The sequence below is a fragment of the Lactuca saligna genome, chromosome 1 (assembly GCF_052625555.1).
Source record: "Lactuca saligna cultivar CGN05327 chromosome 1, ASM5262555v1, whole genome shotgun sequence".
Classification (NCBI taxonomy): Eukaryota; Viridiplantae; Streptophyta; class Magnoliopsida; order Asterales; family Asteraceae; genus Lactuca; species Lactuca saligna.
This window is the reverse complement of record NC_136417.1, coordinates 22,255,601-22,327,689: the sequence shown is the minus strand read 5'-3', so window position 1 is coordinate 22,327,689 and position 72,089 is coordinate 22,255,601. Positions and strand designations below refer to the sequence as shown.

Here is a 72,089-nt window from a genome sequence, read left to right as displayed (position 1 = left end):
GGTAGGTTTTAAACATTTAAAACATGAAGGATCAAATAACAAATAATTCCAATTAACAATTAATATTCTAATTATCTTTATTTGATTTATCTTGATTTCTTTGAAGATAATTACCAAAATAATTAATCATTATCATACAAGGAAATTAAATATTTAATTAGATGATAAATATCTTTAATTAGATCAAGATAATAGTCATATTTATCAGAAAATCGGATTTACATTGATCTAATATGATTAAGGTAAGTTTCCATAAGATAATTATGAAAAAAATCCCGAATCTGGCCATTCCTGACGCCTGGACTTGCCGAGTGCACAAGGGGACTCGCCGAGTCAGGCCTACTCGACGAGTCCACCTTGGAACTCGACGAGTCAGTGACTCAAAACCCAAAAAATCGAATTTTGCAGGTTTGTTTCAGTTAATCAAGCAACAATTTAAAGAAAACCAATCTAGGCTCTGATACCACTGTTGGGTTTTAGCCATAAGAACTTTCCTATGTGCGCATGCAAAACCCTATTGCTTGGATCTAGGCTTTCTAATAAACATGCTTTTGAATCCAAGACTTCTAATGGCTAATTAGGTTAAACAACAATATTAAAACAGATCTAGAATCATACCTTTGAATTCCTTTTTGATCTTGTTTGTCTTGAAGCTTCTAGAGTCACAATTGTCACTCCTCTAATGGCTTACAAACACCAATAGCAAGCAAGATGATTTAGGAGAGAGGAGAAGGGAGGAATTCGACCAGAGGTTCCTTGCTTAAGGTTGTGTGTCGAATTCCCCCATCCATAGGGGCTATTTATACTATTAGACTCCTTAAGGGCTTCACCCTAAACCCTAATTGGATAATCTTCTCTTAAGGCTATCCAAATCCATTCCATAGATAACCCTATGGACGATTTTGAGCTATTCTAAAGCTCTTAGAATCCGTCCAAGGTGTATCCTAATGGATTTATAGTCTAAAGTCTAACTATCAAACAATTGACAGTTTATACCCTCTTATATAATTAATCTCTTTAAGTCACCAAATTAATACCAATTAATTTATGACTTATATTAATCAAATAGCTAAATATTATTCCTTATAATATTTACTCTCTCTTAATAAATCATCCTTCAAGTTGCTATGGTGAAGGCAACCCAAAAGGACCATGCACCACCGAATATAGTTATAGCCTTAGACACTATTCCAACACTTGTATGGTAGTTTATCTTGACATGTTAAGTGAAATATATCCTAGATCACATATTTTTCCCTTTTGAACTATAGATCTCGAAATATCTTTCATTTTTAGCACATATTCACCACATAAACACAAGAAATCACACATAACATACAAATACACATAGATCTTCACATTTTACTAGTATTCTCCCCCATATATCATATGAAAACCAAAAATAGAGGGGTATGGACTCACCTTTAATTTGTGGATTCGATTTTTGAAGAAGATGTGGAAAGATGAAGTGATTTTTCACCCTAGCAACTCCCTTGAGTAGATCTCGAACTTAAGAAGATTTATAGGAGTATAATCACCAAACACTTTGTTTAAAAGAGTGATCTATCATGAAGATGGAGTTATGAAACTTAAATGTGTAAAGGCTTACCAAGAATGATGATTATCTTGTGAAGATCCTCTTGAAACCTAAGCAAATCTCAAAAATGTGATGGAAGTGAGGAAATGTTGTTGCAAAATTTGAGAGAGTTTGGGGAGAATATTGAAGAGGATGGGGGGGGGGGGGGTTTGTGGTCTCGGCCGAAGATAGAAAAGGAGAGGGGAGAGAGTGAGATGAGTTGACTTGCATGGAGACATGAGAATGGTGCATGGATATCTAATGTGCATTTATGAGGTGGCACTACAAATGTCAACCCTCATTTCATCCTTTATATATATATATATATATATATATATATATATATATATATATATATATATATATATATTATTTTATGCTTGGGCCGAAAACATGGGCTAGAAGATAAGAATTGCTTATTTTGGGCCATTATTTGCCTCATTTCAATATTTTAATGCCCAAAGAGTATATCTCGGCCCATTAAGCCCTTAGGGTAGCTCACGACCCAATTTTTGTATAAGAGAATGGATTTGAGTCCATTAAAGCTAATTGGATTTGTTATGGCCCAATAAGGCCCATTAAAGATAAACTAGTCCATTTTAGGCTTATAAGGCCCGAAAAGGTTAAGTCTCATGAAAGTGGGTCTAATTAGAGCCATTTAAGAGTTCTAAGCCCAAAATAGTCAAATTGGAAGCTTATTGGTCCATTAGGCCCAATAATGAAATCCTAGTCCATATTGGACTTAAACTGGGATTTCTAGGGTTTCCAATCTTTCGTTGACTATTTGAGTGTTTGTATAGGATGTTTGATGAAATTTTATTTTCATTGAATAAGCATCATACATGCTTGCAAGTTTCAGTTACAATGTTATCATTGTTAAGTGTTTACAAAGCATCAGAATTCCTAGTTGTGACATTTTTCTATTACGTATATCTTTTTGTGAACCATCAAAAAAACTACAAACGAATAAACAGAATACTAGAAGTAATGGATTAAGTGAAATACCTGCTGCTTGACAACCTTGACTTGTTGACTGCTTCCTTGACTTTGTTCCAACCCAAATTCGGAAATTCAAAATGCAAAATCCTTACAGAAGTATTCAACAATTGACAATTGAAAACATGTACTCTATTATCAATGGATAATTGAAAATAAGTATTCCTGATTGGCTAAACCTAATGGATAATGGAAAACCGGAAAATAATTGAAATGCATACCGTTTGGCATTGAGGATTTGAACAATTGAGAATCGGGATAGAAGAATAAAAGATAAATTCGTATTTTATTTTTCAAGATCACACTGATGTGTCGCATGCCTTTTGTCTTCAAGAATTAAGATCGCTCATTGTGATGTGACCTATCGAACAATTAGTAATGGACTAATTGAGATTTGAGATATATTAATATTGGGTTAAGTTTGGAGAATATGGGGCCTTTAAGATTATGGACCCTAAACCCTAGCTTAGCAAAATATAAGGTTGAGCCACTCCTGATCATGAAATTAATCGAAACAAACATGATGGTTTCATTCGATAATAACTCAAAAAAATAAGTAAGTATTAATGAAGAAGCATACCGAACAAACATTTTGTTCGAATGTAATCTACTAATCTTTAATATGCATGTCATCTCTTTCTTAGTTCAATGCTAAGGTTCTATTTGGTCACATCTTAACAATTAAATGTTGAATTATTCAAATGTCTTGATGATTTAAATGCCTTAGATGAATTTGGCTATGTGACTTTAAATTGAAACATGTTGCTTCATAAAGTTGTTAAATAGATATGCTAAATAAGAAAATTTAACAATTTAACCTTCAAGTTAGAAGTAATAACAATTACCAACAAACCATAAAAAATTATGAAATCTATACCAAACTAAATACCAATAAAAAATGACAATAGATTGAATTATAATCTAAAATTATAGAACAGCAAACAAATTTACCACAAAATCTAAAACTGATCAACAATCCAAGGTTTCATGGTTTACATGTTGCAGTCTACTAAAGTATCCACCATTGCCAACTTTAATTTATCTATATATAATTACTTGTTTAACAATATCTTTCCAAACTTCCCTTTATTGACAAGTCCCCTCCTTTATTTCTTGAAAAAACCTCTTTGTTGTGCTCAATTCACACCAAATTTGTTTGGTAGGAACAAAAATCAGTGATCCTGATTCCAGTTTCCAAAGAACTTTAAGGAATACCCAATTCCCTTGAAACTTCCATTTATCTTTGGAATATATGCAGAAAAGCACAATCAGTTATACATGTATATGTATCAAAACTCTTATAGTATTTTCATGTAAAAAACCTCTTATATTATTATTTACGTTCCAAATAAAACCAAATTGGAATTTTTTAAGAGAATGATTGACTAAAAATCTGATGTAACATACATATCCCTTATATTTTCTTGCTTGTATGCCAAAATTTTCAAAACCTACATTTATTTCAATTATTTTTGTTCGATTGTGTTCTCCTTATGGAATTATACAATTGATCTTCCCTCGTTAACTAATCGTTTTTATCATAAATAACATCAATTTCGTATTAGAAAACAAAAATGTAAGCAACATCATATTTTTAGTCGTCAGTTTCTCTTATAAACTCATATTCTGGCCTTTCACGAATGGTAACTATTAATATTGTAAAACCTGTTTTCAAGAATGGATTAGCTACGGGATTAATGGGGATCAAAGATGAGGTTTTATGGAGAAAAACCTTGTGTCATGATGTGGGGCATGACTAACCATGACGTGGCATGGCTTTCATGATTTCTGGTGAGCACCACAACATTGCAAAAGGGTTGCCAGTATGTGGTGGTTGTTGCAGCCCAAGCCCATGATTTTTAGTGTTTCTTCCATATTTAAAGCCTCTAACTCGAAGTTTAGGGCATTCTATTTAGCCTCCAACCTTCGAAAATGAAACCCTAGCCTCCTTTGAGTGATTCTTATTGTATTCTTGGTGTTCTTGAGCTTTGAATTCTTAGTTTGCATTTTGGGTAGACGAAGAAGGTGTGCTTGCTAGTGGGAATAGTGTATTGCTTCAGATCTTTGATCTCATGCATCTTGTGAAGCCTTGGAAGATATAAAGCTTCCACATTTTTTGTTCTCTCGTCATAGATCTAGGTTTTATGTGATGTCTCGGTTCATATTTGAGTTGGGTTGGTTATATGAGATAATGTTTGCAACTTTATAACTCATATTGGTCCCTTGGTCACTATATCTTCTGGATATAGAAATGGTATATGAGTTTTGGTGAGTCTTGAATGAATTTTAGGTCATCTTATTTCCATTTGAACTAACTTGAGCTCAAGAAATGCATCGGACATATATATCTATAAAGCAATGTTTTTATGATTTTTTGGGTATAATAAAGCCTTCTGGAAAGTATGAATGAATAGCTTAAAGGATTATGGGATTAATCTATAAAGTTGTCCTAGTGTGGTAGCCACAACGTGGTAATAGGGAATTTTGTGACTGTTATGGTCGGAATCTGCCACGACATGATAGTATGCCTGCTACGATGTGGTAGTAGATTTTGATCGAGATCAAGTTGGGTGGCAATAATGTGGAGGACAGTTAGAGTTGACTTAGCCTGTTGACTTTGGCTTTTGTCTTGGGTTCATTTTTAGTCAAATGGTTAGTTTTAGAAGGTAGACTAAGAGTTTACATTGTATGATTCATTAGGAGGTGTGTAGCATCTACATTCCGGCTGTGTGAGCCTGATAGTTGTTGACTGTGTTTGTGAGGTTAGTATTCTCACTATATTATGTAGGATTTTAACTGTTTTTGTGACTCTTGCATTGTATGTTGGATGGTACCCGTTATGTGGGTGGGGCCTATATGATTATGTGGTATTTTGGGAAACTCACTAAGCTTTGTGCTTACGATTTCATGTTTAAATGTTTTCTGGTTATCTTATCTTAAATGAAGGGTACAACTCTATTGCACCACATCCATGCTCTATTGAATCACATCCATTGGAGATTTCCGCACATAATAACTTGTTGATAATAAACTGATAAATGTTTTGAATCAAATGGTTTTGTCTAGATTTTTGAAGTTGTAATTCGAATAAATACATTTATTTTTAAATGAAAATTATGGTTTGAAATTTGGAACGTTACAAATATAAACATTTTTCAAAACATAAAATTAATATAAGGGTTTTTCTATGTGTATATGTAGAATTTGTTGTGTTTTTATGTATAGGGATGAGAAATTGGGCCGAAAACCCGAACCGAACCGAGAACCGAACCGAACCGAACCGAATTAGACCCGAATAAGCAATTCGATTCGGTTTTCGGGTATCTATATAAGGCTTATTCGGTTTTCGGGTTATTCGGTCCGGGTTACCCGAATAAGGGGTTATTCGGTCCAAAAAACCGAACCGAATATGAAGAGTCTTTTTTTCCCTTGCGGCCTTGCGTGATTCGATTTAGTGTTTAATTTGTTTCTTTAAAAAGTTTGTTATGAAATCATAAGCTACAAAAGTCATAAAAAATACAATATTTATTCGGGTTATTCCGGTTATTCGACTCCTTAATCATCTTGTACATGTTATTTGGGTTATATACTTATAGATAGATTTTTGGGTGTTTTGGATATTTAATATTTAGTGTTTAATTTGTTTCTTTAAAAGATTTGTTATGAAATCATAAGCTACAAAAATAATGCAAAATATTCGGGTTATTCGACTACAAAATCATTTTGTACATATTATTCGGGTTATTCGGGTTATATACTTATGAAATCATAAGCTTCAAAAGTAATACAAAATATTCGGGTTATTCGGGTTATTCGACTACAAGTGTTATTTGGGTTATTCGACTACAAAATATCCGGGTTATTCGAGTTATTCGACTCCTTAATCATCTTGCACATGTTATTTGGGTTATTCGGGCCGGAACCGAAACGAACCGAACCGAACCCGTATTGCTTATTTGGTTCGGTTTTCGGTTCATACAATTTGCTTATTTGGTTCGGTTTTTGGTTCATAAATTATGCATATAACACTTTATCTTTCATTGTATGGCTTCCAAACTAGTTAACTTTCCGATTAAAAACCCCAAATTGATTATCAGAAAACTATATTCAAACCAAAGCACTCACAAGACATGCATTCATAGATTCTTGTATACCATGATCAATGGTGTTAGTATCAATACCCTTTTGATGATAACTATTTAGGTAGATATAATTAAATACTGAAATTGTTTTATGCAATATATATACACACAAACAAATTAGAAGGAAATAATAATAAATTTATTCAAACAATACTAAAATTGTTTTATGCAATATATATACACAAACAAATTAGAAGGAAATATTAATAAATTTATTCAGACAAAATATAAAAAATATTAAAATCTTATTGAATAAAACATCAAAAAACGCAAACAACAAAACGTAAAAAGATATTTAAATTATATAAACCAATAAATTAATAATTTAAATAAAAAGTATTATTATTATTATTATACTTTATAAAGAAAAAAAATCTAATATATATTAACAAAATTATAATGATTATAAAATTGATGATTTATTCGATAGTAAAAACAAAGAATTCTAAAATTCTTTGAATTATTTAACATAATTTTATTTGCGTTGGCTTTTATTCCATAGTAAAAACAAAGAATTCTAAAATTCTTTGAATCATTTAACATAATTTTATTTGCGTTGGCTTTTAATATATATATATATATATATATATATATATATATATATATATATATATATATATATATATATATATATATATATATATATATATATACACACACATTTTATTTGACTACACTGTTTTTTGACGTTTTAGTTTATTTGACTATACTGTTTGACGTTTTAGTTTATTTTAATTTTTTAATGTTTTTGAGCTCTACATAAACTATTCCGAAACAATTATATGTTAATTCAGAACGGGTTTTGTGTTATACATAGGCTAGTCGTAATCCATAAAGGAAGTAATATTAAATTGTTATATATTTTCTAGCAAAAAAATAATTTATACGAGCAAATCATTAAAGAAATAAAATTTAAAATTTAAAATTTAAAATCACTAAAACAAATATAATAACACTATCTATTCGAACTAAACGTCAAATCATGATATTTATCTGATTAAAAACAACGTCTTTAAAAATCTTTATCCAAGATATTAAAAATAGAAAACTTTTTTCGAACTAAACTTAAAAACATGTAAACTAATAAAACAAAAGACTCTAAAAATTATTTGAGCCAAACATTAAATATTGTATTCAAACAAAATGTCAAATAACTATAATATTTTCAAGTTATACAAACAAAATTAAATAAATAAATTATAAAAAAAAAAACATTAATAATAGTAACTAACATATATTAAATTAAGATTAAATAAAATGTTGGAATGAAGGGAAATCTCCAAACAAATTTCAATATTTTTGGAATTTTTTAATAAAGTACTAAATTTTATTTTTTTAACAGAAAAATCCCGATTTTCAACTTTATAAATAAAAAAACCCAAAAACCGTCTAATTTATTCATTTTATCCATTTTTCACATGTTCAGCAGGTTCTGAGACAAAATCGTTAATTTTTCCAAAATAATGAGATTTCTGCAGATTTCGTAAAAACTTATACATAATGTATAAACGTATTTTTTTTACGTGTGTGTATGCATATATATATATATATATATATATATATATATATATATATATATATATATATATATATATATATATATATATATATAAAGCAATGATTTTTTTAATGTATTTGTGTATTTTTTTTTTACAACTTTTACAACTTTTTTGAGTAGGTTTATGTTGTTTTCCGACACACCCACATATTTTAAGTTTTTCTCATTAATTTAATTTCTTGAAATTAAACATCAAATGCGATAAATTTAAAATAGGTGGGTACATAGAAAAACCATCTAGACATACTCGAAAAATCTATGTGAATTTAATGAAATGGTGTAGACGACTTGACGTAAAACAATACATAAATACGTAAAAATAATATGGTTATACATTTAAAAAGATATAAAAATACATAAACATCAACATAAAAACTAAAAAAAAGTACATAAATATGTAAAAATACATATATATATATATATATATATATATATATATATATATATATATATATATAATACATAAAAACATATAAAAATATCCAGCGTATGTAAAATACACAAAAATACATACAAATACATAAAAAATTCATTTATATATTTAAAATATATAAAAATATATAAACATCTATATAGAAAACTTTAAAAAATACATAAATACGTAAAAATACATATAAATATGTATTACATAAACAAATAAAAAAAATATGTAAAATACTTAAAAATACATATAAATACGTAAAAAAAATACGTTTATACATTGAAATACGTAAACATCTATATAAAAAACTTATAAAATACATAAATACGTAAAAATACATATAAATGCATAATACATAAAAAAGTAACATAAAAATAGATAAAAATTATGTAAAATAGTTAAAAATACAGATAAATACGTAAAAAAAGTTTCTTTATACATTTAAATACATAAAAATATGTAAACATATACATATAAAAACTTTAAAAATACATAAATACATAAAAATAGACATAAATATGTAAAAATTATGTTTATACATTATATACAAAATTTGACGAAATATGCAGAAAATTTCCATTATTTCGGAAAATCTGACAATTTGGTCTTATGACTTGCTGAACAGGTAAAATAAGGTTAAATTGAATAAATTAATCGGTTTTTTGGGCTTTTCTATTCAGAAAGTTAAAATTTCAGGATTTTTCTATTCAAACAATAAAATTTAGGACATTATTAAAATTTTTCCTAAAATATTGATACATTTCTGTAGATTTCCCATGGTATGAATTAATATGTAATTATTTGATAATTATAAGAAAAAAGTAAAATGATTATGTTATTATTATGGTTATCTAAGGAAAAAAAAATGAGGTATAATAATTTTGTTTTTTAACGACAAGTCTACTTTACTTTTAAATTAATCCTAAATTTAAATCTAAACCTCAAAAAAAAAAAAAAAAGGTAATATCAGATAAGATATCGCTAGACTAAAAACTCTTACGTAGTTATAATAATTAAAGTTATTATTAGATTGTAAAAGCGATATGGATACGATCTGGTCTTGAGAGAGGTGGCAGACCATTCTCTTTAGGTTGGTGGGTGTGGCTCGGCATGCTCGATGCATACCGGGCCGACCCCTCGGCTTGCCGAGCTCGGTTCGAAATCCATGTTCATATCTGCCAAGTATTGATGACCAATGGGAAGAGGGAAGGGTAGCTGTCAACGGCTATTTTTTCATTTATTTTTTTTTTATTATTTTTTAAAACCTTCTATAAATATTACACAACTTCAACCCATTTTAACTTATAACATCAACTTTACAACTCAAATACTCTCTCAAATGTCTTTTTTGTCATCTTCACCAGACATGTTTGATGCCTGCTTGAAACCACTATAGAGGTTATTCAGGAGGTGAAGCAGAAGAATGAACGACTAGAAGAAGAAAATGCTGAGAATGCACGCCGGAGGAAGAGAAGATGCATACAAAGATTTCGTGAAGCGGCTAATAATCGATTCATGCAAGATTACTTTGTGGATGACGCCACCTTTATAGGATACAATTTTCGTCATCGGTTTCGTATGCATAAATCTCTGTTTTTGTGTATAGTCAACGACGTCACGGCTGCGTGTTCATTTTTTCAACAACGTCAAGATGCTAGATGTACAATTGGTTTTACTCCTATACAAAAATGCAATGATGCACTTCGTCAATTAGCGTATGCCACTTGTCCCGATGCACTAGAGGAGAACCTTAGGATACCTGGACTTGTTGCACGAACTAGTCTTCACAAATTTTGCAAGTATGTCATGAGATTATATGGTCCACGATATCTTCGCAAACCTACTTGTAGTGACATCCAATAATTGCATGCTCGTCACTCTAACGTGCACGGCTTTCCTGGAATGTTAGGAAGCCTAGATTGCCTCTATTAGGCATGGGGTTGTTGTCTGAATGCTCATAAAAGGCAATACACCTGAGGCAATCATAGTTATCCAACCGTTATACTTGAAGCGGTGACGTCATAGGATACGTGGATATGATATGCATTATTTGGCTTAGCTGGCTCCCTTAATGACATCAATGCTCTTAACATGTCTCCGTTACTTGACGACATGTACAATGAGACTGCATCAGACTCCTCTTTTTAAGTAGTTGGAACATCATATAGGAACGATTATTATCTGGTGGTAGGGCTGTAAACGAACTGAACGTTCGTCGAACCGTTCGTGAACTGTTCGGCAGGAAGTTCGTTTATGTTCGTTTATTTAATAAATAAACGAACATGAACAAAAATTATCGTTCATTTAGTTAAATGAACGAACATGAACAATGGTCTCGTTCGTTCATTTATGTTCGTGAACGTTCGTTTATGATGTTCATTTACGTTCGTTTATGTTCGTTCGTTTAAGTTTATTTATATTCATCTATATTCAATTATTTTTTATTATATTGCTATATTATATGTTCGTTTATGTTCATATATGTTCAATTGTGTTTTTTTATCTTTGTTCGTTTATGTTTGTTCGTTTATGTTCGTTTAGCATGTTCACGAACATAAATGAACGAACATGAACAAAGTAATTTGTTAAACGAACGAACATGAACAAGAAAATCTCGTTCGTTTATCCGTTCGTGTTCGTTTGTTGTTCGGCTAACTTAAACGAACGAACATGAACAAGACCTTGTTCGTGTTCGTTTGGTTCGTTTACAGCCCTATCTGGTGGATATGATCTATCTGGAGCGTGCTTGTTTTGTGAAGTCATTGTCTTGTCCAAATGATCGGAAAATGTTGAAGTCTAAGAGAGCTCAATTGCGGGCGAAAAAGGATGTTGAACAAGCATTTGAAGCTTTGAAAAATGTTGGCATATTCTTAAATATCATGCGTCGTATATATGGAGGAGAAGAAAATGAGCGAGGTGATGCATATTTGTATCATATTGTATAATATGATTCTAGAAGACGAAGAAAATGCAATATGTGAGTATAACGAAAACGAGATCGTTCCACCGACACAAGCTTTTGAGGTTGGAAGCATAAAGTATATGTCGAGGAGGTACTAGTTAATGATGTTGAGACATATCATGTTCTTCGTCGAAACTTAACGAGACATATTTGGAACGTCAACCACATCGATCTTAACACGGAACCAGTCGACGATTTGGAATGTTAATTTTCTGATGAAGACGTTCTTTAGGTCTATCTAGGTTTGGTAATTTTATTTTGTATGTTTTTAATTTTAAATTCTTTTTTTTTTGTGTGTTTATTGTTATTTTGAACTTGTATGTTTTTATTTTAAGTTTAATGAATTTTTAACTTTTAAAAATTGTTATGTTTGAAAGTTCTATTTTATATATTAATAAAAAAAAATGATAGCATAGCAAGTATGACAACCCGCATCTATCAAATGACAACTTTTGACAAAAATATGTAAAGTGTGATATGTTGACTATGTGGATCGTGATAAATAAACACCACACCCACTAGCCTTACACATATAAATAGTTTATTTTTCCTATTACTGCGATTTTCTCTAAAAAGCCTTACACATATACATAGTTTCTTTTTCCTATTATTGCGATTTTCTCTAAAAAGAATAAATATTAAAAGCCCCTTACATCACTGCATTGTATTATCGTTGACTAATTTCACTTAAGAATATGATGCAATGAAAGGTTGCCATGTAGCATGTAAAGCTCCAACATGTACGCAAACAGCACGCCTACTAGGGACCCGAAACTTTTGGGAATTGTGGGCCAATGCGCCGCATGATGCACAATCCAACAGGGCCCGAAAAGACAAGCCGTTAAGTTTAATTACGTGGCAAGGTCGGTTATTTGTGTTCACTTATGTTTTACACAATGCTTATAATTTTATTTTTGGTAGCATAACGAAATTATGATTTTTGTTTTGCCACAAACCATCACTTGTTTGACTATGAATGTTTCTTTATTTAAATAGTATTTAAAATGAGAATATAAAATCGATTATGTGCTTTTACTCGGCATGTCAAGTGGATTTTTTTTTTATAAATGAAGAAAACATAAAATTAGAAATTATGAGTGTCGTTTATAAGAACTCATTAGTTTTGTAAATAACTAAACGTTTGTCTAACTGTTATATTTTAGTCACATACCTAATTTAGAAAAACAAAAAAACGAATGCTAATACGGTTATTCACAAAAATGACCATGAGTTTTCATATATTTATGAAACTATTTTTTCAAACTTTAATCAAATGGCCATGTTTCCATTAAAATCGTTTGCAGTTAAGTCTACAAATGAGTAAGGATCCCTAAAATGACATAAAACAAATATATAATCTTTTAACGATATTATATAAATATTTACATACTAGTTTATAACTTGTGGGAACCACGGTTATAAAATTAATTAAAATTTCATTTTAAAAATTTAAAATTGTTAATCTATTCTTTTAAATAAATTATTAATTAAGAGATATTTTTATTAGTTATGTAAAATTATATTCGTTGATTCAAATAAATATGTGAAATTAATTTTCAATTTATATTAGACAATTTTTATTTGTGAATTAATGTAAACAATAATATAAAATTTAAAATGAAAAATAAAAAATAAATAGATTGACAAGTAACATCATATTAATTAGGAGGTCTAATAAATTTAAAATGAAGAATTAATTGATTGACAAGTGTCATCACATTAATTAAGATGTCTAATATAATGACACGTGGCGAAACAACTACTCTTTTATTAGTATAGAGATACAATTTAAGATAGTGTCTACGGTCCTTATCTAATAGGTATCAATAACCATTTGTGGAACAGTTTTTTCTTCGTGAATCTTAATAATTTGCTTGTTCGCCGACGTACCGTTCAACCATACATACTTGTAGTCATAAATTCATATTGCTAAATGTTGAATAATGATGAGGATCCGATTTAAGTCCATATATTATCTACCTTCAAAAACATCATAGTATTTACAATGTAATTCTCGGCAAACATGGAAGAAGGAAAACATACAACTTAGCCCATCTTTGATATCTCAATTCTCGTGCAGAATAAAATAACATTTTACGCAGTATAATTATCTCTGTCAACTATTGTTAGATCATATTTAGCAAATAACAATCCTTGTGATCAGTTGGTCCGTTTTATTTGTTGGTTTAATCATTTATGGTTCATGTAACTATATTATTCGAATTCATATAAAATTTGTTATATGATATTCTCGAAAATTAGCATATATGAATAAATATCTCCATGACTAATTCATGTTAACTAATGTTTGAATCCACCAACAAGATAACACAACTTTGAAAACTAAACATTCATTCATTGAGAAGTTTGTTCATATTACAATAAAAAGAAATAAAAAGTAATACTATTTTTGAGAATTTCATAGCATTTAAAAAAATTGTGTTTAAAGGTGGTTGCAACTTGGATCAATATAATTATATCGAGAACTTGTTTTGCAACACCTAAAGTTCTTACAACATGATTCCAAAGATCTATCTGGGTTTGAAGGAACTGAAATGAAAGTTAGATGAATCTTATGCAGAATAAATTTTTTGGCTTGAATGAGTAGATGTATCGGATGAAGCGAGACTATTGTAAATCATAATAGGATAAGATAAAATGAAGGTGTTACTTTTTACATATTCCAACATTCATGGTTACTTTAATAAACTTTAACGTATGGACCATCGTCACGTCTCTTGATATAGATTTTAAATTCATAAGATTATCAATATTATATATACACACAACAGGTAACACTAATCTACAACCTAGTGGTCACATTTTATGTGGAGGACGTGTTATGATGTGACCATTTGTATGTAAACCATTATATCTATTAAACATATATTGTAATTCACATATGTTTTGCATTTCACACTAATAGTTACATAGGAAATGAAAATTCCACAAATAACACTAAAAAATATCGCTATCAGCTAGCAAGCATTGTAATGTCTCAAAAATTAAGATTAAAAATTTTGATTTTTAAATCAATGAAACAATCATCCACCACTACATCACGAAAATCATAGAAAATCGGAGTATAACAAATAACATCCAAAAACATCAGAGTCATGTAAAATGCAAAACAATGTGGTGTGTGCGCTGCAATCATCCGGAGCTCTTCCTATTCGAACTAGAAGTACTTTAAACATAATCTGAAAACTATAAGCACAAATATTAATAAGTTCTCCAAAATACCACAATCCATACATACCAAACATATAATGGGCCCCACCGGTCATCGGGCCCCGCTCGGCATCGGTCCCCGCCCGACATCGAGCCCCGCTCGAAATAGATATGTCAGTCATCGGGCTGCCCAATATACATACAAACATATAAACACATGCAAAAATCACAAAGATTAATAGCATACAATAAAATCATCAGGCCCCGCTCGGTAAACATATCAAAAAACATATATGCAGAGTCACACATGCAACTAGCATCCTAATCATAACAAACTATGGGTCGTCATTGGTGACTTCAACCCACTAAACACAGTGAGGAAACTCACATCTAGCTGTCGAATCTCTCAGATAACAATCTCGGTCTGCTGATCCGGAAAATCCTCGGGCTATCATCATCAATAATATCCAAATAATAATTAGATATATTACTTGTCCAACATCCATGGTAAAAGACCATTTTACCATTTTTCTTACTTGGCCCAAAACCAAGGCCCAACCCATTTACTCAAAAGACCCAAATTCTTTAATGACATCCCAATGCCCATTAAGGCCTAACTTCCAAATTGGGCCCAAAATATACATTGACCTAATCCCAAGAAAGCCCATAATCTATCTATAGCCCAAGATCATAAGTCCAAGGGCCCAACAAGGCTCAAACCCTAAAAGCCCAAAATAACCCCAAGTCCAAAACGCCCAAGCGAAGAAAACCCACTACACCGAGTACGCTCGGCGTACTCCTCGTACGCGCGGCGTACGGGTGTTGACTTGAAAGCAGGTGGTTGACCACAGCGTACCAGGTATTACCCCCCCCCCCCCCCCATGTACTGACCAGAGTCCCTTTTGGCTAACTTTGTCTTAACCATTTAAGCTCTTATCATTAAAACCTTAGATCTACTTCATTTAAAGGCATCAATGCATAAAGTTGGCAAATTTGTTATCTTGCATGCCTTAATGTGTGACAATTGGAAATTTTTAGAACAAATAAGGTCTAAATCTTAACCGTGTATAAGAGAATTCACAACATAACCTGATGCAATAAGAACTTTGATAGCCTAGAGAGCATTTCTTTATAAGTTATATATATATATATATATATATATATATATATATATATATATATATATGTATGTATATATAAGTTATATATATGTATATATTGAAAACCATGTTGAAATAAGTTAATGTAAGTTAACACAAGCCAAGTAATTAAGGGTTAAAGCTTGAATTATACCCTACTATAAGGGATTTCTGTTTTTGGAATCAAAAGCCTAGGGATTTCGGTCATGTATGACCAAAAACACATGCTTAAAACCGAAAACATCAAGGAACGAAAAGCATGACCAAAATCTCTTCATAGGGGAGTACTAGGACCGAAATCTCAAAGATGCTCACCACTATGACCGAAATCCCAATTGTGAACGAATTTAGGATAGAAATCACCTTGTTAAGGCCCTTTAAGGCCGAAAAATCCTCCTATATATAAGTGTATAACCGAAAACCAACCTCACAATTCACTTTCAACATCGAAATCCTTCTTAATTTGCTCATAAAACTCATCCGTAAACTCCATATGTTCATAAGAATTTGACCAAATCATCATCCAATCTTCATGTCATCAACTGAAATTATATTCAAATCTTCATAATTTCTCAAGAACATTTATATCATCTTCAAATCTTCATATTTCACCCAAGAACACCTTCACATCTTCAAACTTACTCAAGAACACCTTCAAATAATTCCTAAGGATTTTTGTAAGTATTTCTTACAAAATCTAGTAATGTCTAACACTTTAAATTATTATTTCTCTAATTTAAATATGATATCGTGTATAATTATTATTAGGATACGACTATTCACACGAGTTCTAACCCGATGATCATCAATATCACTTCGTATCCAAACAAGAACACACATTCAAGGTGAGTTCATAATCCTACGTTTTCACTATTTTTTAATGTTTTAGGGGGGAATACAAATGAAACACAAGGAATCTTGTGTTAACATTTAAACGATTTCAAACTATTTTAAACTGTTTCAAGTTATTCCAAACTATTTTAATTGTTAATTTCCCCAAAATATATACTTATATATATATATATATATATATATATATATATATATATATATATATAATTAAGATTCAACAGGCTTAGGACTGGTGTTTCTGTCTTAACTCATATTCCTTGTTTGGTAGTGGGCTTAGGGTAGAATGATTTGTCTGAATGTCTTTTCACTCTCAATTATATATGCCATACACACACACACGCACACACACACATACACACACACACACACACACACACACATATATATATATATATATATATATATATATATATATATATATATATATATATATATATATATATATATATATATATATATATATATATAAGTATAAAACTTATTTAACTAAAACTTTAACCATTTTGTAACATCTCAAACAAATGGGTATTTTCATAAATATTTTTATTACCATTTATACAAAGTGTTAAATTGCAAGGATTATTATTACATGTAGAACATACATATAAAACATACATATAAACTATAATATGTATAGTTTATGAGACTTACATATTATTTTACCAGGTCGGAAAACAATACAAAAACAAACATATAAACTATAATAGGTATAGTTTATTAAACATACATACTAGGTTTTCACTATGAAAAGAGTAACACAAATGATTTATCATTACAAAATGTTTTTTCATTATTCTACGCATAGCCGTCGATATAACTTTGTGAGACACACCTTCAAGTACTTATCTAAGTACCAACAAAGAAATCATGATTTTATAACCATAGTCTATTGGAGGGAGAGCGCAAAATTTGTGTATAGATCTATACAGGACTAACAATCTCGCACCCTGACTGTTAGCTACAGTTGGAACGGATGTTCTGGGGTGAAAAATGTCATAACCGATTTTTAAAAAAAATAAATTCTAGAGCTTATTCTTCATAAAAAAAAACAAAAAATATTTAAATTCATAACTTAACATTGTGAATGTTAAATATACTTTTCAGATTCACTGTGTGAATTTTAGATTTACATTGTGAATTTTCAAAGATTCACATTGTTAATTTGACGAATTTTTTTTTATCGAATTTGATATCATTGGAAAAAAGGATAAAAAGTTATGAATTTCGGTATTTTTTGTTTTTTTTTTTTATAAAAAAATAAGTTCTAAATCTTGTAAAAAAGATTGGTTATTAGTTCCTTGATTAATTATGGTTTTCTATTGAACATCACCCTATATATATATATATATATATATATATATATATATATATATATATATATATATATATATATATATATATATATATATATATATATATATATATATATATATATATATTCGCTAATTTCTTTTCTAAAAAAAAACAAATAATTATAAATAAAAATAATAAATAAATAAAAACTCAAGTTTTTAATTTTTTTCATCGAATTTATTAAAAAACTGCGATTTTTAAAAATATAAAATAAAATAAAAGATTTGTTATCTCTAAGTTTTTTTTTTATGCAATTTTATGATTTTTAGGGTTTTTTTGTATAACCTTTCCATATATATATATATATATATATATATATATATATATATATATATATATACTATCTTATAAAAGAAATCCCACTATTTCTAAAAATAGATTGAATATAATAATATTATTTTTTTAAGACGTTCAAATTATTAAGCTAATAGTACAAGTAGTTATCAATAAAATAATATTAAATTTTAACCTGTGTTTTGAATCCTTATTTTTCTCAACAAATTCTATCTTCTCACCTGAATTTTGGATAATTCAAAATTTGAAACCATTAGAAAATACATGTTGATTCAAATATCCCTCCTGTAGATGGCTCTTTCTTGACAGGTTTTTTATTTTAATCCTTACTTGTAATTGATTTCATCATTTTTAACTTTTTGTATTTTCATCTTATAAATATATTGAGTGAAGGCTTTGTTATATCAGGTTTGTTCCTAAAAAAGTTTTTACTATGTTTTTTTAATGTGTTGGCTTTGCAGGTTCAAAGAACTCAACCAAGAGGGTCAGTTAGAACATTGTATTATCATTAGTTTGTATATTTTGGCATCTTACTTTTGCAATAAAGAACAGTTAAACACAAGATTTGACATGATTAAGGTATGTTGTATATTTTTCATCTTGTTTAGTCTAAAAATGAAACCTTTTTCATCATTGGTTCTATATAGATTTTGTTCAATATTTTAAGGTTTCGAGAACCTAAATCAATATAAATCCTTAAATTACATACCATCGTTGAAAGTGTTTTAATTTGTGACCAAACTTGGTTTAAAATCACAATGAACAAGTTGACACCTGAGTATTTTGGCATTCTCAAAGGCCTATTTATCGATTTTTGAATCACAACACCTGATATTCTAAAGGTTTATTTTTATAAACTATTATTTATATATTTTAGCATTTTACATAGTAGGACATTAAATTAATAAAGGAATTAAAGAAAACGAAAAAAAAGTGGACGATAAACAGTACAAGTGGTTTGGGTATGTATAAATGGAAGTAATAACCATTTAGGGGGTGTTTGGCAAAAAAACTTATTGCTTATTAGTTAATTAGCTTATAAGTTAATAAATAAGTGTAGGGTAACTTATAAAAAAATGACGTATTAGAGGTTCCCCACCGGAATAAGTTATTTTAATCCAAACACTTTTTTAACTTATAGTGATGTGGAACCTAATAAGTTGTTTTAAAAAAAGCTTAGCCAAATACCCCCTTAATATGGTATGGTAATGCTCTTCAAAAATAGATGTTATTTAATATTCATTTCTCGAAGTGAACGCAAAATGATTTTAACTCTAAAGAGATCAAATTATTCGCCGTCCGCCGCTTTGCGCGGGTAGACGGCTAGTGTGTGTGTGTGTGTATGTGTGTGTGTGTGTATATATATATATGTGTGTGTGTGTGTGTGTGTTTGTGTAACGGTCTAATTTTGTGAGACCATGAGACGCAATCCTAGCTACTCATTTTGTAGATAAAAAAAAAAAAAATGCAAAATTATAGAAAAATTTTGAAATTTTTTTAAATATTGCTTTTGTCATTTATATTTTCCAAAAAAAATAAAAAAATAAAAATATGCCGTCTTTTTTACATATTCTAGTTGAATATTAGAATATTCTAGTAGAATGTTAGAATAATTTACATACCTAACAGATCTAGCAGAATACTAGAATATTCTAAATTATAAAAATCACATTAGATTATTTAGAGTGTAATATTCTATTACATATTTTTCAAAAAAAAAAACGGTAATTTTGATTTATTATTTATTATTTTATTTAGTTATTTATTATTTTTTTTAAGTAAATAAAATGACGGAAATAATAATTAATTTTTTTTTGGATTTTTTATTTTTTTGCATTTTAAAATTATTTTTAAATTGTGTACCACAACCCCATAAAATCAACATCAAGGCCGGTCCATAGGTTTTTCAAGCCTTGAGCGATGCAATATAATCATGCCCTTTTTTATACCATCAAATTATAATGAACCACTGATATATTAATCATAGATTAAATTATAAGTTTATATCATAGATTGTTACACTTTAGTGTTTATAACTTGAAAAATCAACAAGTCTTAACGTGTACTATTATTAAAATTTCGAACTAAACATTTTGGCACTCTTTTGTAATTGGCATATTCAAATCAACAAGTCTTATATGTACTAATTTTGACTAACACATCACTCCGCATCATTATTTTTATTTTTTTAATTCAAAAATACAATTAAATTATATTTTTTATAATTAAAAAACATTCATTTTTTTAACTAGTTTTTCATTAATTATAAAAATAAAATTACTACTTCAAACTACATTACTTAATTAATCTACAAAAAAAATTACACTAATTAAAAAAAACAAACATACATATAAAAAAAAACTAGTATTCGTTCATGTTATGCTGGTACAAATGTTCCGCGACATCTTCTCGAAGACTGAAACACGTTTCACTATTATGAAGTTCAACAACTCACTCTAAAAACTCATCGTTCCAGGTACGAACTCCTCAATTGGAATGACAACGTCATTCGGATCATACGTGTAAATCTCTCGACCTTCATATTCAATAATCATATTATGCATTATAAATGTTAGGCATGTCAAACCCAACAAATAATAGGGGTACAACAGACTCAAAATACACTGCTTTAATGCACTAAAAGGTAGTACAAGGCAAGCAGGATCGAACCACAGAGACACGCGATAAAAGTCTATACCTCTTTGCGTAAGGTACTTTGGTCACAAAGGGGGATTTGTTTGCAAAAGTTAAATAATGAAAATAACAGTTAACTTTGAAACATGCAGAAAATGAAATAGAATTGTAAACAAGTTGTAAAAGTGCTTCCAGTTCTAGTTCTCAATGTTGTTATTTAACCTGATTATGACTTGATGTAATTTGTGATTGTTATTCTAAGTTGGTACTGAAAGATATTAACACGCTCTAATACCTCTCGCTTGCCAAATTATCTAGCCAAAACACGCTCTTTGACTAGACCTAACTTTACTAATTCAGCCTAAACACGCTCTTAGATTATATTGAAAAAATGCATTAAGTTTTGTACAAGCTTCCCAGCAATGTCCATTTCTTCTCATAAGCTCGGAAGTGTGAAAACATGTGATAAATGTTCTACAATAAGAAAACCTATTGTTTGTTACCAATCATTAACTTTGTAGCACGATTAGGTGCCCTAAAAGTTAATTAACTGCATAAAAATTCAATTCATGAAAGTGGCCAATCAAACACAAATCAAATTTAAGGATTCTAGTTTAAACAAGAACATAATCACTAGAATAAAATCACAAATCAAACACCAAATCATATGCTTCAAGTTAAGCAATCAACATGTTTTGAACAAGATCTAGAAACTAGGGTTTCTTAGCCACACTTGGCTAAGAACAAATCAAACAAGAATAAAGATGGAATTGGAATGTTTAATGCTTACCAAAATGAAATCAAAAGTGTTTGCAATGATTATGTCTTTTCAAAAGCTAAAAAATTCTCCTAGAATCGCCCAAGATCGCCCTCAACTGCTCCAAAACCGTCTGCCCCTTCAAAATGATGTTCTCCTGTTTTAATTAGTGTTCACGTGCATGCCATAAGGCCATGCGTTTTTGGCATGGCCATGCCTTTTTCCCATGTCTTTTTGGCATGGCCATTTTCTTGACCATGTGTTTTTGGCATGGTCCATGTGTTTTGCTAAAAAACAAATAAGTCTTCACTGTTGGCTCCATCTTTAATCTAGCTTCACCACGAGTCATGTTGCTCAACTATGAGATGATAAAGGACGAACACGACCCGTGTCGGTGTGACAAGAACCACTTTTCAAATGTAGTCCTTTGTTATGATGACAATGTAACACTGACTCAAATTCCATCTTCATGTTTTCTGCCATGGAATGACCGGTTCATCTTCTCTTCATGCTCCAAATCTCCAAGCATCCAAGCTCCACGTTCCATGCTCCATAATGCCTGCAAAATAAATAAAAAATGGTGAAGTACCAGACATTCTTAATGAAATATGCAATTGCCCAAATAATTAACTAAATGCAGGAATTATGAAGTAAAACTCTACGAAATGATAGAAATAACAGGCAAAATAGGTGCATAAAATGCACCTATCAGACCTCCCCAAGCTTAGACCTTTCCTGTCGTAAAGAAAGTACAAAATCGAGAATCGCCCTATAGAAGACGATAGGTGGCTAAAAAGAAACTAAGATAAAAAGAATGGAAGGAACAAAAAGGTCTAAATGGAATTAAGAGTGAATGCATGCAATAATAGAAAAACTAATGAAAACAACATATGTACAAAAAGATTTTTTTTCAAACATTAGTGCAATAAAAAAACCAAACGAACAAATTCAATTCGATTAACCTCATTATGTCATACAGTCGAAGGTGTACCTATCGTGCATTGAGATAACTTGGAATTAACCCCACAATGATATATAACAGTTAAAACAAGATTTTTAGTCATTCCCTAACTTAACTCAACAAAATCAAAAGTTAAAACACTTGTTCACTTTTATAGGTATTGGGTTAGCACATAGAACAAATTATGGCCGTACTCTTGTGAAAACCTGTTATGATAAAAATGCTCAATCATTTTCATTTTACAAAGCATGATAGTGATCGACTCCAGCTATTTGTTGACTGACAAAAATCTTTTTCTAAAAAATATTTTCTAAAAATTCCCTAATACTTACCCAAATTAGTTAGATGTTTCAAACCACGTACACCAATCAAAGTAGTTTAGAGTCAGTCTCAATATCATAAGTTCAAGTCCAAGTCCAAAAGAATCTTTTGGCAGCCAAGCATTTTTCCTAAGCATATTATTCGATTGAACTATAAACATAAATATATACAAACTATCTAATTATATTTTCCTACAAATAAAACTCACGATTTTCTTTGAAATCCATGTAGCGGGCTTCCAACCAATACATTCAGACCAAATGACCTTGACGTGCTAGATTTAAAGAGATCCCTAGGGTTTACTCTCCCGAACCTCAAATGCCATAGATTAACTTTATTTGAATATCTAAACATATCTATATATTTTTATTATTATTAATTTCATGACGTGCTAGATTTAAAGAGATCCCTAACGAACTTTCAACCCAAACAATTCAACTTTAGGCAATTAGGTGTAGAACACCCCTCGGGGTTTACTGATTCGAGTCGTAAATGTCATAGATTAACTTAATAAAAATTTTATTTTTATTTTTTTGTTTTGTTTTGTTTTTTATATTTTTACTTATTATTATTATTATTATTATTATTATTATTGGTTTTTTTTTTATAGTTTGTTTGCTAGGCTTATTTTCTTATATTTTCGTCCTTGACTCTTTCTATTTTTGGGAATTTTCACTGTCTATAACCGTGAGAGACTTCTAATATATTTTTCGGGGGACTGATGTAAACGCGTAAAGACCCGTAAGTAGAGTTGGAAACAATGTCCCTAAGCAGTGTATTTAGAAGCGAATACGTAGAAAGAACTCTTTAGAGCGTTGGAAAATCAACTCATTGAAATTTTATATTCATTGTATGGCTCTTTTGAATTTGGAGTTTGGATATGAATGAGAACTTACTACTCATAAGACTAGTCGTGTGTTCCAAGGGCTAAACTATATGAGTTTTTATGTTTCGGTGTTGATAACCTTATCATTTTTTTATTTTGCACGAGTAGCTTCGGGAGACGTGTTCGTGTGTGATTAGATTGCTTCAATCTTTTTAATGAAAACGAACAAGTTCTAATCTCAAGCCACGATTAATTTACCACTTCAACTTATTCAAGAAGATTAGGTTCTTTAGATTGATTTTTTTTGGTAAACTAAGAAATAGTTAAAAACAAAATCTTTTTTGTATTTTTTTAATGCTTTGAAATGAATGCACGAAAAAAAATTGTTTTTTTAAATACATGTGGAAACTAAAACCTAATGTACAAATACCCCTCCCCAAGCTTAAGATTAAGCATCGTCCTCGATGCTCGGAGAGGGTAAGGCAACCTACTGACCACGAATGTATAACTATTTAGAGCATATGAACGGATTCTCAACAGTTCTAGTCAAATTATCTTAAGATTCATGCATCAAACTTGAGATATGGAAGGAATGTACCATTCAAATGCTTGAATTTGTGATGTGCGCTTGACTTTTTCACGTCATCTTCAACCTCAAGAAAAGTTGAGCTCTTCAATGGTGGAAAACACAAACGGAGGTAAAAGCTTCTCTTATTCTTTACAAAATACCTCCCCAAGCTTACTCTTGAAACCCTACAAAAGAATTTTGAAACCTAATACAAGAATCAAGTCAAATTTTACAAAGAAAAAAACTAAGGTTATATGCAAGATTCGATTGTGTACACTTTCATGGAGGGAATTCTACATAGATGAAGAAGAAGAAGAAGATGGAGTTAGGAACTTAAAACACCAAACCTCTGAGCTTTAATGTTGGATTGATTGATGAAAGTCAAAAGTTTTTAAATGTTTAGGAGGAGAGAGTGCACGGTCGTGAGTTGTGAGGAGGAAGAATGACACAAAACACATTGTCCAAGCCAAGCCGTGCTTTTTTATGATAGCCTAGCCTGTGAGTTTTTTTTTTCGAAAATGTGCATGGTTTAGGGACAGACCGTGTGTTTTCAATCAGCCCATGCATTTTTAGCATGGTCCTTGAGTTTTGGTCATGCGTTTTTAGCATGGCCCCTGAGTTTTGGCATTAGGTCGTGCGATTTCTTTTTTTCAAAAGATGCGATCAAAAGGCATGGGGTGATTTTAAACCATGCGTTTTTGTCCTTGCCCATGAGTTTTTCCTCAAGACCATGCCTAATTTTTTTTCTTTTAAAACCTCGATAGTCTTGCATGGTCTAAAATTAGGCCATGCCTTTTGAGTCCTAGCCCATGCGTTTTCTTTCTGTAATTCTAAAAATCACTTTTTTTTTTGCATGGAACTCTAAAAATAATTAAAAACATTGCAACACAATATAGTAAATAAAAGAAGAATGGGAAGAAATTACTACCCGGGTTGCCTCTCGGTTAGCTGCCCTTCTTTCAAGTCTTTGGCTCGACTTAACCCTTAATTGGAATATGTTATTCTTTGAATATTAGGGCTTTCCAACTCAGTGAACTTCTTACTACTTCCTCAAATTGGCCACTTATTTTATACCTGACTTTCTTTTTGCTTGGGAACCATACTGGACTTAGACCCTTGATGAATGCAAACATCCAAATGACCCCTTTCATTTACTTGTCTGGTAAGGTGATCAATCCTTCCTTCTTTGATATGGTGGTTGAGTTGATGACGGATTAGGTGTCTTCCTTCTTGGAATTTGTATCCTTTGAAGGGTTTGGCAGATTTATCATTTCCGGCTCTAGTGGCTGGCCGACTAGTGAAAGGATTTTTTCATTGATAGTGGGTGGCTCAGTCTTTTTTTGGTCAACCTCCAATACATCCTCTACAACTTCCATGTCATCCTTCTCAATTTCTACTTCTTCCTTGACAACCTTCTCTACTTCTACTTCTTCCTCCTCTTCCCCGTCTTCAATTGCAATCTTGGGTTATCAAAATTTTTCCCATCGTTCAAGGTGATGGGAGAAACGGTATGCCCTGGGTCCTCTTCAGTCTGCGATGGTAATTTTCCTTGAGTTTCCAATATACTCACAGATTGAGCAAGTTGTGCAATTTGTTCCTCTAAGCTTTTGAGGCTAGCTTTGGTTGTTTCCTGGAAGATTTGGGTAGTAGTGACAATGCTTTTTACAATGTCTTCTAAGGACATGCTTAAAGTTTCAGCTTGTTATGGAGGTGCAAAATATGGTTATTGGAACTGTGGAGTTGGTTGGTGTTGGTCATTTCCCTAATCTTGGTATGGATTTTGGAATTGGTTGTTTCCCTAAATTTGGTTGTTTTCCCACCATTGATCATGTTGAGGATGATCATAACTCCATTGGTTTGGCCAGTAGTAGCTTCCCCTTTCCTGCACTTCCTCCCATTCCCTTTGTAAATATGGACACATGTTGGTGTGATGTCCATTTTAAGTGCAAAAATCACAGGAATAGGTGTGGGTTGCACACTTTGGTCATTTCCAATCATCATAACTATTTGGGCTAGCTCAGAAAGTTGGTCTTTAATGTACGGAGTGTTCATCTTCGAGTCGAACTTTGTTTTTTTTTTTTTTTAATTTTTTGGTAGAGATGTACCTGCTCACAAAAATCTTGACATAAAAAACTAGTAACACCGTGTCTCTAGCAACAATGCCAATTTGTTAGGTGTGTCAGACCCAACAAAAAATAGGGGTACAACAGACTCCAAATATACTGCTTTAATGCACTAAAAAGTAGTACAAGGCAAGCAGGGTCGAACCACAGAGACACACGATAAAAGTCTATACCTCTTTGCGCAAGGTACTTTGGTTACAAAGGGGGATTTGTTTACAAAAGTCAAATAATGAAAATAACAATCAACTTTGAAACATGCAGAAAATGAAATAGATTTGTAAACAAGTTGTAAAAGTGCTTTCGGTTCTAGTTCTTAATGTTGTCATTTAACCTGATTATGACTTGATGTAATTTGTGATTGCTATTCTAAGTTGGTACTAAAAGATATTAACACGCTCTAATACCTCTCGCTTGCCAAATTTTCTAGCCAAAACACGCTTTTTGACTAGACCTAGCTTTACTAATTCAACCTAAACACACTCTTAGATTGTATTAAAAAACTGCATTAAGTTTTGTACAAGCTTCCCAACAATGTCAATCTCTTCTCATACGCTCTGAAGTTTGAAAATATGTGATAAATATTCTACAATAAGAAAACCTGTTGTTTGTTACCAATCATTAACTTTGTAGAACGATTAGGTGCCCTAAAAGTTAATTAACTACAAAAAAATTCAATTCATGAAAGTGGCCAATCAAACACAAATCAAATTTAAGGATTCTAGTTTAAACAAGAACATAATCACTAGAATAGAACAACAAATCAAACATCAAATCATATGCTTCAAGTCAAGCAATCAACATGTTTTGAACAAGAGCTAGAAACTAGGGTTTCTTAGCCACACATGGCTAGGAACAAATCAAACAAGAATAATGATGGAATTAGAATGTTTAATGCTTACAAAAATGAAATCAAAAGTGTTTGCAATGATTAAGTCTCCTCAAAAGCTCCAAAAATTCTCCTAGAATTACCCAAGATCGCCCTCAACAGCTCCAAAAACCGTCTGCCCCTTCAAAATGACGTTCTCCTGTTTTAATTAGTGTTCACGTGCATGCCATAAGGACATGCGTTTTTGGCATGGCCATGCCTTTTTCCCATGTGTTTTTGGCATGGCCATTTGTCTTGACCATGTATTTTTGGCATGGCCCATGTGTTTTGCTAAAAAAACAAATAAGTCTTCACTGTTGGCTCCATCTTCAATATAGCTTCACCACGAGTCATGTTGCTCAACTATGAGATGATAAAGGACAAATACGACCTGTGTCGGTGTGACAAGAACTGCGTTCCATGTAACACTGACTCGGGTTCCGTCTTCATGTTTTCTGCCATGGATGACCGGTTCATCTTCTCTTCATGCTCCAAAGCTCCAAGCATCCAAGCTCCATGCATCCATGTATCCAAGCTCCATGTTCCATGCTCCATAATGCGTGCAAAATAAATAAAAAATGGTGAAGTACTAAGCATTCTTAATGAAATATGCAATTGCCCAAATAAATAACTAAATGCAGTAATTATGAAGTAGAATGCTATGAAATGATAGAAATAACAGGCAAAATAGGTGCATAAAATGCACCTATCAATAATACATGCTAGGACCATTCGTTTAATTCTTTCTTTATCCCAATGTTGTAACGACCCAATTTTTCTAAGAAATGTTTCATTTTTGAATAGTCAAACACATTTACATGATTTAAGAAATCCAAACATAATTGTTTTCAAAACATATGTCAAATACAACTTTTCTTCCAAACATCAGTGTCCAAATAAAATCCTAGGAGTGAGTGCACGCCGCGCCATTACACATTGCCTTTGCCTTTGGGATCTGAAGTACCTGAAACAAATCCACAACCTGTAAGCTAAATGCTTAATGAGTTTCCCAGAGCATACCACACACAATACACATATCACATATCCTGTTAGTTATAAAAACTACATATAACACATAAGCCATGCATACATAAACCAGTAAGGATGCCATGGGCTCCCCCGATGGTCTTACACATTTGTGCCATGGACTACCCCATATGGTCTTTACCTAGGAATGCCATGGGCTATCCTACATGGTCTTACATCCAATGTCATGGGCTACCCTACATGGTCTTTACCTAGGAATGTCATGGGCTACCCCACATGGTCTTACATCCAATGCTATGGCTCCCACCGGGGTCTTCCATGCAATAACCCACAATCACATAGCATATCAAATCACAGAAATGACTAACACATAAACCATAATCACATAATGGTCCGACCTTTGTTCCTTAGACCCATGGGTATGGTGAGAAGACTCACCTCTATCTGCTGAATGCGGAAGCTGCTCTCCTAGTAGTCCGTAACCTTCCGAGCTGAATAATAATATTAATCAATGTTAGGACTTTAATTAATCAAAAGGGAACCCAACTCCAAGTACTTCCAAAAAGACCCAATTACCCTTTCTTTGTTAATGGGCCCAAAGTCTATTATCCAAAATCATTAATGGGCCATATGGCCCAATAAGACCCTACCATAACAACAATGGCCCAATACAAATAAAATGGCCCACTATTCTCATAATGCAACCAAGTCCAATAACCAAATGAGCCCCAACAGATCAAAGGCCTAAAACTGATTCAAGCCCATCTGTGATGCGTACGCTTAGCGGACCACCTTGGTACGCGCAGCGTACTGGGGTTCGGGGACTTACGCACAGCGTATACTGGATTACGCCCCGCATACAAACATATTAAGCACTTTTTCCATTAAGTGCTTAATACTCTATTCTTTTACGTCCAAAATTCATATCTAAGCTTATTAAGACGACCTAGGGCATAAAGTTGTCAGCTTTATGCCTTTGCATGCTTCATATGCTCCCAACACCCGCATTAAGACCTTTCTAAGGTTCTCAACCCATGCATAAGTTCAAAATATTCACCAAGACTCCATTTTTATGTTGAAAAAGGACCAAAGGACCTCAGACCTGTCATTTCCATCCTCTGGAGTTGCTTAACTTACAAGAGGAGGTCCAAAATCAACCAAAGGGACAAAACTAGAAAACCCTAGCTAAATAAAATGAATAAGATGGCAAGGTCCAAGCTTTATACATCCAGAAGCTTCTCAAGGTTGACTATCTGCAGATTCTTGAACCAAATGACACTCCAAGCTTCCTTGACAACTTTTCCTCCTTAAACGAACACTAAAAAGGACCACAAAGCACTCTTAAAGCTCAAAATGCACTCACAAATGGTATTAGGGTTTCCATAGATGTTTGAAGGTGAAGGAGGCTGTTTAGGGTGAGGCTCAAATGAGTTAAGGATGTATATATATATATATATATATATATATATATATATATATATATATATATATATATATATATATATATATGTCTTAAGTCCGTATATTAGGTTTAAAGCCCTTTGTTGCGTACGCCCGACGTACCCTTACGTATGCCCCGCGTACGCAAGGCTCCTTCACGATCCTTCTCCCGTAGTACGCTAAGTGTACCATTAGGTACGCCCAGCGTACGAGAGGGACTATTTTTGCCTATTAATTCATTTCCAAGGGTTTCAAAGTGTTGGATTAGTGTCTAAGTCCATAACTATATTTGGTATGTACTTGACCCGGTTGAGCATGGTCCTTTTGGGTTGCCTTCATCAAAGCAACTTGACAGGATGATTTATAAAGAAAGAGGATATTATGGTTTATTAATATATTATAAGAATAATATATTAAAGGAGAAATCATATTGATTAATTATGTTAGTTAAATAATTAATTAAGAATTAATTATTGTGACTAAAAGAGATTAATTAATTAAACGGGACTGGAATTGCAATTATAAGATAATTGGTTTTGGGTTGTGAATCCATAAGGATATAGGCATGGACGAATTTAGGGTAGAGTCCATTTTGATCTCATCCAAGGGGGCCTTACTCTTGAAGGTTCTTTGGATTGCTTAAGGCTTAAGCTATCCAATTAGGGTTTTGACTGAAACCTTAGCAGCACAAGTATATAAGGACCCCTACGGCTAGCAAAATCGGCCACTTGATCCCTTGGAAGCTTGAAGCCGATTTCTAGCCTCTCATCCTCTCTACTAACATCATCCTCTTTCATTGGTGTTTGTAAGCCATTATAGGCATCACATTTGAGGTGCTAGGTTCTCGTAAGCTTTGAAGATTCAAGTTTCATACTACAATCAAGAGGTAATATTTCTAATTGGTTATTTATATAGATCTCTAGTTTTGTAGTATGCTAGATTAGGGTATTCAAGTCTTGAATGAATTGCAGGTACAATAGAGAAACCTAAATCCAAGCTTTAGGGCTTTTGCATGTGCACATAAGAATGTTCTTTTATGTAAAACCCATCACAAATGTGTACTAGATTTGGAGTGTACAAGAGTCGTGTAACATATTTCACTACATGTCATGTCTGCTTAAGGACTCCAAATGCCCTCTCGGTATCCTTTCTCGCCGATTCATGTTTTTTTGTAAACAACTTTGCATTTTCACTTCGAGGAACCGAGTATGCCTTCATCAATGTAGAATAATTTGGGTATATCCCATCACCAAGGTAGTAACCGTATTTGTACGCATATCCATTCACCATGAACGTCATATCAGGTGCTTTGCCGGTCCAAATATTGTTGAAAATAGGAGACTGGCCAAGAACATTAATGTCGTTGTTAGATCCTGCTACTCTGAAAAATGCATGCCATATCCACAAATCTTGAGATGCAACAGCTTCTAGGATGATAGTTGGTTTACCTATATCTCCTCGAGTGAACTGACTACGCCATGCATTTGGACATTTTTCCCAAGCCACATGCGTACAATCTAGACTGCCAAGCATACCCGGAAATCCATGCCTCTCTTCATGAGCTGAATATAATCTCTCAATATCACGTTTAGTAGGTTTGCACAAATATCGTTCGTGAAAAACCTCATACATACATGCAAACAACCAATCTACACATTCAACTGCGGTCCTCTCGGATACTTTCAAGTAGGCGTGTAAACGAGCCGAGCCGAGCCCGAGCCTGACAAAGCTCGAGCTCGGCTCGTTTAATTTGAGGAAGCTCGAGCTCGATTCGAGCCTTAAAATGAAGCTCGAGCTCGGCTCATGAACAATTTATTGGGCTCGCGAGCCTAATCGAGCCTAAACGAGCCTCTATGTGTGTGTGTGTGTGTATATATATATATATATGTGTGTGTGTGTGTATATATATATATATATATAGAGGCTCGTTTAAGCTCGTTTAGGCTCGCGAGCCCATTAATTGAAGCTCGGCTCGAGCTCATTTAATAAACGAGCCTCATATTTAGGCTCGAGCTCGGCTCGAGCTCGTTTAATTCGATCTCGAGTCGAGCTTTTAACGAGTCGATCCCGAGTAGCTCGGCTCACTTACACCCCTACTTTCAAGTATTCGTCAGATGCATCAAATGCTATACCGTATCCCAAATACCTAAGAGCAGCCACATTTTTATATACTACTAAAAACCATTCTTCTTCTAGCGTCCTATTTTTGTTTGAAAAAATCATAACGAGATTCTAAAGTATTACTAATATGTAAAAAATATAGCCTTATTTAGACGGAAACGACGTTTGAATGAGTCGTCATTATAAAGACACTTATCGGCAAAGTAATCACAAACCAATAAATCGTGTGTGGCTTGACGATCACGATTGACGACCGCCCTTGTACGAGCAGCATTTGAACTTTTTCGTCGTGAATGTGTTGCACAACGTTGAAGAATGTCTCGACGAATTCTACGTCGTCATCCGAGTCAAAAGTTTTTAAGAATTTCATGTGTTTAGTGGAATCCATGTGCTTGTGTTTTGTGGTTTTAGAGAATGAATGTTAGAATGAAGGTGTAAGTTTTGGTGAAAATAGAACGTTTATTTATGTGTATTGAATTGAGTTTGAAAAAATGGCCAAATGGTTGTTTAACGGTGGAGAAAGCAATCACCAATCACCTTTTGTGTTTAAACTCGTCGTGGGGAACACGAAGGACAACAACCACGCCCGACCATGATTTGTCGGGGTAGTGTGCACGAATATTTCTCGTGGCCACATGCACCACGAATGCTCTCGTTGAGAGGATACTATATGGTCTTATATAAGAAATCGACAATTAAGAAAGGCAATGATGGCATTCCAAATCGATGTGTATATGTCTGGGTGTTGAGTTCTCCGATCGACATGCGTGGTCTAGGCATCGATTGATGTTTCGTTTTTCAAGACACGATTGGTAGTCACTATAGTCTTTGAGTTGTTTAGCGCCCATCTACCCTTCTCACGTACAGAAACTAGACTTCATAACGGTGTTGGGCTAATTTTTCTGGGTTAACTAGGCTAAATTTATGGCCTTAGATTTTTGCTGCTCTGGGCCATTGTCCAACTCACCTACATATTGAGCCGATCCTGATTAACATTGTTTCAAATCAACCTGAATATATATATATATATATATATATATATATATATATATATATATATATATATATATATATATATATATATATATATATATGCATTAGACAAACTCGAAAATATAATATTTGAATTAGCATATACTTACTAATACTTTGATTTCTATAGCATTAGAAAAAAATCCAACATACTTATAAGCCATAATCAATATTACCAAATATTGTGATGATAAATAAACTTAGACTAAAATATTTTGAAAAGGTCATTTCTAAGGATAAGTTAATATTCAGATATTCACTTTTTTGAAATTTCAAATTATTATGATGAATCATACTTTATTTAAAATATTAGGTTTATCTATGTAACCATAATAAATGTTAATTAACACATTTAGTTTTTAATATTTTTGTAAATAAGAGTTTGCCAGTAGATTTAGGAATTTGGTTTCATTTGAACATTATCACATGACACATGATATAATAATAATAATAATAATAATAAATAAATAAATAAATAAATAAATAAATAAAGGCAATATAACGTCCACTTAAGCACATTTTGATCACAATATGTCTTGGATTTTTTGTTTAATTCTTATTTTTAAATTATCCTTTTGAAGTTTTAAGATTATATTTTTGTTTACGTTTATTACATCCCTTAAGTTTGATTTTAGATACATCACCACACCATACACACAATACAAAAGATCAAAGCCAATAAATTGGATGTATAGAAAGATTAATAACATCAAACACTAAAATTGTGAGACTTATATACTTAATTTTGTTTGATTCCTATGGTGTAATATTGCAGCTAAAGCCCATTTCAAATGTGGACAAGTAACAGCATGTTGATCTTGCCAATGTTAATGTACAACTACAATTGCATCAAGTACAATGCACATATAAAGTATAAATACAACCCACATCAACCTTCAATATCCATAACACAAAACGCACAAATCGACCAATTTAATATTTTTAACAATCTTTTAGCCTCAAAAAAACATGGGTGTCTTGACATATACCGATGAACATATTTCCACAATCCCTCCATCAAGAATTTTCAAGGCCTCAATCCTCGACTCACACATTTTGATGCCAAAACTCTTGCCGGATGCAATCAAAAGCGTTGAATTTATCAAAGGTGACGGTGGGGCTGGAAGCATTAAGCAGATTAACTTTGCAGGAGGTAAACTTATATTTAATTCAATATCTATTAATAAGAGCAAATATATGTGTCTAATTAAATTCTTGTATGTAGGTTTTGTGAAGCATGAGATAGATGAAGTGAATGAGAAGACATTCACATACAAGTATAGTTTGATTGAAGGTATGGGTATATCAGACAAGGTTGAGAAGGTGTCTTATGATATTAAGTTTGAAGGTTCACCTGATAATGGAACCATTGCGAGAATGACCACAACTATTTACACCCATGGTGATTTTGAGCTTAAGGAAGAAGAACTAAATGCAGGCAAAGAAAAGGTTTTAGGGCTTTACAAGGTTGTGGAAGGCTATCTCCTTAAAAACCCTGATGCATATGTTTAAAGATTCTCATTTTTATGTTGTAAGATTCGCACTATTTTCTGAGAAATAAACATCACACCATTAATAAAATTTACTTACAAGATGTTTCTTGATATAATGAAGAAAATTCATGATTTGGGAGGTTAATGGCTTACTATGAGTTTGTTGTGTAGACCAAAAAATATTTGGCGTTATGAGTAAAGCCACACTGATTGTAAAGAGACATCGGGTACCGTATCCGTCGTGTCGGATCAGTTTGAAAAACCAAACCAAACCGAATTTTAGGTCAAACTAAAATAAATATTGAATTACTTTTTAGTTTGAAAACCTTGGAAACCAATTTTAAATGTTAATTATAAAGCCCAAAGTTTCAATTATAAAATTACAAAGTTTCAAACATCAAATATAATGTTCCAAACCAAACATAATATACAAAGTTACAAACATCAAATAAAAAGTTCCAAACATAACATTCAACATTGAAACATAAAATCCAAAGTTTCAGGGACGGACGGGAGATGGTGCCATAAAATAGAAGTGAAGGTGATAAGAAAGATCTTAAACTATAAAACTATAAATTATTCAGTTAATTGATTATTTAATAAATTAAATTTGCCAATATAGTTTCGTTTGGTTTGGACTTTACCAGATCATAACTCAAACCATAAACCAAATTCATAATTTTGTTGGTCTTGAATTTAAAAAGTAATAATTTGATTTTCAAGAAAGTTCTTACATACACGAAATCAAATCTTAGCTTCAGTTTGCTAACTTCTTACACACGTCATCTATGACACGAATAACAAAATTGAAACAGTTCATCAAAATCCTACATTAAGAATTTAAAACTGCATCAATGTTGGTAGCATAATCTACATCACTTGTAATATTATCAGAAAATACCACAAAAACCGTGTTAGGATTATTAAAACAACTCATGCATATGTTAAAGTGAATAGTCATAAGCTGGATAAGGAAGGAATATACCTACTAGTTTTTGTTTTTGGAGCTCGACACGTGTATATAATGGGAATTTCGGGCTCTCTGGTGATGTTTGAAATATGTTATATCTAAATATTAATTATAGAATTGTTTGAAATATCTTATGTTTAGATGTTAATTATAGAATTGTTTCAATGTATACTCAACTAAGTAGGAAACCCTTTTGGAATAGGCTGGGTCGGACTTAAGTCCTCTATGCTTCGGACATGTTGACTATTTTGTCAATTTATTTAAAAAAGACATTATTTTTTATTAAATTTATTTTCATTTGTGATTAATTTAATCAATATCTTTTATTTAGATTCTTAACAATCATCTAGTTATTTTTCTCATTTATATTCTTAACAATCATCTAGTTATTTTTATAATTATCCCCAAATCAAAATTTCTATCAAATCCAAATTTGCTAAAGGAAATATACTATCTAGTAGTTTATGGTGCCTATACCCGAGCCGACTTGACCCATTTTCCGTCGGTCATCTCAAAACCCTTGTTAACCCTTTGCCCCCATTGTTCATCTTCTACCTGCAAATACGACACTCACAGCTTTGATAGGAAAGCAACGATGAATCAAACAAAGAGATTACTCAGTACAATCAGGCTAGCCAACTCGCTCTACTCGACTCAGCTCGCCAGAACCCACCCTAATAATAAGGTTCGAACTCGGTTTCTTGATTTACATGTCCCTAATTACGTTTCCCCATTTCTCAATTTCCATGCAAAACTCTTCTTTTCTTCGAAGCCAGAACAAACGCTCAATATTATTTTATCTGAAAAGTGGTCTGATGAGTTAGAACAAGAGCTATCGAAGTCAAAATTCGATTTCACCCATGAAACCGTCATGTATGTTCTAAAGAAACTCTCGAAAGAGCCCCAGAAGGCTTCGGATTTCTTTAATTGGATCGTTGGAAAACAAGGGTTTCAACCCAGTTCTTCCATTTATAGCATAATGCTTCGGGTTTATGGGAATAAAGAATCGATAAAGCAGTTTTGGATTACTGCCCAAAAGATGAAAGAAGAAGGTTTCTTCATTGATGATCAAGCGTATTTAATGATTCTTCAGGATTTTAAGAACTCGAATATGATCAATGAGGCTACAAATTTGACAAAAATTTATAACTCAATGGCGAATGATAATGTCATGAATGACGCTATTAAGGGAATCGTTGGTGTTGTGCTTGATTCAGATTGGGGAAATGGGGTTGAGAAGAGATTAGCAGGGATCAAATTCGACTTCAATGTATCAGATAATTTCGTTCTTAGAGTATTAAAGAATCTACGAAAGTATCCTTTGAAAGCAATCAAGTTTTTCAGATGGGTTAGTGAGACTTTCAATTATGAACACAATACCATCACTTATAACGGGGTTTTACGTGTTCTTTGTCAAGAAGATTCAATAAAAGAATTTTGGAACATCTTTAAGGAAATGAAGAACGCAGGCCATGAAATGGATCTTGATACTTATCTTAAAATCTCAAGATTCTTTCAAAAACGTAAGATGTTAAAAGAAGCAGTAGAGCTTTACGAGCATATGATGGATACTCCTTACAAGCCCTCAATTCAACATTGTAGTGTTCTTCTAAGAACCATTGCAGGCAACATTTCACCAAATTTGGATCTTGTTTTTCGGGTAGTAAATAAATTTGAAGCCACAGGAAATTCTCTTTCAAAAAGCGTTTATGATGGTATTCATAGATCATTAACAAGTGTAGGTCAATTTGAAGAAGCCGAGAAGATGATGACAGCCATGAAAGATGCAGGATACGAACCCGATAACATAACCTACAGCCAATTGATCTTTGGTCTATGTAAAGCTCGAAGACTAGAAGATGCAGCCAAGGTGCTCGATGAAATGCAAGCAAATGGTTGCACTCCTGACATCAAGACATGGACGATTCTAATCAAAGGACACTGTTCAGCCAACGAAGTCGACAAAGCTCTGATCATTTTCGCCAACATGATCGAGAAAGGCTGCGAGGCTGATGCGGATCTTTTGGATGTTTTAGTAAACGGGTTCTTGAGTCAAAACAAGGTCATAGACGCACACCAGGTGCTCGTTGAAATGACTGAGACAGGTGGGGTGAAACCATGGCAGGCGACTTACAAGAATTTGATCAAAAAACTGTTGTTGGAGAGGAAATTTGAGGAGGCCTTGAAGCTCCTAAGGCTGATGAAGAAACATGAGTATCCGCCAGTTTCAGAGCCATTTGTGGGGTTTGTTTCCAAATTTGGGACGATTGATGATGCTTTGGAGTTTCTGAAGGCATTGAGTTATAAAGAAAGTCCCTCAGTTTCGTCTTATCTGAATGTGTTTCAAGGTTTTGTTGATGAAGGTAGAGAATTGGAGGCTAAAGATTTGCTTTTCAAGTGTCCACCTCATATTCGCAAAAACAAAGGAATTTCTAGTCTTTTTGGGTCTGTTTGATTACCTAGTTTGTTGTATTATCCATTTTTTTCAGAACAATAGACAATTTAAAATATAGACCCCTTGCTCTTTATATTCACTAGAGTTTATAATTTATTGATTTAATCCGATCACTATTGTATAAATTGTGAATTCAGAAAAAGAGTAACATTGTTTTTTCGTAAAACCATACATTTCATTACGTTTATACACTAAAAAATCACATTAAAAACGTCTTTTGCATATTTACATCATAATAACTATAAAATAAAACAAACCGATATAATTTTTGTCATTTGTTAAATCAAATTTTAATATAAATAAACACAATCGCACAGTTTGATAAACTCTCTTGATGTTCTTTATAATTAAGACGACAAAAAAGAAAAAAGAAAAAAAGAACCTAACAAAACTGAACTTTAAATATGTGAGAAGTAAGATTGGATAACCCATGTGATGTCACATTAACTTGTTCCCATTTATCTACTTGTTCAATTCAATCGTGGCATGTGAGGCTCTCATTTTGTCTGTAAAAGATAGGAATACATTTGTCCTAAGTCCTAACCATGGCCCCCCCCATACACATGACCTCCTCCAAAACACCATGAAAGAAAACATTGAACAACATGAACTCGAAATCATCAAGGCTGTGGCACAGGCATGGCTCGGCCACACCACCACCACCTCACCACCCTCCTCCACCAACGAATTCGATACCCGTCGCCTGAGTTTCAAGATCAAACCCACCCGCTTTAAGCTTGAAAAACCATTGTCATGGAGCAACAGTAGCAATACCAGTAACAGTATCTCAACAAGTTGGGATTTCACGCAATCACTGTGGGATTCTTACGAGATTGTGGCGGTGTCAAGGCGGCTCGAGAGCGGGCTATTACTGGAAAACGAGTTTGGTGAATCAAGTAAAGGTCAAACTCAAGGTCAATCTAGTAAGAGAAAGAAAGAGAGCAAGAATAGCCTCAGAAATATACTCAATCGAACATCGTCTAGGAGGTTTGATGAATAGATATTGATTATATACAGAATTCTATATATCTTTTTAACACCCTTCCCGATTGATTTTTGTGCATTTGGGTAAGGTATGTAAGTTTCGAGCTCTTAGAAATAAGAATTTTGTATTGAAGAACAATGTGAAAACGCCTATTTACTTATATGTTGTACTTAAAAATACATGATAATGGAAACATTACGAATATTGGCTAGCTTTTATTCGTTTATAATCAACTCGATAGGAGTAAAGAATTGCAGGATGTAGGAATATAAATACTAGATGGTCAAACTGCACAGAACACCAAACCCCAAAGTTAAAATCTGTTTTTTTTTTTTTTTTTCATTAAACTTAAATTCAACTCTCAGAAACCTTAATTTGTATGAGCTTCCTCTAACCATTAATGTTACAGAACATGCTAAAACCCTAAACGTACGTTTAGGTTTCTAAACTAATTATGCCAATAGAAAACTAATAAGAACGTGACACTCAATCCACAAGATGAAAGTAGAATGAAATTTCGATCTAATAAAACTAAAAAGTAGTATAGAAAGTAAAACAGTGGAATATGCTGCCATATGAGAGAAAGCAGTGAAAAACCCTTCCTTAGTCTTCATTATTTAGTATCAAGATTTATCTTATTAAATATTTTCATACATCATTCAACTTACAAAATAAAAACTTTTTCCAACATTATACTTCAAATTTGTGCTATTTGAATGCAATAGTTTTAAAGTCTCATTTATTTATTGTACAATATCATTTTATATTGACAATCATAATTCAATATATTTTAGTATTGAATTTTTAAAATTTTAAAATAATCTTATAAAGAATTGATTTCCATGGATCTCTAACCTAGTATATATATATATATATATATATATATATATATATATATATATATATATATATATATATATATATATATATATATATATATATATATATATATATATATATATATATATATATATATATATCGCATAGCTCTCCTTGTAATTTTGGAATGAATTCTTCATAATCAATACTCTACAATATATATTTCTCAATATCTACCATCACCAATGTTTTGATTCTGAGAAGAAACTTAGAAGTTTTTTTTTATAAACTATCAAAATATCCACTTTGATTCCCTCTTAATTATTCATCTCTTTTCTTTTGTTTTTACTTTTTTCACAGATAGACGCTTAGAAGGCATAATTTCTAAGATATATAAATGATATAACATTAGTAACAATGTGAAAGTCATAAAAATAATTCTCACCAACTAAGTAGATGCCACGAAATAGGAACATAATTAGAGAAGCTAGAGGGAATTAGCAATTAGGGAAATTGGTCAAATCACTCAAAACAAAAATCAAATTTTGTAATGCACTAATATGAAGTCGGAAATTCAGTCATTCAGAATATATTTGTTCATGTGTTACGTTCGTTATCGACGATATCAATCAATGTATAAAAACAAGAGACCATCAGATTCAAACACCAAGAATAACGAAATGCTTGTTTAATTTCATTCAACAATCAAAATGGGAGCAAGAGTGCAATCAGACAAATAGGTAGAGTCCAGTGGAATCGGAAAACCAAGAAACAAGAAGCATCGCTTAAACTTTGCTGTTATCATAAACTTGGAAATTTGGAAATGGAATAAAATATGAGCTTTTGTTTGTTGTAAATCTATATTAGCTTATCTTAGATAACCCAAATGCAATTTTTAATATTAACCCTAATTTTTAAAACGTGAATTGTTGAAGTTTTTAATTTTAGTGCGAGATCTTTTAATTGGAACAAACCATGAGCTATTGATTTTGGATTACCGGATGGTCGATTATTGGTAAACTGAATCATATATAAAACCGGACTCATTCCACAATAGAATCCATGTATGGTAGCCCACCTCGAACACCCTCAAAGGCACCCATGTTTGAAGATCTACAATATGAGTCATTTAATATCTTTACAATCAATTTAGTTTTCGGTTGGGATTCACCCCACCTAAACTAGACTCCAACACCCTCATGTAAAAGTTGATAAAAGAGTTTTTTTTAATTATGGAGATTTTTTTACCTTTTAGATATATCGATGAATTGGTGTTTATAGGTAAGCTTTAGATATTCCAGAATGATAGTGACAATTATGAATGAAAATTAAAAGTAGACTATTTATGATATATAATATGAAGAGTAATGTGACGTCCCAAAAATATTAAATAAAAGTTTTTGTTTTTAAGCCAACCAAACCCTCAATCATTCATTTAAACCAATCAAAGTGTTACAACGTAAAAATAGTTATCAGAGTACGAATCATACTATAAAGAATCACCAGTGGATGTTGTGCGATCATGTCAGACCCTTCCCTTTTGAACCAGAGGTACCTCAAACCATAAACATAAACTATAAGCACAAAGCATAATGAGTTCCCTAAATACCACATACCATACATACATCAAGCCCCGCCCGATAACAAACCTATAACATGTAATGGGCCCCACCCAACACATATAGTGGGACCCACCCAAAGATACATACAAATACATGCAAGAGTCACAAAGACAGTTAGCATACTATAAACATAATCCAATGGGCCGACATTGGTGCCTTCGACCCGCAATTACTATGAGGAGACTCACCTCAATCGATAACAAATAAATCTTATACCCGAGTCGTCAATCCAAGAACCTCCACACACTATACGTATCAAAAACAATCCTAATTAATAATTAGGGTAATAATCATAAACAAGGGTCCAAGACACACTTTATCTCTTTAGGGTAAAAGACCATTTTACCCTTTCAAAGCTAATCCCAACCAAACATGGCCTAAGGCCCTAAAATGACCTATTTCCACTTCTGGGAATACGCCATCCGTACTCCTTCATTACGTCATGCGTATCGAGTTCCCACAGGAAATTGGGCAGGGCCACGTTACATGCTGCATACTCTAGGGTTATGCCCTGTGTAACCCTAATGTTGCCAAAATCCACTGTTAAGTCCTTAATACCTAAAGACTAAACATCCAACTCACATATCTTAATCTAAGGGAGGTGTTAAGTAATAAAGTCGTCATCTTTAAGCTTTTTGCATGGATTATTAGAGCATAGATTCAAGCGTTATATCCAAATCACCCTTTAATGACTTCAAACCCTTATATGGGTGAAAGATAGCCACAAATACATTATTTTTATGACATATGATTCTCAGAAACAACATACAATGGAAACCTTAAGCTCCGGAGTAGCTTTTACTCATGAAACCAAAATCATGGGACTAAAAGCATGCAAAACTCTAAACTATCCTAGATCCAAGCCATAGAACCATAAATGTGGAAATTTATACCTCCAAAAGTTTACAAAAGATATGAAAGCTATGAATCTTCAAGCTTTAGTCACGCCAATCCTCAATGATAGACTTCTACTTCACTATGCACTAAGAACATACAAAAGAGGTTCACACAAGCTAACCAAGGATTTGGGTTTCAAAATATTGTTTGGGAAGAGTGGAGGCTGAGCATGTAGAGGCATCAAGGGACTTAAGGTGTTTAAATAGAGTCTCAAGCCTAAAAATTAGGGTTTGGGTTCTGCATGAGTACGCTCTACGTAGGGTTAGTATGCCCTGCTTAGGGTATAAAGTATCACACCATTTTTAATGTTTTAAGCCCTGTTATGTACGCCCAACATAAGGACCCATTTTGCAAGAATTTGATACTTTAAGCTAAAAATGAAAATACCTGAAAAATGGGTGTTACAAGTAAACTGTAAATTTGATCCATGTGGTTTGCGAAAAACTGTGAATAAAGTCCAAAATATTTTCAACTTGCACCGTTGATCCAAAATCATAAATTTTTCTTGGATTTGGTCCCTTAACAGTTGAAATGACTTTTGTAAACCCTTTTTATTTGTATTTCATTTTTTTTAAAATTATTATTATTATTATTATTATTATTATTATTATTTCATTAAAAATTAGAAAAACATCCCCTCCCTTTCCCCTCTTTCTCTCTCTCTCTCTCTCTCTCTCTCTCTCTCTCTCTCTCTCTCTTGTTCATCATTATTCTATTTTTTGTTGGCAAACTAACGTTGGAGCAAAACAGTTGAGGAGTCGCCACCTTCTCACTGGAGACGAAATCCAATATCTCGCCAGAGCAGAAGATGAAATCCATTACAACTTTCTAGAGCCATCATCGCCTTTGGGGCTAAGAATTTTCTTGCCAGAGAGGTATATCATCACCACCATTATTTATAGATCTGCTTGACGGTGGAGACGACCACCATATATGTTCATCAAAGAGACATATCATTATAACACGACGATAATCATTCATTATAAGAAAACTATATATTTTTTATAGACACCACTATCGTTCATTAGAAGCAAAATATATATTTCCACAAAAGCATTCCACCGAACAACCTGGGGGCAAATACAATAAAAGATGTTTATTTAGTTATTTCTTCACTTAAAACTTGAACAATCGCATACCGATGAAAATCTATCAGCAAAATTGTAACATCCTATTTTCATGAGAAAATTTTCATTTTTAAATAAGGTAAAATCATTCTTTACATAGAGTTCAAGTTATAAAAACCCATTTGTTCCAAAATACAGTTGTTTGAAAATCAGAGTAATATAAATAATGTGAAATCTTCATTAATGCTGATGTGTGTGTACAACACGCCTTCACCTTTCCATGATCACCAAAGGTACATGAAAAACATTTAATCCACAACTATAAGCCAAAGCTTAGTGAGCCCCCCCCCCCCCCCCCCCCAAATATCACATACAACATAGCATAATAAAGAACTATGGGTTATTAGCAACCTTGGGGACTATCAGCTGTCTCGATGGGCTAACAACATGCCATGTGGGTTATCAGAAACCTGGTGATTATCAGTAGTCCTAATGAGCTAACAAGACATCATGTGGGTTATCAGTAATCTTGGAGACTATCAGTAGTCCCAATGGGCTTACAACTTGCCTTGGAGTTACCAGTGGCTCAGTAACACATAACAATAATATGTAAATAATAACATAAACACAAGCAACACCTACACTAGTCTACTAGACTAACCACTCACTACCAGATGTTGAGCCTCACACCGTACTCTACATCACCAGTAGTAGAACACTATGGAATGCATAATTATATTTAATCAGAGGTGAGATAAACAATCGAATATATGATCCCACTCTAGAGCCACAACCAAACAAGGAACAGGCAGGAAAGCCTAGATCAAGAGTTCTCAGGCTATCCTGCATGACTACATACAACCCCCAAGGCATTCAACTATATGATCAATAACCTCCTAACACTCAAATCAATGTACCACTACCCAATGTAAATATAAACAACTATAGGTTATCAATAACCTTGGGACTATCAACAGCCCTAGAGTTATCATCAACTCGGTAAATACTCATAACAACCATTAGATACTAAGACTCAAATAGTATAGCATGCATCCTATTATGGCATAGATAATATAATGAGAAAACTCACTAGAATTGAAGACCCAAGGAAACACAGCAACACGCTCACTTACTGCACTCATCACTCTTACGAACCAATAAACACCAAACCAAGATGGAACCATAATCGATACCTCAATTCCTTCATGGTTTACACAATGTCAAACTGGTTAAATATTCAATGATCAATGGTCAATCCTCACCATGTCGTGGAAGACTCTTAGGTACGTCATGGGAATATCTAGACAAAATAGTCGCGAGGTCCTCAATTGTCACGGCGTGACAGACATATCATCACATTGTGGGAACTAACTCTCGAAAACTTAATGGATTAATCCCTTAATCCATTAAGCCACACAATTATCTCCCCTAAAGGCTTCCTTACACCCAAAGATTCATAAAAATCATTCCTTTATAGGCATGCATGCCCTATGTAACTCTTTAGCTCAAGCTAGGTCACAAATGATGAAAAAGAGGTCAAAACCTCTAGCATGAGTTCAAAACTCTACCAAACTTCAAATTTAAAACATCTAACCACAAAACGACTCTAAGGATCCATAAATTTGCCACCTTCATGGAATCCCAACACTCCAACTAGTCTAAACATGGAGAATAATACATAAAGTCTTGATCTAGCAACATAGAATCATAAATCTTGGAGCTTGAATACTTATAAAGCTCCAAAATAAGTACTAGAAGTTGATGATGAGGCTTGCGAGTTGGATCTATGCACCAAGGATGATCTCTTCTCCTTCAAGGCACCAAAACACCATAAAAATCTCAAGAACTCAACAATGGGTGGTAGTGTTTCGTTGAAAGGGTGGAGACTGAAGAGGATTCCTTAAAACTTGAGTTTAGGGCTTAAATATGGAAGAAACCCTAAAAGATCATGGGATTGGGCTGTAGCTAAGGTCACGTCTTGACCTTCCTTTCGTCATGTCATGAAAGCCATCCCAGATACGTGTTCATACAATTGGCATGTCACATTATGATGCTCTATTCATCACGTCGTGACACACGGTTTTTGCCAAAAGCCTTACCTTTGATACTTTTAAACCCTTAACAGATCTATTCTGGAAAATAGGTGTTACAAAAATTGAAAACAAAAGCCCACCAATCGAAAATCACAAATCAATAATCAAATCTCTAAGTTTTTTTTACAATCACGATGAAAAAAATGATACTCATCTTTCTCAATCGATTCATCCTAATCATACATAAATCAATATTAGTTGGGAGAAAGATATACTGAATGGGGAAAACCTAGAGCTGTTGGGATTAGCCTACTGTTCATCGTCTTCTTCTTGACCCTCATGCTTCTTTTGTTCATTTCCCATCTCGCAATTACTTTTCTTTATTTTCATCATCATCATCTTCTTCTTGGATATGCGAGTTTCTTAGGTGTGTGCCTTACTAGGAATTGGGTGTCTGTCTAGCTGGAAATCGGAGAAGATGAACACAGAGGTATACCCATTGGAAAGTAGAGAAAGAAAAAATGCATGGGCGTACGGTTAAGGATGGGGGTGTAACTGGATTTTAACTTTGTTTTAATATTAATAAAATAAGGAAATAAATGAAAGATGAAAATAAAAATCATTTTTGGGGTATATTAGTAATTTTAAGTAGGGTTTGGACCAAATACACATAAAATAGGTTTGAGTGGGACTAAAGTCATCAAAAATTTATGATTTTAGACTAGTGGTGCAAGTTGAAATTTTTTTGGATCCTATCCTTAATTTTTTTAAAAACTACTGGGACCAAATTTGCAGCTTAGTCTAATATGAATAACAAAGGATTCTATATGAATAATGTGTTTATTTTTAGATAATATTACTAATGGTCCTTTAGATTTTTCGTTGGTCCATAAAGTGGTGCTTATGAAACTTTTTTCACATCGATGATCCCTACAGAGCAAGCCTTACATATAATGGTTATTTTAGTTTTAAATTTGTCCCAAAACTTGTCCTATTGACTAAATTTATTTAAAATGTCTAGTTAAACCGATATGAAATTACTAATATACCCTTAATGAATATTTTGTTTTTTTTTATGATAAATAACTTTCCCCCTTCTATATCTCTCTCTTTCTCTCTCCATTACCACACTATAGACACAAAAGAAGAGAAACACAAAAAATCCCTTGTTCATCATCATTTTTCTTGGATTCCAAGGCTACAACTTCTTTTTTCTTCCATCAAAATACAAACACACAAACCATTGAAGATAGAAATACCCAAGGCATCACAAACCATCACAAACTTGGGATTAAACTTGAAGGGAATACAATGAGAAAATATGTGTTTTTATTTCTTGGTTCTCAGAGTTATAAATGCACAAAGGGGGTAGACACACACACACACACAAAAGCAAGAAAAAAGGAGAACCGGTTCTAATAGTCTAACCACAAACAAGAATGTTGATCGTAAAGGAATATACTCAAAGGATGGTGATGATGAATTTGATGATCAAATTATTACCCACTACCATCGCCATTAAACACCACGACACAACCTGCCACCATCTTCATTCAATAGTACAAGTGTAACGTCTCAACAGCCCAAGCTAAAATTTTCATTTTTAAAATAATATAACATCTGTTTTCAATAAAGCAACATTCCAAATGAATCATTTTTTCATGGACCATTATTCAAAAAATTAGAGTTTTAATGAAGACAGTGCAAAATTTTAAATCATAAAGTTGCTGATGTGTGTGTACAATCACGTCTTCGCAATCTGACAAGTACCTGCAAAAAGTTTAATCCACAACTATAACCATAAAGCTTAGTGAGTTCCCCAAATATATCATATAGCACACGATATAACAATATACCTGGAGCTATCAGCAATACCGAATATTACATACAACACACAATATAACCGTTGTGGGTTTTCAGTAACCCTAGGGACTATCAGTGGTCCCTGTAGGATCACAACATGCCATGTTGATTAACAGCACACCTCACAGGTTATCATTAACCCTAGGGACTACCAGCGGTCCCATTGACTTACAACAGTCTAGGAGTTATTAGCAACCCAATTTACATACAACAACAATCAACAGATAAGGCCTAGTTGGTCAACATATACTACCACACAGGTAATTATAGTGAGAGGAATCGCCTTTCAAGTAGTAGCTAAACACCACATCTCTCACCCAACTGATCCTACATAGCACCTAACAACAATAAAGAGTACTCTCTCAGTCTGCACTCCAAAATTCTCAGTTTAACAAAAAGTCAACCCATGCCAAGCTGAAACATCCCAAGCTGAAACATCATGGTGTGTATAATGCAGTCATCCTGAGCTCTTCCCTTTATACCGAAAGTATGTGAAATCAAAACCAAAAATTGTAAGCACGAAGCTTAGTGAGTCTCCCCAAACTACCACATACCATAAACATAAGCACATAATCACATATAAACATATCGTGGGCCCCGCCACTTCATCGGGCCCCGCCGGGCATCGGACATTGCCTGGCATTAGGCCCCGCCCGACGTCGGAATGAAATCCAGAAGCATACAAACATTCATCAGGCATTGCCTGACATCGGAATGTAATCCAGAAACATACAATACAAACACATGCAAGAATCATGAAGACATCAAGCATACAAACATTTCTCGGACACCGCTCAACATCGAATCGGAATCCGAAAACATATAAATCTACATCAGGTACTGCCCGGCATTGGACCTTAGTTCGGAACATACTAACATACATAAACGGGCCCACATTGGTGCCTTCGACGTGTTCCTACAGGAGGAAACTCACCTCGCAAAGCTGAATGCAGAATCTCACGGTAAGGAATCTCTAACGGTTGCTCTAACGACTCCCCGAGCTATCATTACCAAAATAACACTTAGTCAAAATCCAATAATCATTCTTAGGGTAAAATAACCATTATACCCCCTGATTTAATTTGGACCATAACCTAGGCCCAATTCCATAAGATCCATGGTCCAATTCTATATAGCCTTTCCAAGCCCACTAATGGCCCACTTATGGCCCAATTTTCTAAATTGGGCCCAACTTCTCAAATGGGCGTTCCCTTAAGCCCAAACATGTCCTTAACCCAATAACTGACTTCTAATTACCTACTAAGGCCCAATAGCTAAGAAGTCCAAAGATCGGCCCAAATGACGAAAACCCATATCAAGTGGGTACGCGGGCCGTACTCCTCTGTACGCTAAGTGTACATCTTTCATGGCTTGTATGCTGCATGTACGGGCTTGTACGACCAGCGTACTACCCTGTTAAGCCATAAACTCCAAAAAGGCTTAATCCCATAAGACCTTAAGCTCCAAACACATATCTGAGTCCAACAAAGTGTCTTAACAAATAAAGTCAATTAATTGGTGGCTTGCAACCCGCCAAATGGACCCAAACTTGAAATATGGCAACTAACTTCCATGGAAATAACTAAAACTCATGCATGGCCACAAAAAGACCTTCAAGATGGAAACTTTTCTATTCTTGGGACTCATATAGCACTAAGGGTGGCAACCCCGAGCCTACAAACGGATTTGGACCATAAATGAGTGCTAAATGGTGAGGATATCTCAGATCCTTGAGCTCATGTTATTCAAGTTCTTCTTCACCAACTTCCTCTTTCTCCTTCCAAGCTTCAAACCACCACAATGAGCTTCATAATAACAAAATCACACAAAGACGAGGAATGGTAGGCTTTATAGGGTTTCTAAGTTTGAGAGGTTGGTAAGGAGGCTAGGGTTTGGGAGATAATGTGGTATTTATATGGCTTAAACCCTAAAATTAAGGTTTTGAGTCAGATCGCGTACGCGATGCGTACTCCTTGGTACGCTACGCGTACGCGCATCAACCCACCGCATCCAATGTCTTCACTACGCCTCACATACGTCAAGCTTACGCCCAACATACGCCTTCAGTCAGCCCAATATAGAACGCCCCACTCACTAAGGCCGAACTCAAAAATCCAATATTAATCTCATGGTCCAACAATTAATTATAAAGAGATTAAATAATTATCATTATCTCAAGTCACTGGTGTTACAAAGACAGTGCGAAATCTCAAATCATAAAGCTTCTGATGTGTGTGTACAATCAAGTATTCGCAATCCAACAAGTACATGCAAAATGTTTAATCCACAACTATAAGCACAATGCTTAGTGAGTTCCCAAAACATCTCATACGTCATAGGATATAATAATAGCACTGGAGCTATCAGCAATACTAAATATCATGAGCTTGGGATGCAGCAGTTCTCACGTTGTGAGCCTCTATGCCTCACATCGTGAAATTAGTTCTGGATACAATTTACATTTTAACCCATGTCGTGAGACTCCATATCTTCCAAAAACGACCTTTTCACTCCTTGAAACCCTAAAACGATCCATTTAGGAAAACGTATGTTACAACAAGACACAAGAGAGTGGTCAGAGCTCTTTTTTTCCTACTCTCATCTCTCCATGTCGACACCTCAATTCAGACTCCAACCATCAAGTGAATAAAAACCCACAAGTTCATATCCAAAATCAATATCCAAAGGTCCCAAATCCAAAAAACCCATTAAATAGCACAAATCGAAGAAGCGATCAAGACCATTCCATTTCCATTTCAACATAGACCTCACATAGTCTCCTTCTTCGTCTTCTCTTCAACCATCATAACCGCAACCGAATACCACCTTCTGTTTATTAGCCCTCGTTTTGACCTAATCATCATCATCACACAACCCAAACCATCATCATCACACTCATCATCATCATCTACAGGCACAACAAAGAAACCCTAATCCTAATTTGTTATATTCTCCAAGTCTCTGGTTCATCATCGTTTTCTTGTAAGTGGGGAGAGGGATGCCGATTTTTTGGAGTGTGTGTATGTGTGTGTCTCGATTTTTATAAGGATTTGAGGTTTGAACGAAGGAAGATGAAGGTTAGTCTGGTGGATTTAAGAGAGAAAGATAAGGGCAGCGGTTAACAATTAAATATAAGAGGGGCAATTTAGTCTTTTCATATTATATTTAACAGAAAACTAGCGGTGTTAGTCATAAGGATCATTTATGTGCAATGTTTGTTTCTTAGGGATCATCCATGAAAAAAAAGTTTCATAAAAACCCTTTTAGGGACAAACAAAAAAGCTAAAGGACCATTTGTAAATTTTTTGAAATTTGTTATTTCTATAAATCATCATTATGAATAAAAAAAAAAGTAAACATTAGTCATAAACTAAACAACGTATTTAATATTAATTTTGTTTTAGGAGTCTTCAAATTTATATGATTATTGTAATGGTAACAATTTACATTTTGAAGTTAAATATTAATATTTCTATGCATATATATTGAATATAATTATAATCTACAGAATCGCGGATATCTCTAGGATTACAGTTACAGATAGCGATCAACAGTTCGCTTTAGCTATATATATTTCTGTTCCATCGACTACCGTCTTTTCATTGTAGGGTTTTTAGTCCTCTCTCATCATGGCAACTGTAATCAAGGTTTGTTTTCAGCTATATCCTTCTTCTTCTTCTTCTTCTTCTTCTTCTTCTTCTTCTTCTTCTTCTTCTTCTTCTTCTCTTTTTGAATTACTCCACCGAATTCTCATTCTGTTTTCATAAGTGTGATTGAGTGTCGCACTCATATTAGTAAAATATCGGCGTACTTTGCTAGACGTACGTTTAGTGTTTTCACACGCTCTTTAAGAGTTCACGTTAATTGTAGTTTAGATGAACCTCATGTGAATTGAAGTTTCTTGAGAGTTGTATTTTAGTTTTAGAAGATTTAGATTTTACTTTTGTGGTTTTCGGGTTCTATCCCAATTGGCATGAGTCTCGTATACAATTTTACCATTATGCAAGTATGTCATGGATTTTTGTGACTTTCATGGTGTGCATGGTTTTCTTTGAAAACCAGTTGATTTGACTACATATACTTTAAAAAAATCCTCAAATACGTGTTATGTTTGGTGCAGATTAAATTTGGAGACACACTCAGGCGCATCTATGAGGAAGATCTTCTAGATTTTGACATGGACATGTTGAGGGAGAAGATCTGCATCCTCTTCGGTCTAGATCTTGATGCTGATTTTACACTCACTTACATCGATGAGGATGGAGATATAGTCACTCTTTGTGACGACAATGATCTCGATGATCTTGCGGCTCAATCTCTGAATCCACTAAGGATGACTGTAACATTGAATCCTAAATCTTCTCTTACATCAACACAAGACCAACTTCAAATCAATTCCTTGAACTCTGCGGTTTCTTTGATCTTGAAATTTGTGCCAGAGCGACAACATAATGCACTTTTGAAGCTTTTGCTTGACGTTGCATGGGAAAACATAATGGGTGATCAACAGGGATTGAAGATTGAAGAAGCATCTGACGCATTATTACCATGTAAAGACGGAAGCTCATACTCAAACAACGAAGCTTTGCAGGTTGAAACGGTGAAGAAAGATGGAGTTCTTGAAAATGTACATCTTAATGTTATTCCTTATTCTGAGTCTAAAACTGTTAAAGGCTCTGATGCTGCATCTTCACATGATGACAATGCCAAACTGAGAAAATCCGTTGATTTTGAGACTTGTGTAAACCTTAACGAATGCCCATTCATCGGGATGCCTCTATCTAATGACTCAATCGTGCATTCATGTCCTTGTGGGACTTGTGTCTCTCCTCTTAAGAAGGGCTATATCGATAGTAAAGGCTTAGGCACTCTAACAATCCATGAGGATATTACGTGTAATGGGTGTGGAGTTTGTCCCATAATTGGACCCCGATTCATATCAAAATCGTAAGTTCTTTTGAAGCTTGTTAGAGTACTTGTATACATATTACTAAATACTTTTGGTTATTTCTTGAATCGTTACTCTTTTTGTATAGGAATATTATTGTTGATCTGTGTTGCACTTGTTTCGAGAAAACGGGACATGATGCTGCCGATTACGTCAGAATGGATCTCTCTCCGACTTCTTTTTTCAGTGACAAGTCTCCTGTTGTGTGCAATGACAAATTAGACCCAGAAGTCGAAGTTGTGAATACCAATATGGATCAAGACAATGAAGTTTGTGAAAAGAAACCTATTGGAATTGTGAGCTCCTCTAATAGTGTTGCAGTTCCATCAAAACTGGTGCAGTTGGAACCAATTGGTTCGAATCAAGGTAAAGTTCCAATCTTTGGAGCAATCCAAATTCATAATAAAGTGAGCCATATCTAAATTGCCAAAAAACTTATAAAACATAAAACTTATTTGGTGTTATGCAGGATTTTCATGATCCAAGAGTACCTACTGTTCATTGGTAGGTTGGAATGAGGGTTATAAATTAATAAAATATCTTCAAGACTCGATAGTATTTTTCAGTTTAGTAGCTTCGAACCTTTTTATGGTGTGTTTTTTTTATGCGCCACGTTTAGTAAGTATTAGTAAGTAGGTATTTTTATATAGTTTGGTTATGTCTTTAATCCTAGATTTTATTTATTTAGTACAAATTTATTATTTTTAAGAGGTTGAGGCACATGTTATCTGTTCATCAAAATGGCCCTTGTACTCCTATCACATGCGGAAGGGGAACCCTTTGGGGCTAGGGAGGGCCATCGCCATCGCCAATATCGCCCCTCGCTTTTCAGCCCACTTATATATAACTGTTATATATTTAAGTTATTCAAAATAATAAGAATAATAATAACGTTGTGAAGAAACTTGAAAGGAACTAGTATGCTACAAAAATAAAAGCTAGAAGTTTTATAAACACCTAAAAATCCTAATTTGAAGGACACCGGATTTAAACCAATTCTAAAATTTTAATTAAATCATTTAATAAGGCCAATGAAAAAATAAACTAAAAACTCTCAAAAATATAACTGAAAACCATAGCAAGGTTTCGGGGGTCTCAACTGTTTCTAATTGTTCTTTCTTGGAAAACAAACAGTTTATTGTTGCAGACGAATTTGTTTTAGTACGGTGTTAAACATGGTCTCACCTGATTTTTTTGTTTTCTAATTCATGTCATATCATACCATAATATTTTCCTTGTAACTATATGTTAAAAAAAAAATACAATAAACCTACATAATACGCCTATTAAAATACCTTCAGTTCGATCATATCGAAAAATATCGTTTTATAGAAATCTTAAATGTTTTTTATTCTTATTTATTTTCTGTTTTAATCAAGTCATGTAGTTCATGAGCTTCTGACCTATTGTTTATATATATAAAGATCATTCGATTTGACAACTCGAATAGAACATTTTATACAAAATTGACGGATATATACAAACTTTACATGGAAACCCCAATTACAATACAAAAATAAATATCTATATTAATTTATCGCAAACTACCCTAAAATAAAATAAAAACCAATTCTTTCGGTGAGAAAGGAAAAGTATAACTGCGAGTTTGGTGGACTTATGGTTCACGCAACCCAAACCATGGCCATGGAACTCAAAAATGTAGCACAAGCAACAGCAACAATGCTTCTCTCTTTGATCATGACTTTCAACAAATGCATTGCAACATCTCCGGTGATCTTCCTCCCTTCCACGGCCAGTACACGGCGGCGTTTCCCTGCAAAAGCCATCATAACCAGCACCATGGTCCACGTCACGATGGTGGCTCTCACCATAACTGCCATCAAACCTGCAATCAACAGACCACCTGCGATCATAGACCACATCTGGAATGACGACCGCCGTGATCCAGTGTGATCGGAATCATGAGACATGACGATGTACAATGAAAGAAGCACAAAGAACAAGCATGATGCAGTGGTTTTCGATCTGGCGATCATCTGGGAGCTGAGAGAATGTGATGTTGGGGAGGAGATGAAAATTGTGTTGAAGAAAGAAGAAGGAAGAATGTTGCTTTTTAGATGAGGATGGAGGAGAGAATTAGTATCCATGTGGTATCGGCTTATTTGCACATGGACTGGTTGGCAATAATCACACCAACTTTAATTTTATAATTAAGATCTGGCAAATACGCTCTTAATCATCTGATTTTGTGATAAAAGGACAGCGACTTTCATAGAGAAAAAGAACATTTTTTTATCACTTTTCTCGACATACATTGTGTACTGTGTGAGAAGGACCATACTATTTGTAGTCCGAATATCTCAAAATTAAAAATCATGCCTAAATAAATTAACTTGGATTGAATTTGTGGAGTTGAAGTTGATCTATTTTAATCTTTTATGTTATAATATCCTGATTATTTCTTGAAATTATTATACTATCAATGTAATAATATAGTTTTTGTTTTCATATGTAATTTTTAATTTGATGGATTTTAGAATAATTAAGAACAGAGAGAACAGGGAATTTTCATTTCATAATGAAGGTTAACCATACATACCTACAAAAGGGATGCTTTTATATAACTAACTTTGAAACTAAATTAAGTTTGTTAAAGACAACTAACTATGTTGGGCTACTAACATTATACTTATGAATAGTTAACATTTCAACCATAATGTTCATAATAATGGTTAGTAAATTCTACCATTATAACACTGTTATTGCTAGAATTTATAATATAGCTTTGACGTTAAATTAAGGCTTTTGATAGGTTACATGAGTTTTTTTTTAATATTTTAAATATACCTTTAAATCTTTAATCTTTAATTAGTTATAGAAAACTCATTATCATAAATGTTTTTATATCATTTTATATTTTTCTGTTAGCTTATCAATTACTTTTTACAAATTATTATATTTTTATTAGATAGTTTATAAGCTAGTATTTATCTTTCCGCTATATCAACTAGTTTTCAACTAGAAACTAGTTTTTCAGCTACTATATATGTAAAAAAAAATAGTCTATGTTTGTGACAGCTAACTAATTGTTACTCAGACTAACAAATTGTGAGCCATATAATTTTTACAAAGATTGACAACTAACTAATTGCCTATGTGGACATTTGGAGACTTATTTCTCGATAATGGAATTTTTATCTGTTAAATTCGGATCAAATAGGATAGACAATTTGAAATTGAATAGGATACAATGCAAATGTTTTAATGTTTTGATTATCACTACCTTTTGGGTAGTTTGAAAGTTTTAGAACAATCTTCTCTTTTAAACTGTTAAACCACACAAACATACATTTTTGATGAAATAGTTTCTTAGTTTTTTTCTAGACTTTTGATAAATAGCAAATTTATAAGATGAACTAGATTGTTTGATGTAAAATATTTACTATAATACAACCTTAGCTACTATGTCATTGTAATTTGTTTTCTCTTGCTTTTTGATAGTAGTTAATAGTAATATAATATTGCGCTTCCAATGGGGAAAAAACTATCTTCCAATTAAAACCGAAAAACCTTATAACTAATTAAATAATTTCAAAAATAATATTTGAAAATAGATAATAAACATCAATTTGTATGCGAGTACAATCATTTTGTGACTTATATTTCAAATTATTAATCTTTATCTTTTAATTAATCTATTCAATATTTTGTCACTTCTACTTTTCTACATACTTTTCTACATGTATTACTTGTGAAACGTTTTTTACTTAAGATAACATGTTATTTTCCAATTCTACATTAGTTACTTCAAAATGCGAATGGAAAACAAACTTCCCAAAATCTCAAAAAACGAGGTAAACATAAAATCGGGAAACTAGTGGATTTTGGCGTGATCACATTGGACCAAAGAAAAGTAGCCCTTTGCCTAAATATGTGAGTCGACTACAACTTTTGAGTGTCAACTCATTTGGACAATTCCATTAGTATTAAAAACTTTCGCCATTTAAACTCGTTTAGTTGTTTCATTCATTCATTTTATTTTTTTTTCATTCCAATCGGTCCTTTTTAATAAATAAGTGCTCTTTTTATTTATTAACTATAATTAATTCAGTTTATATGAACTTATAATAATGTAGTCCACATCCTAATATTTGTGAAAGTTACATATTGAAAGCGGCCTTGCCAACCACATTGAATCATCACTGACAAAGTTACTTTAACCTTTTAGAATCATCATTGTACCATGTACTTGTATAGTTGTATACTTTGCAACATTCCCTCGAAACTATATAGCGAAGGAAGCAGCTAAACACAAGTGAGGGCACGATTAATTATCACTTGGGCAAGCTAGTATAGTGGACCCGATTCTGAGCTTTTTTGGCCTGATATAAGAGCTAGAAGTTAGTTCTAGTTTATCATCTTCAATCTAAAAACTAAAAAGGTTGAAGAAAATATAACACCTCAAATCCAAAGTTATAACTAATACTAAGAACATCTCCAATGGGGATAGCACACGGATTGTATGGGGTCGGGTAGAGTTGCATGGGTGTGGTATATATTGTAGAGTTATGAGATAGAGTGTGGAGTTATATGATCATACAATGGTTATGTTGAAATTAGTTTTATTTTTCTTGTTCTTTTTAGTGATAAACATCTAAAGAATGTAAGGTGGATTATTATGAGCGGTGTATGGGTTGGAGGGATTTGAAGGGTAAGTTGTATATAAGTGGAATTGTGAGGTGGATTGGTATGAGGGTTGTATACTTGTATGGGTTGGAGATGCTCTTAGCAATGAATACTTTATCTATGTAATCCAAGTTGTTATAATAGTGTATGTGTGTACCTCTTGATCCCAATTTGTATGCATGACAATATAGATGAAAAGTAATGCTTGGATGCCGCTCCCACCGATGATTCCCATCCAGAGTCCCTACATCGAAGCCAAGAGTACAACCAAGATAAGCACAACCGAAATGATTAACAATAACAACATCAAAAAATCTTGTTCTTACCTTTCCTCCATAAGAGAAGACAAAAGTCCAAAGGATTGCAAAAGGAAGACCAACAAGGTAATATGCCCCAAGATTCACAAAAGCACCGGTCTTTTGCCATCCACATCCTCTTAGAATACCTTTTTACGATAATGCATAAATTGATTGTAAAAAAAATAAACGTTAAATTGAGTAAATAAAACATAGATAAAAATTAAATTTAATAAATAAAACATAGATAAATAATATAATATCATTCGGTCTATCAATGGATACCCACATAAGTAAAATTTTAAGGGTTTTCTTTATAGTTTTAATTATTACGATTTACCACCGACGAGCAGTCTACTGTTGGACTGCCCTCAACAGAAGCCTCTCGTGCCACTACACGAGAGTTAACCGAAAAGCACTTCAGGGTGGTATCATTTTTTTCCACCTCGAAGTGAATAGTAGGTGTAAAAATTGTCATGATTTGATAACATAGGCAATTTCAACTCAAGATACTGAAATTTCTTGTTTATGTTTATAGCTTATTCCTCAATTAATTAGAAACTCTAACCTGAAAGTACCCCCTGAATTCCATCACAAAAGTTGGAAAGTGCAAGAATCGGCATTATAGATGATAGATAACTCACAACTTCTACTTCATACGTAAACAAATATCCCCATAAGTCACGAACCACAACTAAAAGGAAGCTAACCACTAACCCTTCGGTCATGGCCACAAGCATCACAACATGTGCAGCCCGGTGTGCAGCCTGAGGTCGCCCGGCTCCTAACTCGTTTGAAACTCTTGTGCTTCAACAATGAATTTGACACGTGTAATTAAAATAGACCAACATAAATTTGTAGTTCATATAATTAATTAAACTATATATGGATTAATTATTTTGATCCAAATTTACCTTACTGCACTGCCAAAACCATAAGGAATCCTATAGATGAGCGAACTAGTCGTGAGGCTGCACAACAAAAATAATTTATATTATCACATCTCCATTTTGATGTGGATGTGCATAAGACCCGAATTTATCCAAACCGGGTTATTTTTTACCCAAATTTAGTTGTATAGGAGATCTACTTAGTTTTACATACAACTGTGGAAGCAGCCTTCGGAAGAGAAGCTGAGAAGGAGATTAATAATCATATGTTATGGCCTGTTGTGGTGCCTATGGAAATTCAGGAACAAAAGATTATTCTAACAAAAGTTCATTAATCCTAATGCAGGAGCAGATAACATTAAAGCAATGGTGTATCACTCGATTAAGTGCAGGGGCAAGGATGGTATTTGTAAATGGAAGGCGTGGAGGTATAATCACTTTCAATTTCTGTAATTCCCTGTTTTGTTTCTGTTTCTATTTTTCACTTTATGTAATGTCTCTTTTTTGTCCCCTTGTAGCTACTTGCTTATCGGGTGACTTTAATATTATTTGCCGTTCTAAAAAAAATTAAACCAAGTAATAAGAATTTAATGAAAAAAAAAATAGAGGGAAATTATTGATGAAATGTCTTTACTAATGGATTTATAAACCAAACTTATTATTATTATTATTAGTTATTATGTAATTTTATGGTTATATTTTATTTTAGGTAGAGAGGATTTTTTTGTTTTTCGCTTATTTAATATTAATTAACTAATTTGATGGATTTGATGCATATCTCTTAAAGAAGTTATAAAATATTAAATATTATTATCCATATAAATTTAGATAAACAAATTTTATATAATAAGCTATAGATTTGATACATAGAAACTTTATTATTCCAAGAAAAATTCATGGCTTAATAACCTTTGATGTGACAAAATTTATTTTTCAACTCTTTATATTTGAATAGTAGAAATATGTCTAAACACATTAAAAAATTTATGATGAAAATCTATTTATACACTGCTAATATAATTACAATATATATAAACTAGAGGAAAATAAAAAATCTCAATTAATAACTATAAGTTAGAAAAATCTCTTGAGTTATATTGATCAATTAACTTAAACTTGAACTCATCAATACAAATAAATTAGAAAACTTGTATGTTGTAGAGTTTCAAATAGATTAATGGAAATAAATTTATCTCTATTATAATAGATATATAGATTATTAAACACAATTTAAATATTTTAGCAATATATAACTAAGCCCATAAATATAATCTAACTATCATAAGTAAATTTTTTTTTTTTGAATTGCAGTGGCTAATGCTAAATAATCTTAATTAGAATTTGAAAAGTTTCAATATTAAAATAAAACTGCTATATAATTAAACAATTTTCATTAGATTAATAGGTTCAAAGGTTTATTAACGTGGATACATATCTCTTACAACAGTCATTAAGAGGGTATTTGACAAAAAAAATATTGTTTATTAGCTTACTAGCTTATAAACTAATAAATGTAGGATAACTTATGAAAAAATAATTTATTAGAGGTTCCTATTAGAATAAACTATTTTCCATCCAAACACCTTTTTAGATTATAATAGTTCTAATAATCTAATAAGCTAAGAAGTTGTTTTAGCAAACTTTAGCCAACCCCCCTACAGTATTAAAAACTTTTATCAACAGTACATCACATCAATATAATTGTTACACGGTTCTTGGTATGCATCATAACTTAAAAGAAAGTTTTGTAAATATTGTCTTCCTTTTTCATCCTAAAATTTTATAATTTTACACTCATTTATTTTTTAATGATAGTTCCTAATATAGGTTATAGATTTCCTACACATACTTTAAACCGTATAATTATATTCCTGTTCAACGAGCGGAAACAACGTCTAGTTTGTAAATAATGAAGGCCATTAATATAACATATGAGTTGATATATTAAAAAGAAAAAAAAAAAAAAAACTTTATTCCTCAGAAAAAATAGCGTGGGGTGGCATATCTTAAAGAATAGATCAGAAGGAAAAAAGGCATAAATGTAATTGTTTTTGGATAAAAGGTAATAGGCCCTCTAGTCTAATATATAACTTGAAACGGATATATTTGTTTGTTTATACCCAAAATAAACGTGCAAGCAATGAATTATTAGACTAGTCGGTATGGAGATTGTCGCATGCTGCGATAGATAATGTATCATCACGGTGATGCAGTGAACACGACAACCTTTAGTTGAGGGAACTACGGTAAGGCTACCGCAAAGAATGAGTATACCACCAGCTTTTTTCTTAATTTTCTCTTTTGAGAGTTGTGTGTGCAAGGTAAGGTGTGGTATTATTGTTATCAGTTTTGTGGGGTGAGTGAAAAATGATATAGTCCTAAGGTGACATGAAAAAGTATGATAAGAGATTTATTACCATAACCATCGGTCTTAAAACAAAAGATAATTGTGAAATTTTCAAAATTTCTTTAGCTTTAAGTGATTGAATATTTCATTATCATTCTTGAAGTGGAACTAATTTAATTTAGCATAAATTGAATCGTGTTTCAATAAAATTAGCTGGAAGCTAGAAGATGTAGTGTTTATTTCTATATAAATGTACAAGAATAATAACTCAAAGCTTTTAATACATGTTGAATTACATAGAAGAATTTATTTAAATTAAATACCTCATTAATTTTCAAAACAGATAATTAATTCAATTTGCCGAACAATTTTTTTTTTTTCTTTTCAAGCTGTTATTTTATAATTTAGAAGTTTCCACAAAAGAACTATTTGATTATTTTAAACTAACCGTATTTGGAAAAGCAACCAAGGAGTTGTTGGAATGAAATTCCTATCTATATGATATATAATTACCAAACTACTCTTAACTTTAATTAGTTGATTCTTATTTTTGAAGTAGGAATAGTCAATTTAAAAACACAAATTATGTTTTTTTAAATAATTGGTAACACATAGTTTGAAGTTGTATTTTTTATTTGTTATATAAGTATTTAACAAAAATAATTGAACTATTAGTAGTAGATAGGAATTTCGCTACAACAATCCTCTATAATTATCCAGTGATTTTTTCTTAAACACTAAATTAAATAGTTTTTAGATTTGAAACGTTTGATTTGAACTAAAAAATATTTCAGTATCAATCGTATTTGGAACACATAGATTGTTGTAGCAAAATTCCTATCTAGATCATATACAATTACCAAACCAGCCTATAGTTAGCTGATTATTTGATTCTTATTCTTGAAGTAGCAAAAATCAATTTAAAAACACAAAGTACGTATTTTTTTAGGGCCAAGCAAGAGTGTTGACTTGCTATAAGAAAACTTGTACAGAAACTGCTATCAAGATATATATAACATAAAAATAACAAATTAACACTAACGATGATTAATTATCATTTGATTTAGATTCTTGAAGTCAAAATAATAATGTTATTGGACTACAATTAAAATTTGTAAATGCAATATTGTATGTACCTGACTGACATCATCGATATTTCAAGCTTTGGATTAGGAAGAAGGCCCGACATGAGAACCAAAAACTCATACGCCCAGTACTCCAAGCTAATTCACATAAAACATCCCATAATTAAATCTAAACTCTCTCTACAAAAACCAAAAAATAACATCAAAATTTTACCAGATCATGAGTGCAGAAGGTATACTCAACGAAACAAACTCTTCAAGATTCATGAATGCTTCTTTAGAAAACCCTGTCCATGTCTTCTCAAAAGCGCGTGAAAACTTAATATAAATCGCCAAAAACGACACTTGAATCCAATAAGAAATAGCACAGGCCAAAGCAGCCCCATTACTCCCTAATCCAAACTTAAAGATCATAATCCAGCATGCAAGAATGTGAACTAAGCATGTAAATCCACTGCTCAACATCAACACTTTTGTATTACTTTGAGCTTGCAAGAATCGGAATTGACACTGAAGAATCCCGTATGGGAAAATACTGGGAATCAACCAACGAGTGTAGGTTTCGGCTTTCATTGAGATCTCTACATCTTGACCAAACCAAATGAAGATAGTGCCTGTGTAAGTCCATATGATTGATATTGGAATAGCTATAAGCATCAAAACTAGCATAGCTCGTTGAGTGTATACTCCAAGCATGTTATACTGTTGTGCTCCATAAGCTTGTCCACAAAACGTCTCGAGTGCACTTCCAGTTCCTAGCTAATTATATATATATATATATATATATATATATATATATATATATATATATATATATATATATATATATATATATATATATATATATATATATATATATATATGTATATGTATACCCCAAGGTTTTTGATATGATTGTGTAGATCAACATACATGGAGATTTAAGAGTACATAAATCAAGGTGATGATTGAAGGGTTAAGAAATGAAAATGTGTTTTTTTTCTTTTTTATAATTACCAGGAAGTGGGAACCTGTGACTGCGGCAAAAGAGGAAGCCATTGAGGCAACAGAAAGAGAGAGCTCTCCGAGATGGCCGATGAACATGACGGATATAATTTGCAAACTATAATCTAAGAAACTAACTAAGCAAAGAGGTCCAGCCAGTTTTAGTTGTTGCTTCAGTTCTTCCATGGTCTCTGATGATTTGATTGTATCCATTTCTTGTTGCAACTCCATGTTTCTTCAGTAATAATAGAATACCTTGTTAAAGCGCATTTGATCGAGTAAGAACGAAAGAACTAATGCTCAAATAATTTATTCTAGTTTATCTTATGATATAGTTTTTGAATATCAAATTAAACAATAGAAGATAGAAGATGACTAAGAACTCACTATATAAAGCATAGAATTATTGGTGTGGATATTTATCATAAAATCATGCATGTTGATTGGTATGATTAGATTTGCAATTTTTTAATCTTTTCCTTGATTATTACGATTCATGAACTATGATATTGGTGTCAAAGCGTAAGACATTGTTATTCTTGATGTTATTTATCAATTTATTTTGATTTTGATTGAAGTGTATATCTATTTATTATTCGTAAGTTTCGACACATTTATTCAAGTTTCAATACTAATTACATCTTATAAGTTAACTAAATATAATAATTAAATATAACGATTCATTATATATATATATATATATATATATATATATTCTAATAAATGAATACGTTTAATTTCATGTTGACAAGTGGCATGCAATTAGAACCCTTCATTAATGTTATATATCATTTATCATTCCACTTGTCAACCTATTAATTATTCATTTTACATTTCAAATTTTAAATTTTTCACTCTAATTTTATTAAATTAATAATTAATTCTTCATTTTAAAATTTCTTTCTTTAATTATATTAAATTAATAACATTAGATTAAAAATAAAATAAAATTAATATAAATTATAAAATGCTATAACTCCACGTATTTATTTTAATCAACGATTATAATTTTATATAACTAAAAAATATTTCTTAATTAATAATTTATTTAAAATAATTGTATAATAATTTTGATTTTTTAATACGAAAGCTTAATTAATTATATAACCGTACTTATCACGTGTATAAACTAGTATATATATATATATATATATATATATATATATATATATATATATATATATATATATATAAGGTTGAGAATGGGGGAATCATTCCCAGCCAATCATTTATTTTTGCCGCAAAAGGCTCCAACGTACCGGCGGAAATGAGAAACGAATGCACATGTGTTTTCCAACATAACATATTTCCTTAAACTATGCTAATCATTGCCTTAATATATAAAAAACATAGTTTTTTTGTTTTTTTTTTAATTTTTATAACTTATTTTTATCAAAAAATAATTTTAAATATACCAAAATTCATGATTTTTTATTCTCTACAAATAGACATTCATATTGATATAGTTTTAAGATAAAATAAAAAATTTATTTTTTTATATTTTCAGCTATCGTTATTCATAAATGAATAACAATGCATAAGGTTTTATTATAGTATATTCGTTATTCACTTATGAATAAAAAGTATGATTTTTTTTTTACAATTGAAGTATCATTCATATATGAGTATAGCATATAATAAACATAGTATATTCATATTTTAATATTGAACGATGAATTCACTTGTGAATATTAACATAGTATATTCACTTGTGAATATTAGATGGTATATTCACTTATAAGTATTAAATGATATTTCATATGTGAATATTACATAATATTACATGGTATATCACATGTGAATATTACAAAGTATATTCATTTGTGAATATTAGATGATATTCACTTATGAATATTACACAGTATATTCACATATGAATATTACAAGGTATATTCACTTATGAATATTGAAGGTATTTTAACAAATATATATAATTTTTATATGTTATTCACATATGAATAACATACAGACTTGCATATTTGTTTTGTGTTTTTAATAATCATATATTGATTCAGGTGAGAACACATATTCATATGTGAATATAACGTGGTAATTTAGTTTATGCATTTCATCAAACAGTTGGAGTGCAAACAAGTTAACTGTTTTAAAAATATTAAAAACATCAAGTTATCAATTCCAAATCATCATATACTTCCGATTTCGACTTCAGATGCGACATCTTATCTCTGATCGATTTCTCAATTTGATTTTGATTTCCAAAAATCCGATTGGGAACCTGTGAGTACCGATTCTAAGTCCCTCAATGTCGACTGTGATGGCGAGTCCAGAACTCCGATTCCAATTTCATGAACAGCGAAGAAATTCCGGTTTAGTTGAAGAAATCTGGATGATTATTGAAGGTTAGAGGAAAAATTATGATGATGAACGAACAGTTATCGAATTCTCTATAGTTACGTATTTGATATTGAAGGTTATTACGATATTTACAAGTTTGTCACCGTGTCTTTTATACTTAGATTAAATAAGTGGCTGAGAATGATTCCCTCGTTCTCAACCTTTTTTATTTTCTCAATTGAAACCACCTATATATATATATATATATATATATATATATATATATATATATATATATATATATATATATATATATATATATATATATATATATATATATATATATATATATGGACCGGTCCTGAGAATTTAGAAGCCTTCTACAACTAAAAAAAACCCTTCAAACTTGCAACTTCTAAAAATATAAACAATAAAATTCAAAATTTGCATTTAATCTGGTAAAAGACAAAATTTCATTCTAAACAATACACAAAAAGTAAAATTGTTTTTCTTTAAAAATATGATCCATTGAGTATTAAACTTTTCTATAATAGATATATCAGGAAAATTATTTGTCTATAATTTTTTATTTGCCTTTTGTAAAATCACAAAAAATTCTGAAAAACTAAAAAGTCCAAATATGAATCAGAAAGACAAAAAAAAAATTTAAAATATAGATTACTGGAATTTAAAATCCAAAACTGATGAATATGATATAATTAAAACTATAAATTACAGTTTCAAAATCTATAAAATCTAGAACTAATAACCTTTTCATAGTTTACATCTTTAGAAATAGGTAAAACTGGATTCTGGATGACTCTTCAACTAAAACTAAAACTCTGTAAAAATCAAAATTAAAAGAAATGTTAAAATCAGAATTATATACAACATTTATCTATTAAAAAATAAAATCATAAAGGATCAAGGATTAAAAAGAAAAAACGTATAATACCTGTAGTTATTTAGAAAAAATGAAATCGGAAACTTTTGAACTCTTAACAAACCAAATGTATCACTCCAAAAACCTGTCAAACCCTAAATCGGAAACATACTCTAAAAAGGTGAAAATCATTCAAAGATACAAAGTATAATGATTTATTTACATCTTACAAGATGTTAGACTCAAGAAGTGAAGAAACTACAAACAATGTTGTTGACATGTTTAAAAAAAAAAGAACTGTGATTCAAGGCTGAAGGGAGCGATTTTGGAACAGAAGGGTGTTGTTGTGGTTGAAAGTTGTGATTCAAGAAAAAGAAGGTGTTGAAGACTACGATTTTTTGAGGATAGAAGAAGCAGATGGAATAAATTGGTGTTGTTTTGTTGAGTTGTTGAAGCCTGAAGGATATGATCCTTTAAATCTGGAGATATCCTGGGGACAGATAGTTACCAAGACTTGAATCGTTGCCTGCGTATCAACGATTTTACCTTTACGTGTATGATTGCAAATGAGGCGGGAGAATAAGAGATTTCAATCATATACCCGCTTTCAATTTTGATTTTCACGTGTTTTGGCCTTAATGAGAAACTAGGATCCAAACGGACATATATACAACTACACAAGGCTAAAAAATGGGCCCTTAATGGAGGATGGGCCCTGTTCATGAGCACATCATGAACTTGCATTGGGCCGGCTTTGATATATATATATATATATATATATATATATATATATATATATATATATATATATATATATATATATATATTTGGAGGATGGGCCCTGTTCATGAGCACATCATGAAGTTGCCTTGGGCCGGCTCTAATATATATATATATATATATATATATATATATATATATATATATATATATATATATATATATTAATATTAATATTAAGTTCAACAATGAACCATTTTAAACTATAGAATTAATGAACCATTAGTTGTTCAAGTTTTACATCTTGTTATTTATCGAAAAAAATTCTAAAATATAGAAATTCATAATTTTTTATCTTCTATCCATTGATAACAAATTTGATATTATTTTTTTTATTTTTTTATCTGTTTAGATTCGCATTGTGAATATGCACTATAAATCATTAATTTTGTATAAATTCACTATATGAATCTACATAAATTCACAATGTGAATTTGCATATATTCACAGTGTGAATCTGCACAGATTTCATAAGGTGAATATGCATAGATTCACAATGTGAATCTGAACAAATCAAAAAAAATTATCAAATTTGATATCAATGGATGGAGGATAAAAAGTTACGAATATTTATATTTTTAGTTTTTTTTTACAAAAAATTTGCTCTAAAAGTTGAGAAAAGATTGATTCATTGGTTCTAAGGTTTAAAAATGGTTTCTTGTTGAACTCAACCCTATATATATATATATATATATATATATATATATATATATATATATATATATATATATATATATATATATATATAAATTAGGTGTGAAACTGTTAAGCGTGTCAAACCCAACAAATAAAGGGGTAAAATAACTCCTTAAACACTACTACTTCGTACTATAAATGTAATACAAGGTAAGCAGGGTCGATCCACAGAGACACGGAACAAATGTTTATACCTTTTTTGTGAAAGGTACAATAATGGTCACATAAATGGGGGGTTGGTATGCAATGATTTAAACAAGAGGATAAGCAAGAAGTAAATGATCAATTAAATGAAACAAATTCAGGATTTGTGAGAACTCCAACTCTATGCAAGACAAATTAGCAATGTGATTCCATGGATGACAAGATATTTGTTTAATTCTATCTAAGTTGGTACTTGAAAGTGTTAACAAGCTCTAACACTTCCCATTCACCACAATAATTAACCAAAACAAGCTCTTTGATTAATCCTAACCTTACCAATCTAATCTAAACAAGCTCTTAGAATTAGGTTGAAAGATTGCATTAAACCTTATGTGAATGTTCCCAACAATACTCAATACTCCTCATAAGCTCGGAAGCATAAGAATGTGTGAATAGATTTACACTAATTTCATTCAATAGAAATCAGATTAGTGCTTGTTACCTAGTCCAATTTACAAAACAATTACGGATTTTGCAATTAGATAACTTGAATGATCTAACCCTAATTCAAATGGCCAATAAGAATCACAATTAGAATCAAACATTCGATTGAGACAAAATCAAATTCACTAGATAGAAAATTGAAAGCAAACATCAAGTCATATGATTGAAATCACATCCAAATGTCAAGACATAAAGTTGGAGAATTTAGGGTTCTAGTCACTCATGGCTAGAACAAGATCACAAATCTAGAAAATGAAATTAAAGCTCTTACAAAATGAAATCAAATGTTGCCAAGTGTTAATCAACTTCAAAATCCTCAAGAAATTCGCCTTCTCTACTCCAAAAGTCGACCCCCTAAGTAAAAAGTCGGTTCCCCCCTTTAAAAATGGTGAAAAACTGCTTTAAAACCCGCATTTACGTTTACACGGCCCGCGTAAATTAACACTGTCATTTACACGGCCCGCGTAAACGCAAAAATATACTGCGCAGAAATCTACGTTTACACGGCCCGCGTAAACGCAAGGCTTCCATTTACACGGCCGTGTAAACGTCTGTAAAGCCAAATTTCTCATTTCTTTGATATCTTGCTCCTCGGTGCTCCGTAAGTCCTGAAATTTTGTCCGCAACTTTTATTTACCTCCTCCAACAATATCCTTCCTCCAAAAGTCCCTAAAATATCACAAAAGTATTTGAATGAAATTGCCTCATGAAAAATCCCAAAAAACATGCAAAATGCATGAGTTTAAGCCTATATGCAATGTACTTTTATGAATTAAAACTACAAAATGGGTACATGAAATGCACCTAACAGAAACATATGCATTACACAAGTTAATTAATAAATAAAAAGTTTAATATCAAGGTATAAACATTAAATATTTTTTCAAGTAATACTTTTGTTTACAATCTGGATGGTGTTCCTATTGAACGATAGATCAGTGACGTAGAAGAGTTCCAAGCAGAAGATAGTGGTTGATTCTACTTGTGAATCAGAGTACATAGCAATGAGTGAAGCGTCAAAAGAAGCAGCTTGTTTGAAGAATTTCATCCGGGATCTTGGAGTCATTCCAACTATTGAGGAACTCTTTTGTAATAATGAAGGCGCAATTGTTTTGACCAAAGAACAGAAACATCATGGAAGGTTTAAGCACATTGATAGGAAATATCATTACATTAGACATATAGTTAAAGATGGGCATCTCCTAGTGAAGCAAGTGTCATCAGAAGATAATCATACTGATCCTTTCACAAAGGCTCTAAGTAAGGGGAATCACATCGAGCATGCTAAGAGCATTGGTTTGAGAGATGACATTAGTTTTAGTAATTAGTAGATAGGTTGAAATTTTAAACTTTTAAACAAAATAAATTGTAATTGTTTTTGGTGATTATATAATGGAGATTTATTTATGAGTATTGGTATTGCCTTCTTTAATTCTTTATTATTGTGTTTCATTTTGCATGTTTTACTTCCTGGATAATTTTGTTATTAAATTTCGCATTCGTTCATACTTTTCGAAGTAAGTAGTGACTCAAGATTGTTATGAATTGATTATAGCTTGTCTATGAGTACTTGGAAAATGGGGATTTTGAGTATCGAATAAACTCACGCTTAGAGATTACTTCATGGATTTTATCAAGAGTAATTCTAAGACGATAATATCTGTTATTCTTAAAACGGAGATATATAGTTCAAAGTTTATGAATCAGTTATGCATTGGTTACCCAAACACCTCTCGTAATTCGATGTTATAAAGAGTAATTTCATGAATGATTTGGTAAGTAAAGTGTATGAGTATATAGTGAATGCAATCAGTTTTTTTTCCCTAACATGAAAAGCGATTTATTTAGGGTCCCTCGATGATTTGATGTTGACATTGTAGTGTTGGGCCCAGCCAGGACTAGATTGATATGTTCAATAAGTATTATGATAACTTCATCATAAATCTGGAAATCCGGAAACACGATCTTAGACAATGAGATTGATTATAATCCATATCTTGTGTCCATACGATATCTTGAAGAACGAATGAGTAATTGATCACTTATCTTAAATGTCTTATATGATTCAGAATTCAGTAGTGGTTTTGGAAAGCACTCTTTGTTGTTTGGTTCAGAGTTATATTAACAATTGTATTTATAGAATTATCCAATTGGGAGACTGTTGGATTAAGGTGTCTAAGTTCATAGCTAAATTTATATAAACTTGTAATTAGAAGCAAAGTCCTTTTTGGGTTGTCTTCATAACTAGAAACTGATTAGAATAACATTTTTAAAGAGGAAATAATTTATTAGTTTATTATATGTATAATAAATTAACTAGAAATAGTTTAAATTTATTAATAACCGATCATAATTAATTTGGAATTAATTTGTGGTCAATTAGAATTAATTATAAGTGCAAGGGCTGCTTAGTAATTGCTTAATAGTTGAGCAAATAAGAGGTTCTAGAAACCTCTTAATAGGGACAGTTTTAAAGTGTCTTGCAAGGCAATCTAGAATGCTCCATTTAGTTAAAGGAAAGTAGATAATTATTAGAATTTGAAATAATATTATTTTATTTTCAAATCTAGGATTTCTGGGTTTTCCTATCAGCTATATAAAGGGGCATTGGCTTGCAAATTCCATCCATTCTATTCTAGAGAACCATAGCTGAAAATTTGCATCCCTCTCCTCTCTCTTCTCTTGTGTTCTAGTTTTTAGTTTTAGCCGTGAGTCATCAAAGGCTTCATCATTTTGGTTCTTGTTTTCTATAGATCTACAAAGGAAGGAATCAAAGGAATTGTTTACAATAACAATTCAAAAGGTGTGTAACCCTAATCTATGAAATTCAAAAATATTAGGGATAGTATAGGGTTTGTAGTTCGTAGTATAATGCCTTAATGTGAAGATATAGATCCTTAATAAGTTACATGTACCCTTAATTGTTAAGAATTATTTTCCGAATGTGTCGTTATTTCATGGTGCCACGTGTCACATGCTCATTGGGCCACGTGGCACGCTCATCAAGCCAAGTATTTTTTTTTGTAGATCTTCGAACGGCCATAACTTTCACATACGAGCTCCATTTTCGACATTCTTTATATCTACATGTAGCTATCTATGAGTACTGCAACATTACTTTAGACCCCAACATATAATTCTCACTCTATTTTAAATCCATAATTTTATAGATATTACACTTTTAAAAGTTTGTGAAAAAATCATAACTCCTTCATACGAACTTCATTCTCGGTTGTCTTTATACCGAAGGATTCATATTTACGAGATATTCAACTCTTATTTATATTGTTTTGGCTAACATTCAACCAATTTAAATTTCAATTTTTGTGCCAAACACTGATGTATCGGAAAATGTTATTTTTATCGCTTAGTGATAAAAGGTCTATATAGTCTGTAACGTGCACGAGTAACAATTATCATGTTCGGGAATTTTAATTATTCAATAAAAAGAATAATTACGACTAACATTTATCCATTGACTCATGAGTCATAACTATGCAATCTTTTTTAAATTCATCAATGTCAGATTTATATTTGGAAAAAGGAATATTATTCAAAGTGAGAATAAAAACTATATGTTGGGTGATTATACCCTTGGCATCATAAATGACTCAACCTTGTTAGTTGTGAAACTGCCATCTTGAGTTGTCGTGAAAGCTCTATGAGTTGATGCCTCATCTCTTCATCATCTGAACTATTGGACCAAACTTGTGTGCCTTCGTAATCATTTCATGAGCAATAAGTAAGAGATCTTTTGTCTGTTCCTTTAGTTCACGAATTTCTTTCAGCTTCTCAACATAGTAAGCTTCATCCTTATCATATTCTTCTTTCAATTGCCTTTTCTTAAGCATGAAATATTTTGCGAAATGATTTTTTCCGTTATAGTAGTTGTAATCAAATCCCGAATCACCAACTAACTTCTTCTCATTCTTTCCATTGTGGTTAGGTGGAAATTGCAACTTTGGGCCAAAAAGGTTTGAGCTAGAACTCATGGTCCAAAGGTTTACATTTTGTTGCCACTTTGGTCCAAAACCTTAACTGTCGTCACTTTTCCCCTGTTACCATCCATTTTACTTGTCAAAGGGAGGGTATTTTCGCCATTCCTTGTTTTACTCACTTTATTTAATTAATAAAACCCTCCTATAAGATTGATGATACTACGGTGTTCAAGCTTTTATCCCCTCATTCCCATCTTCTTCACAAGCCCTAACACAGTTACTATTCACGCTTTTATATGAAGAAATTGATAATGGTGTTGTGTTTCTGTGGTAAAATGGCTATTGTTCA

General features: G+C 32.1%; 7 protein-coding genes across 8 annotated transcripts; 4 read left to right on the top strand and 3 right to left on the bottom strand.

The window, feature by feature from the left end:
• Positions 1-31,053: 31,053 nt before the first annotated feature.
• LOC145003466 (uncharacterized) lies at positions 31,054-31,578 on the bottom strand. The gene has a single exon (XM_078962601.1). It carries the CDS (start codon positions 31,576-31,578, stop codon positions 31,054-31,056), a length of 525 nt encoding a protein of 174 aa, XP_078818727.1.
• A 2,490-nt stretch (positions 31,579-34,068) lies between these two features.
• LOC145048655 (major allergen Pru ar 1-like) lies at positions 34,069-34,611 on the top strand. Its single transcript, XM_078997225.1, has 2 exons — positions 34,069-34,252; positions 34,325-34,611. Exons 1-2 carry the CDS (start codon positions 34,069-34,071, stop codon positions 34,609-34,611), a joined length of 471 nt encoding a protein of 156 aa, XP_078853351.1.
• A 1,432-nt stretch (positions 34,612-36,043) lies between these two features.
• BIR6 (Pentatricopeptide repeat (PPR) superfamily protein) lies at positions 36,044-38,127 on the top strand. The gene has a single exon (XM_078977033.1). It carries the CDS (start codon positions 36,158-36,160, stop codon positions 38,015-38,017), a length of 1,860 nt encoding a protein of 619 aa, XP_078833159.1. The 5' UTR covers positions 36,044-36,157; the 3' UTR covers positions 38,018-38,127.
• A 473-nt stretch (positions 38,128-38,600) lies between these two features.
• Positions 38,601-39,017, top strand: LOC145003457 (uncharacterized). The gene has a single exon (XM_078962590.1). The coding sequence runs from the start codon at positions 38,601-38,603 to the stop codon at positions 39,015-39,017; it is 417 nt and encodes a 138-aa protein (XP_078818716.1).
• An 11,906-nt stretch (positions 39,018-50,923) lies between these two features.
• Positions 50,924-52,881, top strand: LOC145048649 (protein NBR1 homolog). The gene is made up of 4 exons (XM_078997213.1): positions 50,924-50,950; positions 51,424-52,250; positions 52,340-52,617; positions 52,721-52,881. The coding sequence occupies exons 1-4, from the start codon at positions 50,933-50,935 to the stop codon at positions 52,729-52,731; spliced, it is 1,134 nt and encodes a 377-aa protein (XP_078853339.1). The 5' UTR covers positions 50,924-50,932; the 3' UTR covers positions 52,732-52,881.
• A 992-nt stretch (positions 52,882-53,873) lies between these two features.
• LOC145003448 (uncharacterized) lies at positions 53,874-54,359 on the bottom strand. The gene has a single exon (XM_078962580.1). It carries the CDS (start codon positions 54,357-54,359, stop codon positions 53,874-53,876), a length of 486 nt encoding a protein of 161 aa, XP_078818706.1.
• A 1,915-nt stretch (positions 54,360-56,274) lies between these two features.
• Positions 56,275-62,829, bottom strand: LOC145028340 (protein DETOXIFICATION 16-like). 2 transcript variants are annotated; one of them, XM_078977025.1, is made up of 8 exons: positions 62,513-62,829; positions 61,731-62,275; positions 61,568-61,654; positions 58,109-58,165; positions 57,912-58,001; positions 57,225-57,343; positions 57,056-57,142; positions 56,275-56,594 (listed from the first exon to the last, which is right to left on the bottom strand). In XM_078977025.1, exons 1-8 carry the CDS (start codon positions 62,729-62,731, stop codon positions 56,560-56,562), a joined length of 1,239 nt encoding a protein of 412 aa, XP_078833151.1. In that variant the 5' UTR covers positions 62,732-62,829; the 3' UTR covers positions 56,275-56,559. The 2 variants fall into 2 exon arrangements, with proteins under 2 accessions (XP_078833151.1, XP_078833143.1); XM_078977017.1 differs by having other exon boundaries at positions 57,763-58,001; positions 62,513-62,827.
• Positions 62,830-72,089: the final 9,260 nt, after the last annotated feature.

Coding starts and splice junctions, on each gene's coding strand:
- LOC145003448 (XM_078962580.1), bottom strand. CDS start 54,359: ATGGATACTAATTCTCTCCTCCATCCTCATCTAAAAAGCAACATTCTT.
- BIR6 (XM_078977033.1), top strand. CDS start 36,158: ATGAATCAAACAAAGAGATTACTCAGTACAATCAGGCTAGCCAACTCG.
- LOC145028340 (XM_078977017.1), bottom strand. CDS start 62,731: ATGGAGTTGCAACAAGAAATGGATACAATCAAATCATCAGAGACCATG. Junction 62,276..62,512: donor TCACAGGTTCCCACTTCCTG/GTAATTATAAAA, acceptor ATATATAATTAG/CTAGGAACTGGAAGTGCACT. Junction 57,143..57,224: donor TCTTCTCTTATGGAGGAAAG/GTAAGAACAAGA, acceptor GCTTCGATGTAG/GGACTCTGGATGGGAATCAT.
- LOC145048655 (XM_078997225.1), top strand. CDS start 34,069: ATGGGTGTCTTGACATATACCGATGAACATATTTCCACAATCCCTCCA. Junction 34,253..34,324: donor GCAGATTAACTTTGCAGGAG/GTAAACTTATAT, acceptor TCTTGTATGTAG/GTTTTGTGAAGCATGAGATA.
- LOC145003457 (XM_078962590.1), top strand. CDS start 38,601: ATGAAAGAAAACATTGAACAACATGAACTCGAAATCATCAAGGCTGTG.
- LOC145048649 (XM_078997213.1), top strand. Junction 52,251..52,339: donor CCCCGATTCATATCAAAATC/GTAAGTTCTTTT, acceptor CTTTTTGTATAG/GAATATTATTGTTGATCTGT.
- LOC145003466 (XM_078962601.1), bottom strand. CDS start 31,578: ATGTATGAGGTTTTTCACGAACGATATTTGTGCAAACCTACTAAACGT.